The sequence below is a fragment of the Perognathus longimembris genome, chromosome 28, assembly GCF_023159225.1.
Source record: "Perognathus longimembris pacificus isolate PPM17 chromosome 28, ASM2315922v1, whole genome shotgun sequence".
Lineage (NCBI taxonomy): Eukaryota > Metazoa > Chordata > Mammalia > Rodentia > Heteromyidae > Perognathus > Perognathus longimembris.
In genome coordinates, this window is record NC_063188.1 from 31,425,390 (window position 1) to 31,485,202 (window position 59,813).

General features: G+C 40.4%; 1 long non-coding RNA gene across 1 annotated transcript; it reads left to right on the top strand.

Moving 5' to 3' along the window:
• Positions 1-13,888: 13,888 nt before the first annotated feature.
• LOC125343378 lies at positions 13,889-45,711 on the top strand. The gene is made up of 3 exons (XR_007209321.1): positions 13,889-14,052; positions 34,977-34,982; positions 45,682-45,711. It is a non-coding gene; the product is annotated as an uncharacterized LOC125343378 (long non-coding RNA).
• The last annotated feature ends 14,102 nt before the right edge of the window (positions 45,712-59,813 follow it).

The following is a 59,813-nucleotide window of genomic DNA, read 5'->3' on the forward strand; positions in this document are numbered from 1 at the left end:
CGTTACTAATATGTAATTTCCTCATCCTGTAAAAAAAAGAGCTGTAAAAAAATAACTGTACTTACTACTACTGTGGCCCTGCAACACTGAAGTCAGGGTTGCAGAACCTGGCAATTGGTAAAGGTAAGGAAATGAACTAGGTGATCTCTAAGCTCTCTCCCAAACAAGGTCTATGGTCCTGGGTAGTAGTATTCTTCAGGAGCGAGGCTGCACCCTCTACAGAATGGCTGGAATGCCTCCAGGGAACTGCTGAGCTGGCAAAGCTATGTTCTCTGATGCAGGTGCAGAGTAATAAGAACTGACGACATCCTCCCTCCCAGTCTCTGTATGTCTATCGGTCACTGTCGTGTGTATTCGAAGGTGACATTGCTCTGCAGGCCTGGCTCCAGGCTGCGGTCCTTTTCCAATTCCTTCTCTAGGAGACTATTTATCCTTCTTTGTGCTGTGTATGCGAATTGATGATCCATGTGCATATTGATGTCCACAGCATTCAGGGCTGTGCTTGTCCGTCTAGACAGGGCCTTTGTGAATGCATCATAATTACTTAGAAGGCTTGCTAAAGCACACAGTGTTGACTCTATTCCCAGTACACCCAGGGTACAACCTGAAAACTGGCACTTCTAACAGGTCCCCAGGTGATATGGATGCTGCAGGTCTCAGGGCCAGTGTTGAGAACCATTATTCTAAGTAGTGGTTTTATTCACAAGGAAATACATTTTCTCTGACTGCTGTCCACTGAACCCAAGGGAGTTGGCACCAGGCAGAGGGTGGGGGCTGGGCAAAAGGATGAGCCTGAAATGGGGAGTCTGAATACAAGGGTTCTACTGCAAGGGCTAGACCTACAGATTTATGGGACCTGGCAAGTCTCTAAGCTGCCTCACAGACACAAGGACAAAGTGAAGCTGATGAGTGCTACTCTGAGTATTCTGAAAACTCAGTTGGTTGGTTGTTCTCCCTGGCCCAGTCTTTGGTGGTGGGAAGTCAGATATTCCTTCAGCATGTTTTCATGCTCACCCCTGCCCATCATGACTCCAAGATGGGGGTGTTCTACTGATTGGAGGTAGAGGGAATTCTTTCTACAATCATCTCTATATATAGACCAGATTGTAGTTGGTTCCTTCAGTCTCTGAGACCCAAATCTACTTTTCCAGGGTATCTGTGTCCTGCATGTCTTATTAAAAAAAATACTCTTAGAACTTAGCTGAGCCTAGTGGTACCCACCCATAATTGTGGACTCAGGAGGCTATGAGAGGGAAATAATTCTCTGGGATACACAGTGAGACCTTGTCTCAAAAAAAAAAAAGAATCCTGAAGCCAATTTCATTGTGTAATTTTGGTTACTGTGTAAACTTGGGAAATTTATCTAACATCTTGGAGCATCACTAGACATTCAAATGTGGAGAGGAAAGGACCTACTTCATTTGGTTCTTGTGAGGACTCATAAGATAAATATATTCAAAGCACTTTCCACATGCCTGGCACAAGGTAAGTGCTAAGAATTAGTTGCTACTGTTTCTAAAAATAGGATAATGGACTCCTCTATCATATACAACAAGTAAGCAGCCAGAAACACTCTAGTTGTAGATCTTCCCCCATAGTATATACTAACAGTGATAGTAATATCTTCTACATATACAGTACTTTGTACTTTTCAGGACATTATCCACGAAATCGTATCATCAACTATTGATAATGCCATAAAGACAAGGTAATATCATGGATGGTGTAGGCCTCCAGTTGGCTCTCTTTATATGGATTTCTGCTTCTGCACATTCTGCTTTTTCACAGTGGGTGGAAAGTCCAGTGTCCAGGAAACCACAGAAGTACCTAACCCATCTATACCAGTACATACTAGGCCTCAGGCTGCTCCTCATGTAGCATCCCTGCCTGCAGACTATATAGCATGTACAACATCAGGTCCCAAACATCCAAACGATGATGATTGAATGACTCAAGTACTTTAGATAATAAGCATTGGCTAAACTAGCAGAAAAACTGCTCGACTTCTCATCAATTCTGCCTATTAAACCAAGTATAATCAGCCAATCTCTCTATGTTATCAGTACTCTTTTCATGATTTTATACTCCACAAAATCAAGACAATAACACTAGCTATGGTACCAGTGCCATACTCATCATTAATTATAGCTCAGTGCTCAGAGAGAAATAAAGCACAGGAGACTCAGAAACTTGTTATGGTGCTTAATAATGATCTATTTACTCACCAGAAACTGGATAGGGATTCTAGACCTCAGCAGTTTCACTTCCCTACTCTTTCCATCCCTTCATGTTTTTGTCATTTGTGACTATTGTAAATAGAGGATAATACTAGGTTCTGTATTTGGGGGTCCCTTGTTCAACCTCAGTTATCATTCCACTGCAGTTGGTTATAATACCTTCAAGGCCAAAAGAGGGAAACTGAACTTGTTCACTCTTCTGTAGTGGTAGTAGACTTCCAGTGGTTCTTTAAACTAACCAGGCTGGCAACACACTTGGGATGTTTGCCTTTCCTTTACACTGGTACCACTCCTCCTGACTTCTAGTCTTTCTATTTTGTAAAAATCTTTGTCCAAATGTCCTTGATATTTACTTGAATAATAGTGAACAAATCAGTTTGCCTTGTTTTTCTCATCTGTATCATAAAGATCTTAATATTAATCTCCATAGGGATTTTCTAAATGTTGATGGAAAAGTACATGGGAGAAGCTTAGAACAATCTCTAAACCAAATAAGTTCAATTAGCATCAGTATGATAACAAATTTGTATACTTTACAGAACCATATCCCATCTTACTCCTCTTAAGGGAAAACGTAAATATTTTCAATGAGTGATAAAGAAATTGAAGCTTTGTAGAAGAGTTATCTAGCTAGGATGGGGAATCTTTTTCTACCAAGGACTATTTGGATATTTGTAACATCATTCACGGGTTATACAAAATTACTAACATATTCAGATGGCTGTAGGCAACCAATGAGAAACATAGAAGCACTGTGTATGTCTGTCCTATCATGTACCTAATAATTTCTGAGTCCTTACATGGTCTGTGGGCTTGATATTCTATACCTCTGTTGCTAATAAGTGAAAGGCCTAGAATGAGATATGTCATTTGTTTCCTAGTCCAATGCTGTTCTAGACAGAGTATGCCTGCACTGATGTCAGCAGTCACAGAATAATCATTTGAGGACACATTGGCCCTCTCATCACTCCTTTTCTTCTTGGTGTTGGACAGGATCTGGGTGGGATACAATAAACCTTGAATTTTATAACACAAGAGAGACAGTATACAAACATAGACAATCAAATACTATGCCACAGTGGGAGAACTGACAGTCACAGGCAGCTTCTGGCTTATATAAATAAGACCCTCAGGATAATCATGTGGAATGTAGATGTTTTCCAAAAGAGACCCAAGTCAGCCTACCAAATGTACCTAAAGCAGCACACTGCCACTGTTATGAAACTTAGATTTTATGGGAGAACAGAAAAAAATTGAGGTAAGACTAGAGAGGTAGAGCAAAGGACAGATCCTTCCAGGCCTTCATGATCCAGAAAGAAAGCTCAATTGCATCTGAAGCCTAATGATAAATCACTGGAAACCTGTAAATTGAAGGATATCATCTGATTTACATTGGTGCTATAATCAGAAACTATATAGAGTGTGATTCTCAAATAGCCTGTAACTCTTTGCTCAATGCAGACAATCATAGTACCCACCATACAGGCCAGATGTGCAGGTCATCATGATACTAAAAATATGTTACCAGCAGTTATTATTAGAATTAGCCACAATACAGTGCTGGGAATATGGCCTAGTGGTAAAGCACTCATCTAGTATACATGAAGCTCTGGGTTTGATTCCTCAGCACCACATATATAGAAAAAAGCCGGAAGTGGCGCTGTGGCTCAAGTGGCAGAGTGCTAGCCTTGAGCAAAAAGAAGCCAGGGAAAGTGCTGAGGCCCTGAGTTCAAGCCCCAGGACTGGCCAGAAACAAAACCAAACAAAAGAATTAGCCACAATACAAATGAGGTTTTAATATTATAGTCACAACTTTAAGAAAACACATAGGATATAGCCTAGGTCAGGTATTAGACCAATGGTAGTTGAAATGAACTTTTTAGACTCCTAAGAATTGACCCAGTGGTGGAGTCTCTGATTACAAGATGAGGTGATAGAAAAAGTATGTCTGGGATGTTGCCAACTAACCATGGGGGTTTCCCTGTCTGTGTTTCCAAGCATAAGATATGATCTTGCTGCTGGCTGTGCCCTTGCTCAAAGCTGCATCTTAGCCTGGAGTAAGATAATAGGAAAAGCATAAAAAGGAAGCCTTTCTACGCCTTTGTGACACTTCCCCAAATCCCAAAGTGTTTATTCATTCAGAAGTTACTGAGTACCTCTCGTGTGACAGTTTGGCACCTAAACTTGCTATCTTTCAAGCAATAATTGAGTCGTGGGACACTATGGGGGAGCCCACTGGGTCAACCTCTCACCTTTTAGTATGGGGACTGGGCAATGCAGCAAATACAATGAGGCAGGTGACAAGACTTCTGGTCATTTGCAGGCTATGGCCTTGTTATTTTGGACCTTTGATTAAGCTGCTCTGTAGTCTGGGTTACAAGATATTGTTAACTACCCTTTAGCAATCAGGGATAGGATGGGATGCCAATGTGGCATGTGTCTCACACATATTCTGTGTTGCAGACAGACCAAGCCCAGGGAATGGTGATGACACATGGGATTTCTCATTTGGCACACTCCTGAGCTCCTGAGGCCTTGTGTGGCCTCACCCAATCCTTATTGTCTAACAATGTGTCTGCTCCATGGAAAAGGGAACTATGAGGAATACAGCATGCCCTCTTGGCAAAAGGAGTTTTAACATGTGAAGCTATTCTCATGCTATCTCAGCCTAGGGCAAGTTTCATGTGCCAGGAATATGGCAGTAATGCCTAAAATTAAAGCCAGAATACTGTCCAATTCACCTGTCATGTTATTTTTGCTCAGCTCATTGGCATCCACAATCACTTATTCATCTATTCATTTGATTATTTACTTACGTAACAATTACTAAGAATCTACTATGTACTAGGCACCGTGGAAGGTACTGGAGATGTACAACACAAAGAAAGTTTAAAAAAGCTTACTTTCTAACCCAAGAATTTGGGCTCATTCATTCTCCTTAAATTATTATCTCCTGTGTAAGAAGTTAATAAAATCCTCTCTAGATCTTGATTACTCTTTCAGCAATAACTATGTTATTGCTACATAGTTCCTTCTTTAGTTTACTGAAACATTTTTATTTATACGAGTTGTCTCCAAATTCTTTCCCCTCTTTATTAACTCACTGTAGTTGTATTCTGATTCAAATCACCAGTGACCTCACATATTGCATAGTCCCATGTTCAATTCTAAGTCTTCAACAACTTGATCTACCTTCAGTGTATGGCCTATATCACTACTCTTTCCTTGAATCACCCTTTTGAAAAAAATCTTTATTGTAAAGGTGATGAACAGGGGGCTTACCGTCACCTAAGTAAGGAAACGAGTACATTTTTTAAACAGTTACCCACTCCTTCATTTTCTCCCACTTACCATTCCTTACTCCCCTCTCCACCAAGTTGTATAGTTGATTTACAACATAGTGTCTAGTGAGTATCATTATAGTTGCATTAGTTCATTCTTTGTCCTGCTGTTTCTGTGAATCCATTTCCCTTCCATGGATCAGATAAACTTATATATAAGACACAGGATACATAAAACTAAATTATACAAAGCGAAGCAAGCCAGGCCCAAAGAAAATAGGTTGCAATGGTTTCCCTCATTTGTAATAATTAGAACATGTCTATGATGTTCTTAACAGGGGATCACAGTAGTAGAATTGCTAAATGCATAGGGCCATATATAATAAAGTATATCAAAATGAACTCCAAGAATTGGAAACAAGAGGTTCTTATTGTATCCTGTATGTAGTTATTTCTATTTTTTTCCTGAATCACCCTTTTCTCTTAGCTTCCAAGAAATAATCTATTCATTGTCCTCCTTCTCTGACTTCTCAGTCTCCTTTGCTTATTGTTCTTCAAGCTAAACTCTAGACTTTGGAATGTTTCAGGGTTCTGTCTGGGACCTTAGCTCTTTTCTGAACTAACTCTCTAGGTGATCATCTAATTTCATAGCTTTAAACAGTCTATCTCCAGGTCAGATTCATCTGTTTTGCAGTGGATGCCTAATGGGTATCTGCCTTACTCTGTTAATGCTGCAATTCGAAAAAATACCATACACCAAGTCACTTATAAGCAAGAGAAATTGGCTCCTCACACTCTGACAAGGTGCTTGCAGTGGGCTTAGGGCCCCCTTTCTCAAAGATGGCACCTTTTGGGCTGGGGATATGCCCTAGTGGGGAGAGAGCTTGCCTCGTATACATGAGGCCCTGGGTTCGATTTCCCAGCACCACATATACAGAAAACGGCCAGAAGTGGCGCTGTGGCTCAAGTGGCAGAGTGCTAGCCTTGAGCAAAAAGGAAGCCAGGGACAGTGCTCAGGCCCTGAGTCCAAGGCCCAGGACTGGCCAAAAAAAAAAAAAAAAAAAAAAAGATGGCACCTTCTTGCTTTGCCTTCACATGACAGAAGGGATATTGGTTGCTCTCTGGTTTCTTTGATAAAGTCAATCAATCATGAAGACTTCTCTAACAGAACCTAATTCCCTCACAAAAGTCCACTTCCTAATGCTATCACCTTAGGGAGTAGTAGAGTTCACAGATGAACTGGGGGCATGGGAGGTCATTCAAACTTAAAACATGTCAAGTACAAAACTAAAGCTTATTCATCCCATAATCATTCACATCTTACTTAAATAACAATCCCACTCTTTTAGATGCTCAGATTAAAAAATCATGGTGTCATTTATGATTGTGTACTGCTCCATGCTCAGCAAATATGGTGCCAGCAAACCCTATATTCTCTATATATGACAATGCATATTGACTGCCATTTTATCACTCTTTTTCAATTCAACATCTTTCACCAAGGTAACCACACTAGCGTTGTAGGTGTATCTGCTGCTTCCACTTTTTCTCCCTCCAGATTATTGTCAACATAGTAGATACAGTGAGTCTCCTAACATCTATGTCAGATTATACTACTCTCTGTTGAGTGACAGTCCTTCCTGCTCTTACAGTAAGCTTCAAAGCCCCAATTACTTGTCTCCCATTGCCTCTTTGAATTTATCTCCTATCACTCTTTTATTTTTTGACAGTTCTGGTGCTTGAACTCAGGGCCTGAGAACTGTCTTGGCTTCTTTTTGCTCAAGGCTAGCACTCTAACACTACAGCCATAGCGCCACTTCCAGCTCTTTCTGTTTATGTGGTGCTGAAGAATCGAACCCAGGGCTTCATGTATGCTAGGCAAGCATTCTACTGCTAAGCCACCTCCCCCGCCTTCTCCTATCACCCTTACACCAGGTTTTAAACCTCCAGCCACGCCACGCTACCTCATTGTTTCTCAAACATTGCAGGTATGATTCAGTCTCAGAACTTCTCTCTACTTTGAATGCTACGAATCCAGACAACTAAAGGTCTGGTTTTCTCACTACCTTCCCATCTTTACTCATCAGTCACCTGCCTAGGGCAATCTAAAATTTATCTCACTCCAATAAAATAATCTAGCCTCCATTTTCATCTTTATTTTTCTCCATAGCATTCATCATCTAATACACTATATATCACAGTAAGCTTGGGCTACTATAACAAAATAACTTAGACTAGGTAACTTAAATAGAATCTTGTTTCTCACAGTTCTGGAAGCTTATAAAGTCAAGATCAAGGTACAAAGTCGGTTTTGTTCTGAAGCCTTTTTTCTTGGCTTGTAGGCAAGAATTTATGTCATTACATGACCTCTTCTTTGGGCCACACATACAGAGGAGCAGAGAGAGTAGGCTTTCTGGTGCCTCTTTTAGTAAGGGCACATATTGTATCAGATCAAGGCCCTGTCCTCATTATCTCATTTAACCCTAACCACCTCTTAAAATCCCTATCTTCACATACTATCACAGTCTAGGTTAGAGCTTCATACATGAATTTGTGTGGAGATACAAATATTCAGTCCACAACACTACATGTCTATTGCTGTATGTCTTACTGATTTTTATTGTTGCATTCCTCACAGAATGGATCTTTTGTGAAATTTAGGATTTGTTCATTATTTTAATCTGTGTTTTGAGTAATACCATAGCACATAATAAGGGTAAAAATATTGAGTAATGGATGAAGTAAGCAAAATAATTGCAGCTTATGAATAAGCATTAAGAAGGAAAGGAATGAGATGATAGATCAGAATGGAAGCTATCAACATTGTTTACATATTAACATCATATGGGAAGTGTTTACAAATAGAGATGACTGAGATTTATCCCTAGGATTTCTGATTTATTTGGTCTAGAAGGGTCTAGAAATCTTGCCATTTGCTTCACTTTGTCATGTGAGGGATTCTTGGTGTAAATCAAGGCTGCGAATCCATGAGCTTAAGAAGTTGTGGGTGGGTAACATGAACTTACTGGAAATAGATTTTTCTGAGTCAATAACATTTTTATGGAAACATGAATGGCACAAAGAAACACGGGGAAACCAGGGCAAAGATGAAGTTCAGTTCCTGGTTGAGGGTCAGAATGAGAGTGAAAGCATTGAAATGGAAATGAATTTAGTAGGCTCTTAAAACATAAAGCTATTGTGGGGTATGCAGAGTAGTCGGGGGAACAGAGAAATGAGATGAGGTTAAAGAGATACATAAGATAGATTATGCAGAGCCTTCTAGACTGTGGGAAGAAAATGGAATCCACAACTCACGTGATGAGAGCATTCAAGATGGGAATGATGTGATCTGATTTGTTACTTGTTAAAGGTTGTTCTAGGCATCCATTTAAGAGATTGTTGTGTTGGTCAAAGAGATTGGATGTTGGACTAAACGAACTGGTTTGAGAGCTTAATAATGTTTCTTTCCATCTCTAAGGCAAAAGTGTGAGAGTGGTATATGAAACTACTCTACTCAGGTAATTCACACTCTTGGACCACTGGTTTCAGATACACTCTCAAATGCTAATATACTATACTAATTCTGGGATCAGATGCTCAGTGGCTAGTGAATGTATGGCATTGCCTACCTTAGCTTTCCAATTATAACTTAATGGAAGGAGGTACTTTCTAACTAGGAACTGATGCGGATCAGGAGTCATATCTTCCTATGCCAGCCTTAGACTACAATTCTCTTGTGATTCCCAGTAACTGTAATAGCAAGCATGAGACATCATTCTTGGCTTGTTTGTTGAGAGGTGGTATGACTAACTTTTTTTCAGAGTTGGCTTTGAACTGTGATCCTCCCATTTCTGTCTTCTGAGTAGCTGGGATTGCAGTGTAAGCCACCATACCTAGCCAATGCTACTCAGCCCTTGATCGTGAGGGCTGTTGTCCCTCTAAAGACCCCTGGGAATGAAAAAAAAAACCCTTAACTTTTCTCCAAGATAGAACAAAGAATAATACTGTCAAACTCAAATCAGTATGAATAGTAAGCTGTTTTCTCTGTCTCATGATGAATTGTAAGATGATCACTTGTTCACTCTTATTTATTCTTTATAGGTGGGAGCAGGTCATCATGGTCATTTAGGACACTGATAACAAGGTCCCAAAAGACAAGAGAATGGTTAAAGGAGAGAAAGCAAAAGGCCGTGTCTAGTAAATCCCATCAAGCCAGCAAAGAAAGTCCATAAAACATTGTTTGTAGCTGCAAAAATGTGCTCATGATCTAAAGTCCCATCAAGATGAGACTGACAACATAATAATGAAATATGCATATCAAAGACCACTCTATTGGTTTTTGTAAATAAAGAAAAACTAAGTTCTAACAAGGAAATATGGTTCTAAAAGTCTATAAATGAAATAAGCAGGTCACAAAATTGTTCCTATGGTATGATGTTAATTAAATTGTAAGGTCTGGGTTTAGATTTGTACAAAACGGTAGTCTATGCAGAAATTCAGAGGGATCTTCATGTTCTAGTTTGTGTACTTGTATATGTTGTTGACCTTTACAACATCCTATATTACTTTTATAATGGGGAAATACTAGTCTCATCTTAGATAATCCTCCTCCACCTTATCTTCGATAGCTACAATTTATCTTATATTTAGTACTGCATTTGTAATTATTTCCTATAACTTTCTCATGAATAAATGAAAATAAGGCAGTAACATATTAACCAGTATATAATACAGTAAAAAGGAATGACAATGCACTAAAAATTTTTACCAGAAGCATAGTTGACAACCAGTAGAAAGGCTCCTGGGATTTCCTGATTTTATTATTAATGTACATAGAAAGTGTACTTACCACGTATGAAGACCACTCCAAGATGACAGAGTATCAAACACGTTGAAGAATAAAACAGATTCAAAATGAGCTCAGATGGGCTGGAATATTGAGCTAAAATTGAAAAGATGAAAGTAAAATAAGTTGATGAAAAAAATCTAAAAGTTCATTTTGTTAGGCAAGGAGAGGGGAAATCTGTCACAGCAGCTACTCATGTGAAAACACACTAACCAAATATGATTTAATTTTAGCCAATAGCTTATGCAGGTTGATAATTTCACTGTACAATTGTAGGTTTTGTTAATCGAGGGACAGTTTTTAGATCCTAAAATATAGTTATCCCCCTGCAGCTTCTACTGTTTCCTTCGAGAGCGTTTCCTTTTCAATTCTAGCAATCTTATTTTAATAAGTTGGTCAGTGAGAAAGTGGATTATCGGTAGAGACATGTGCCCATTACATAACAGAGGTGGCTGTAGAAGGGAGCAGAGACGTGTAGCCCATGCAGGAGGAACACTGGGGACACATAGGCTACCCACTGCCTTCAAATCTCTACTGTTTTCCTGTGGAATGTATGGCCTTCTGGGTCATTTAGGTGACAGAACTAGGCCTACTGCCACCTAGTGGTAGTAGAAGGGCAAATTCTTCAGTAAACCTGTCCAATGAATTTATGACCTTGAGAAGGTGCTGGCAGAGACTGAGCAAGTTAGTAAAAGAGGGAGAATTTTAAGTAAAGGCTGGTGGGCAGATGCCCAGTGGCAGAATTACACCATATGGTCCCCCTTCAGCCTTAAAAGACCGTATGGCTTTCTTCTAGTCTCTATATCAGCACTCCTTCCCTGTGTTCTCCAGCATTGCCAAAGCATCAACTGTTTGAAGTTCACAAAATAGCAAGGGCAGCTCTGGAAGACAAGCTCTGGCTGCTCCCTCTTGTTTACTATTGCCAACTCACTGCTCACAGGAGGGCTAATACAAGTCAAGTCAGGTCCCTCCTTGGATAACCTTCCATGCCTTTCTTACATCCCTGTAAATCACAATCATCACAATGACCTACAAAGCCCTAAACAATGTGGCCTCAGTCGCCCTTCTGATCTCTGTGATCCCACTATTCTTTTCATTCAGTGACATTCCTGTGCCATTGGCTCTTTGGTGTTTCTTTTTTTTTTTTTTTTTAACTCGGGGCCTGGGTGCCATCTCTGAGCTTCTAGTGCTTAAAGCTAGCACTCTCTCACTTGAGCCATAGCTCTGCTTCCAGCTTTTTTGTTTTATTTGTTTTGGTTTTTGTTGCCAGTCCTGGGGGGTGGACTCAGGGCCTGAGCACTGTCCCTGGCTTTTTTTTGCTCAAGGCTAGCACTCTACCTCTTGAGCCACAGCTCCACTTCTGGCTTTTTTTCTATATATGTGGTGTTGAGGAATTGAACCCAGGGCTTCATGTATACAAGACGAGCACTTTACCACTAGGCCATATTCCCAGGTCCACCAGCTTTTATGTTGTTGTTTATTGGAGAGAGAAGTCTCATGGACTTCCCTGCCGGTGATAAGAGCCTCATGAATGTTCCTGACTAGGGTGGCTTCAAATTCTGATAATCAGATGTCAGTATCCTGATTAGCTAGGGGTTACAGGCATGAGACACCAGTTCTAACCTCCCCTCCCAAGGCCTATTATAAACACCAGGAAACTGTAAAGGAAAGAGATGATATGACTTGCCCAAGGACACACAACCATCATTGAGAAGATTTCAAAGTCCTTGTTCACCAAGTCATGTTTTCAAAAAAATTGATAATTGGTGATGATAATGCTAACTAACATTTATTTAGTGCCCATCATGTATCAGGCACTGCAGTAAATATGTAATACATACTATCTAACTTAAAAATTAGAACATCCCCATGGGTAGACTACTGTAGGACTATTTTGCAGTACTATTCATTCTGAAATATGAACAGTAATAACCATAGTCCCACTTAGCCTCTGCCTTGGATTCATGAGATGTATGCTTTGATTCTCTTTTCTACATTCTAGACCCGGGAAAGTAGAGAAGCTGCCAGTGTCCTGTCAGCTGCTACTATACTCCATGTAGAGTGGATGCTCACACACATGACATGATGATCTCAAGCCTTGCATATCCTCTTGTTGAAAAAGCCTCACAATATTTTCTCAAAGCACAGTAGAAATGCACCTGTAACTCTTTCTAGAAAACTTTCCACTGCCTTTCCCCCTTGGTCTCTCTCATCCTTCAGCTCTGGTTGTCTCTGGTTTTGCAATGCTGGCTCTTTTCCCTCTCAGGTATCTCCTTCTAGGTTAAGACTACAAGCTCAAGGAATCAGCTGGGCCTTGTGCTTCTTTGAATGTCCAGAATCGATGGTACATAAGCATATACGTAGTAGCTGCTCAATAATTATCTTGCTATTTTAATATTGGTACAGTACCTTCACGTTATAAAATAGAAATGCTCTCTTTCTAAAGTCTCTCATACATTTTTTCTTGCTTAGTCTCATAGCAGCTATGACAGATACAACAGGCTGATCTTATTTTTTTTTTTGGTAGTCCTGGAACTTGAACTCAGGGCCTGAGCACTGTCACTGGGTTCTTTTTGCTCAAGGCTAGCACTCTACCACTTGAGCCACAGCGCCACTTCTGGCCTTTTCTATATATGTGGTGCTGAGGAATCGAACCCAAGGCTTCATGTATACGAGGCAAGCACTCTTGCCACTAAGCCATATTCCCAGCCTCTGATCTTATTTTTTCTTATGTTTATCATTAAGGACATTCAGGACCAGGAAAGCTAAATAAGCTCACACATCTGAAAACTGAACCTCACTGTCTGGATGTTTTTTACCCTTGAATCTTTGCACTAGAAAGCACTGATGATGGTTAAAGCAATGCTAGTAATATTCCTATAAAGACTGTGTTGATTCTAGCACTGGAATAAAAGCAATAAAGAGCACCAAGAGGCAATATCCTCAGTAGAGATGGGGAAAGCAGGTAAATTTATGCACTCTGGTGAGAAATGTCTACATTTATCAGATGGATGCTGATGATTCTGTTAGATTGTTTGTGAAGAGAGGGCTGAAGACTCAGTGTTGTCCTTCACCCAACCTGCAGAAAGGGGACAACCTAGGAAGCAGTATGATACATGTGAGAGAGTACTATGAGGCAAGAAAACTAGGTTCAAGTTTAAATTGGGCTGCAGGTTAGTAGAGACCATGGGGAAGGTTATGGCCTACTAGACAACATCTTGGACACGGTACTTGCTCATCTGAAGCCCTCATTTTATAAAAATTTGTAGTCCGAATGTTTCATTCATCTATGACACATAGATGTATTAGTTCAAATAAATATGAAGCTTGTATATGTGTGTTCACATATATGTAAATATACAACGGGATCTTTTTTTGTTCATTGTAGGGCTTGAACTCGGGGACTGGGGTGCTGTCCCTGACCTCTTTGGCTCAAGGCTAGCACTCTACCACTTTAAGCCACAGTGCCACTTCCAGTTTTCTGGTGCCTAATTGGAGATAAGATTCTCACAGGATGTGAGGGCGATCTGGCTGCGACATCTGTCACCCCATTGATCGCCAGGGTTGATTTGGCTGATCTGGCTGGCTAGGCGGGTGTCCCCTTCCTCCCACACCGCTCCATGTGCGTCCCTCCCAAAGCTGCGCGCTCGGTCGAAGAGGACAACCATCCCCGATAGAGGGAGGACCGGTCTTTGGTCAAGGCTATTCCAGTAGCTGCGCTCCCCTGCTAGAACCTCCAAACAAGCTCTCAAACTCCAAACAAGCTCTCAAGACTCTGACAGATTTCCATCCCTGGCTGGATTTAAACTGTGATCCTCAGATCTCAACCTCCTGAGTAGCTAGGATTACAGGTGTGAGCCACTGGCGTCCAGCTCCATTAGAACATTTTTTTTTCTTTTTTATCAGTCTTGTGGCTTAAACTCAGGGCCTGAGCACTGTCCCTGGCTTCTTTTTGCTCAAGAATAGCACTCTACCACTTGAGTCACAGCTCCAATTCATATATGTGGTGCTGAGGAATCTAACCCAGCGTTTCATGTATGCCAGGCAACCACTCTACCACTAGGTCATATTCCAAGCCGCTCTATTGGAACATTTTATGAAGCAATACTTAACCTTTAAAAGATATTTGACATGCTCACTTCCCATTTGTGGAAATTAGCATCCCGAGAAATAGTCTTTCAAGTCCAGATTTCATAAAAAATGATGAGCAAGAAAATAGAGTGGGAACCGTTTTTTGTGGGTTTTTTGGCCAGTCCTGGGCCTGAACTCAGGGCCTGAACACTCCCTGGCTTCTTTTTGCTCAAGGCTAGCACTCTGCCACTTGAGCCACAGCGCCCCTTCTGGCCGTTTTCTGTATATGTGGTGCTGGGGAATTGAACCCAGGGCCTCATGTATAGGAGGCAAGCACTCTTGCCACTAGGCCATATCCCCAGCCCAGTGGGAACCGTTTTTGTCTTTCCTCTTTTTCCTGCTATACTTGGGCCATCAGAGCTGACTGTTCTCTCATTAGAATGGCTTCTAACACCGTGTAATGGCTCTGGCCTGATATGTAAGGACAAGCTTCAGGTACAGCTACAGGTTCCAAACTAACTGCATTGACCCCATTAGACAGGAAATTTATCTGGGTTTATTGACTTGGTTAGTTTCTCTTGGTTGGTAAGAGCTTTTTGTACAAGTGTGGCCAGATCCTGGTAAAACAACTGTTATGAACAGTATCTTCTTTTACATTAAAGCTTTTATTTTTTTAATAATCTGAAACAATTTTATCATCTTTGCAAAATAAAATAATTAGTTGAAAACTGTTTTGATTCATTTGCAGACTATGTGGAACTTTCTATAAAAGTTATATATAAAAAATCACATATAAGGCTGGGAATGGGGCTTAGTGGTAGATTGCTTGCCTAGCATGCATGAAGCCCTGGATTTGAGTCCTCAGCACCACATAAACAGAAAAAGCCAGAAGTGGTACTGTGGCTCAAGTGGCAGAGTGCTGGCCTTGAGCAAAACAAGGCCAAGGACAGTGCTCAGGCCCTAAGTTCAAGCCCCAGGACTGGCAAAAAAAAATAACTACATACACACATGTATATGTATATGTATGTATGTATACATATATTTATATCTGTATACATATGTATGTTTTTATGCACACACACACACAAACATTTTATGAAGGAATACTTACCCTGGCTGTGTAGAGTGCACACAGTTATTTCCTTTCCTATTTCATTCTTTCTTTGTTGCTGTTGTTGTTTTGCAAGTAATGTGGCTTGAACTCGGGGCCTGGGCAATTTCCCTGAGCTTTTGTGCTCAAGGCTCAACCACTTGAGCCACGGCTCAAATTCTGGCTTTTTGGTGATTTATTGGAGAAAAGAGACTCATGGATTTTCCTTCCCAGGCTGGCTTTGAACCACTCTCAGCCTCTTAAGTACTTAGGATTGCAGGCCTAAGCCACTGGCACATTCCTTTGTTGTTGTTTTTAAATGCAGGCACTACCCACTAGTGTGGCTTCTTGATAAATGGATTTAAATCTGCAGCTGAAACATCCCTGTTGTAGATCAATGGTTTCCAAATCTGACACCACATTACAGACCCTTGTAGTCTTTGTTAAACACATACTATTTGGAGTAAGAGTGCTAGAGACAGAAGTGAAGTCCTCACACTTGCTTTACAAATAGCCTATAACTGAGCTAGAAGCCCAGCCCCAGCACACATTCTTGTACTCCTTTCCAAACTAGTGGAATCACAATTTCTTCAGGGTAAACCTCAAGAATCAAAATTCTTCAGGGTAAAACTCAAGAATCGAAATTTTTGCCAAGGACTGACTATGCACTGACATTATAAAGAAATCACAGTATTGCTTCCCAACAGAAGCAAATTACACCAATAGTAAATCATTTTGCCAGTGTTGTGTGCCAAAGAGTTATCCATTCATTGTTCATTTAAATCCTTATAGTAAGCTCTACTTAGTAGAAGAGGAAACCCAATGCTAGTTTCTGTACATTTCTGGAAGACATAGGCAGAGAAGTTAAGGTGGGAAGGGTTGGGATGCATGTGGTGTTGGTCAGTGAAAGTACAGTACTCTACTCAAACTGACTCATCCTACAGCATCTCCTCTACAGAGCCAGGGGCTTTGGATCTCTTCTGCAATGTACATCCCAATGAAAATTCTGGGTTATCCTATGATGTCCCTCACTGGGAATAGCTAGTACAAGAATAAGCTAATCGTGGTAGAAGACCAAATACCCCAATAACTACACCCATATGACCACATAAGAAGATGCCAAGTGAAATGAACTCCACGTTATGGAAACAAGAGTTGTGCCACTGTTGTGATTGTTCTCAGCATTCCATGTGAACTTGTACTACTTTTTTCTCTCTTTTTCCTTGTCTGTTTGTTTGACTGAGTGGTTTGTCTAGTTTTGTTTCTCTTGTAGTCCCTTCCTGTGGCTGTACCCTCGCTACCACTGTGCTACATCTGAGTACCCTGGATATTGTCTGATAAGGTTATTAGAACTAGGCAAGGGAGAGGGAATACCAAAATCGAGAGACAAAGAACAAAAAGACAAACCATTCAAAAGCAACACTTAGAAACCATTTGGTGTAAACCAACTGCACAACTCTTGGGGGGGGGGGGAAGAAAAGGGGGGAGGGGGGAAATGAGGGAGGAAGTAACAAGTAGAACAAGAAATGTACTCACTACCTTTCATATGAATCTGTAACTCCTCTGTATCATACATTGACAATAAAAAAGAATAAATTTTAAAATGTTCACATATCACTCAGTAGTTTTTTATGACATCTGAAAGCACTGGATGTATTACACTATATGTAAAGAGAACATTGGATACAATAAATTCACAATCCTGATTTAGCAACCACAAAAAAAAATTCTGGGTTATATACCAAAAAGCTACAACCTCCAGAAGGGTTAGGAATAGATACAAGACGATATCATTAATAATAATAATAATAATACTTTGGTCTCATATTGATGTTTACTCTTTCTAAAGCATGTTTGTCTACTTCTTCCACATTTACATCTTTCAGTTATTCTGTGTGAAGTAGCAGGTACAGACAAAAAGTGAAAACAGAGACTCAATGTCTCCCAGAAAGTTCACAGCCAAGCTGCAACATTAGCTCCTCTGGCAGGGTCTAACACTGTACTTGGACTGGCTTTTTTCCAGAGCTACCAGCTTCACCTCATTTCATTTATAGATAGATCCCTTTAAGGCAAAAGAGGAAGAGAAATCTTAGCTTCAGCCTCCCTCCACATACAATTCACCATCAAGTTCAGAAATGAATGTACACTCCATCTACCCTGCCTGAGGGACAGGTTGCCCCGACCTCCACAGGGCTGTGAGGACTGGCTGCATTTCTATTTTTGCCTTGCAATTTGTAAAAAAAAAAGAAGAAGAAGAAGAAGAAGCTCAGTCTCTGCAGTGTGCTTCAAAGAGAAAGAATGGATTTCCTGATGAAAGGAAAATCCTCCTTCCCTCCCACAGAGGTTAAATGGCACCTGCCACTAGCATAGCAGTCTTTGGAAGTCTCTCCCAAGCAAAATGTTGAGAGCCACAGACAATCTAGGTGGTGAATTCGACTAATTTCTGTAATGGCAGAAATGGGTTGGAGAGATAAATAGCCCCTCTTTAGACTCTTCAGCTAAGCTGCCCTACACACACTCCATTGAGCACATCTCCTCTGTGTCTGCCAAAGACAGAGATGCTGTTTGCTGTGTGTGTGTGTGTGTGAGTGTGTGTGTGTGTGAGAGAGAGAGAGAGAGAGCAAGAGAGAGTATGTCACAAATGAGTATTTATCAAAACTGTTTTGAATCTAATATTTTTCCTCACCCCTTTCTTTCACATTGCAGATCTTTTCATTTTCCCCTTAACAGCTCTTGAGGCAAACCTCCCACTCACCCATCAGGGATGCACATGCACACATTTGGTGAAAATAAAAGCAGAGTCCTTCCTTTAAGCCTCAGTCTCCTGATTTATAAAATAAATAGGTCAAACCAGCAGTATATAGGTACCCTCTCTGGTTCTAGGATTCTGATAAAATGTGGTAGGAAAGCCCCTTGCCCACGAATCTGTGATTCAGCCACAGAGCTCAGAGGGGTATGTTTGAAGCAGAACAGATGAAAAGGCAATTAGGACTGGTCAGCTTACACCAAATATAGGAGATATTTCTTTATGTACTTCCCTTAAGATTAAGGGAACAGGGGCTGGGGATATGGCCTAGTGGCAAGAGCGCTTGCTTCGTATACATGAAGCCCTCGGTTCGATTCCCCAGCACCACATATACAGAAAATGGCCAGAAGTGGCGCTGTGGCTCAAGCGGCAGAGTGCTAGCCTTGAGCAAAAAGAAGCCAAGGACAGTGGTCAGGCCTTGAGTCCAAGGCCCAGGACTGGTGGGAAAAAAAAAAAAGATTAAGGGAACAAAAGTCATTTTAAGGGGAAATGAAGCAGGATAACCTAAAGAAACTGAAGTCTAGTGGTGACAACTCAAATATGATATTTAGAAACATGTAAGTGCTACCTTTTGCTTCAGGGAGGGAAAACAGGATGCACTCATTCCTGAGGGATGCATTTATGTATGCCTTCCTGAGAAAGATGCTTCCCCAAACTTTAGCCACCTGCCCAAAATGCAGATTCCAGGACATATCCTTGTCAAGGATAAGGATCTGTTTTTATGACAGAATGCATTCTCACCTGGAAACTCAGAGACTAATGCCAGGTGTGATTAGAGCAAACACAAAGCACTCAGCTTTGCATAAGTTTGAAGCCAGATCCCCTGCATTTACCATAGAGCTCTGGGTCTCTCTGGGTGTCTCCTAGAATGTGCATGTCTCTCACTGTATGTCTCTGTCTCTTCCCATGAGAGCACCCACACTCTGCTAGAGTGTGCCCGCAGCCCTTTTGTAAGTTTGTCTGATTCCTATTTGTCTGCTTCCCTGCTTGTCTACTTACTCAATAAAGCTCTGTGACGTTTTCTTACCATTGTCACTTGTTCAGAAATTCTTATTCTGTAATCGAAGGCAAGGTCCCTAAGGGAAGAGTTCCTACATCTAAAGGGGAGCTTCACTAAACCTCACCTCTGCCCTGTGACACACTGACTTCAAATTGTAATGAAAGTCAAAAAGTGGGACACACAACCATTCTGTTAGGGCCATGAGAGTGCTGGCTGCCATTCAAAGGATGAGGATTTTTTTCCCCCTGGGTTTTCATTTTCTTTATGGAGAATCAGGGATGTAAAGCTTGCCTCTTTGGGGGTTGATTTGTCTGTCCACATGAAGATGGACTGTGTAATTCAGCCCTGCAATCACCAAGCTTTCAGCTCCCTAGAGCTTCACAGTAAGGCCATTCTCATGTTAGTCAAAGTGTTCCATACGATATCAGAAAAATTCAAAGAGATGTCAAATTCTCTTTGTGACTGCAACTTGCTTTCAGTTTGGTGAGCTGGCTTAGGATTTGATGGTTTTACAGTTGTTGTTTTTTTAGTATCAACAAAGCACTAAATATCTCAGGTCTTTAATTTATATTGTCAATCACCAAAGTGGTACTTTTACTGTGGGGATGAAAAGTAGATCCACACTTGCTGCTGCTTGTGAACACAATATGTCCCGACTACTACCTGCTTTCCCAGGATTGGGTTCAGGACAATGGGGATGTGCAAAGACAGAATATGTTCCTAGAGCATTTTGAATAAAGAAAGCCAAGGAAATTAAGCATATTCTCTGACTTGTACAGTCCAGCTGAGAGATTCCCACCAAACTGTGTATGTTTGAATCTAAGTCACTGAATCTCCTGGGCCTCAGTTTGTTCTCTGTCAAAGGGGCTAAGACTCAGAGATATCTAGGAAGGAGTAGGAGCATGGAACAATACCCAGAATGTTAATATCTCAGTAAGTACTTCTGCTTCTCCTGATTAGTATTGCTCCTGGCTAAACTAGTCTTTGAGCTTCCTGATGCTTAACACCCTGTACTTTCTGCTCAGCTCATTTCACCAGAGGCTGTAAAAGTATACTGGAGATGAGGCTGAGAAGGCAAATATCACTGAGCCATTGGGAAAGTGGGAGTGAAACTGCCTGTTTTCCCATGAATGAATGTACTTTTCTGGGTAATGTACATACTAGTGAGCAAGACAAATCTCTTGATTAACTGAGTTAATACTCTAGATGTGAGTGGTGGTGAACCATCAAGACAGACAAGAAATAAGAAGAATAAGACACAAATGACTTTGGTGACCTTGACATACAAAAAGTGGAGCTGGGTTTAGAGGCAAGGCAGAAGAGGGAGTATAAGATGTGATGAAGCTGCAGAGAAAGGCAGGAATCAGACTTGCAGACCAGATAAGAAGTTTTATGTTCACCCTAAGAGCATTGGAGAACAAATGAAAGGTCTGATGCAAAGAATCAATATACTTAAACATTTGTTGAAGTTCTTGCTGACTGTCATCATATGGACTTGAGATTGTCAGAAGCAGAACTATCATAACTGGGTTCAAAAAAGGCTGTCCCTTCCTCAGATTAAAAACAACAAAATTACACTAGCCTCTTACTGTCTAATCCAATCAAAGTTAAGTTCTGTTCAAGGGAGTTTGATAGAATTGCGTCAGATAGCAGTCTATGCTTTGAACTCCAGTGTTTTTTACTTGTGCATTTATCACTGGGATATATCTACAGCACCCTGTGAATCCACCCCATCCCCAGACAAGGTGATACAAGGCAATTGTGTGTGGCATGGGACCTCACACTGTGAGAGGAAGGGTGAGAAAGAAAAACCAAGGGAAATCAGGAAACACACAGAGCTTGGGCAGGGCAAGTGTATGTGCTATGGAATGTGCGCGTGCACACATGCATGTGCATAGGTGTTTTCCTGAGTCGGGTCAAGGTCATGTGCACTAGTACAGTTTTATATAGGAGCAGGCTCACTTCTGTTACTCTCAGACTTAGTGTAAAAAAGCTCAGAATATTTGTGCTTATTGCTACAATGTTAGCAAAGTTAGTATATGGAGAATATAAATGAACATCCTAACTATGGTGCCCTTGTGTAGTGAATATCCTTATTTGCAAACCTGGCAGCAAGAGTGGAAACAAGTAGCTGTTGCAAAGGTCCAAGCAAGAGATGGTCATGGCCTAGAGGAGGAGGAAGTGAGAAATGGCCACAATCAAGCCATATTTTCAGTACAGAAAGCTTGGAGCAACTGGTAAAGTACCAACCTAACAAGTGTGAGACACTGAGCTCAAATTCCAGTACTGTCACCTCCACAAAAAAAAAAATCCCCACATATTTTGAAGGTAGGTCAACAGAATTTGCCGATGTAATGTAGAAGTAGTTTGATCCAATCAATGGTGTAACTGGCAGTGTGATTCAATAGAAGCTATGGACAATTTACAGTGACTCCAGCTGCCCACCTAAGAGGCAGACTTATCATTCTCCATATCTTAAGGGCCTTGGAGAAATTGGTAATTTCTATACTTAGCTCCTCCTCAGTATGTGTTTCCTTTGATTTGAGAGAAAATAAACAGTTTAGTTACTTCCTACCAGTTTCTCCCAATTTCTCATTTACTTATGGGATTCTGATTTTTCACTTTCTTTCTCTTTCCTCCATCCCTACTTCCTTCCCTCCCTCTCTCTCTGTCTGTCTGTCTGTCTGTCTGTCTCTGTCTCTGTCTCTGTCTCTCTCTCTCACACACACACACACAATTTGTAAGTGTCCCTTCTAGATTTCTTTTTGTCAAAATCCCAAAGCCTTCCTCTTCAATCACCTCTTCAATACACCTTCAATCAATGACAGAGATTCTCCATCTGCCACTGCCAAGCAGCGCAAAACTCCGCTACTTTGCCCAAACCCTTTCCTCTGTAAAGGAAAAAAAGGCACTTAGAACAAGGAGCAGAGCCAAGTTTAGCTAAGAAGATGAGCCAAATGTTGAGAAATTAAAGAAAGTAATGCTGATGCTGACAAGAGGGAAAAAGAATTAATCAGGAAATCTTAAGGTCACTTTGATTTCTGATTACATTACCATGTCCTAGCAGAAGATTACAGATTGATTAGTTCTTCAGCAGGAGGGAACACACGTGGACCAAAAGTGACACCTAGAGCTATATCTTTCTAGGGGAACCCATGGCAGCAACAGAAACAAACTCTCTTCACTTCTAGGACAAGCACATTTCCTGACAACTCATTGCCTCTCCAGACAAGTATCAGGCCACTGAGGCCCTGAGCACCTTCAATAAACCTAAATAAGGACCCCTGTGCACAGTACCCATCATTCACTTAGGATAATGAAGTCCACCTCCTTCAAATATCTATTTCCTAAGTGGAGTAGGCTAACTTGGAGGGAAGGATCACTCTTGGTAATCCAGGTCCATTTCTTGGATCTGCCTTTGCTTCCTTAGCCCTTGCTTTTGTTTACCCTCCCTTCCAAGACCTCCTTGGACTTTCATTTCAATTTGCCCAAATTATCAGAGTAGACACTCTAGCTTTTTAGTGACAGATATGACATGGCCTCTGGAAGCCATGATGCTGTAGCCTCCAGTCAGCAAATACAGCAGTCTGAAGAGGAAGTAAAGCCTTTTTTTAGAACAGGCTGCCTAAGGCAGACAAGCACATGAAAGAAAATACCAACTTTGTGTAGCAAAATTTTTCCACTTCTATCTATGTGCCAGCCAAGGCCTAAATGCTTTATGCATAGTGCCTTATCCAAATTTCACTATAAGGCCATTAGGATTAATTGCATTATTGCCAAGCTGAAATGGCTGAGGTGCACAGAGGTTGAGGCATTCTTTCAAGGTCACAAGGCTAGAAATGAGCAATGATAGGGCTTAAGTCCATCTCTGTCTGATTTTATTGCCACTGGCTGGGTAGTACTGGTAGAGAGAAAAACAGCTCTGTTTTTAGTCTTCTCCTTCTTTTCATAACAGGTAGTCGTCCAACTACCCAGACAAGTCAAAATGCCTCCAGCCCTGCCCTCTCTATTGTACCTCAGTTCTTAACCAACTCTTTTCTTTAAGTAGTTCCTTTCCAATCATATCCTCTATGCACTCAAATTACGTATACATCAAACCAATTTTTCTCTCTCAACAAGCTAAGCCTCGATTTGTGCTTCTTTCTACTCCTCATTCCAGTTTCCAAGCTCCCAACTTGAGCCTTACCCCCAACTCTTCTGTTTGTCTACCTTTAGTCATACCCCAAATCAGGGTGGTCTTTTTTCACCATACTACTTCTTGAATTTACCCTTTCTTCCACTTCAAATGATTCTTACAAACTTTTGGCTAGATACATTTTTTTAAAAAATTACACAAATATATTATCTCACAGTTTCCACAGGTTGTGATTCTCATCAAAAACTCGATTAGCATAAACTATAAAAATATATTACAAAGATTTTCCATATAGCCGTCACTCAGATTCCCCAATGCTAACATTTTATGACATTTCCTTCACCTTTTTCTGTCCTTCTGCACATATTTTTATATAGAAATAATCCTTTTTGATCTATTTGAGAAAAAGACAAGGGATCACATCTCTTATCCTGAATACTTCAGTATCTACAAACAAGAGCATTTTCTTTCATAGCCACAAAATAATTATCAAAATTAGAAAATTAACATTCACACAACATTATGATGTAATCTAATGACTTCTTTCAAATTTCACTAATTATGCCAATAATAACTTTCCAAGATTCAAATATGGATCAATCCTTGAATTTAGTATCTATGTCATGTAGGATAGAATGGGTCACTTCAGAGTTTTTCTCTTACATTATATCAATATTTTTGCCAAGTACATTGGCAATTTTTTTTTATTTTTTGCTGTATGCTTCACATCCCACTGTACAGCAAAGCAGAATATTCCCTGACTTCCCAACTTCACAATTACAGCATTTAGGAGGATCCAAATTTAGAACTGCTTCACCAGGTCTACTTCACAGACCTACTTCGCAGTTTGCTGGCATGCATCTTTGAAGTTTATTGTCATACCTTTACCCAAGATTAATATTTAAATTATAGTACCTTATTATATAATTAGTGTAGTAGGGCAGAATTGTAAATATCACCCCTAATGACCCTTGCTCTTGTATAAGTCCCTTCTCTCTAAGGATAGTGAATTTTTTTAACAATGTGATCAGAAAGTACCCCCAAGGATTATGCTATGCTCTGCAGTAAAAATCACATCCCATAACCTATTAATGGCAAATAAGTCAAAAAAGTAGAAAAGAAGTCAGAGAGAAATGAGGCATGAGTCAAGCACCAGTGGTTCATGTCTGTAATCCTAACTTCACAGGAGGCTGAGATCTGAGGATCATGGTTCAAAGCCAGCCTGGACAGGAAAGTCCATGAGACTCTTACCTTCAATTAACCACCACAAAACAGGAAGCTGTGCTGTGACTCAAAGTGGCAGAGCATTAGCCATGAGCGAAGAACAACTCAGGGACATCACCCAAGCCTAGAGTTCAAGCCCTACCAATGATAGAAAGAAAGAAAGGAAAGAAAAAGAATGAGACAGATTTGACACGAAGGTCGCCAGGTCAGTGGCTCTGATGGTGGAGAATGCCATGGGAGAAGGAACATACATAGCCTTTTTTGTGAACAGAGTCCTAGGCCAGAGCTGCAACTCCAGAGCTCCAATATATGAGGTCAAGCCACTGGACTGAAAGAAAACAAATAAAGGTAATAGTAAAAATGCAATATTTTAATCCAAATTGTCATTTGGAAAAATGGAAGGTAAGCATTTCGGCACATTTGCAGATTAATAACATGAACCTTGTGCTTAGGGTGAATTAGGACAGAGGATGGGAGGTGTGCATAATCAAGCAGTCTGCCATCCAGGTCAAACTGTTGTCTGGTTGATCATTATGTCAATTCTGGTTCCACAAGTTAGTTCAAAGAAGTCCACATGGCTTGAGGGGACAATTTGGTTCCCATAACATTATTATTCCTGACTGGGGAGTAATCTCATCATGTCTCTGAGGCCTTGTTCCTGAAACCCAAGGGGATTGTGGGTTTAAGACAGTGACCAGGGACTTTTAAGTGCCCTTTCAGGTGTTTGAAACAGAATATTGTGAAAGTTGACAATAAGATACCTCAATCACTCTTGAAATTTGAGCCTTTTCTTGAGCCCTGAAGGCTCAAAGATAGGCTGGACTCACTGATTTTTACACACACCTTAGATGATTAGCATGCTTATTTACAAAGTCAAGCAAGAATGTGACCCAAAGAAAAGGAGAAGAAACAGATGCAAAATGAAGGTGGGGATGCCAGTCTTTCTTTCTGTTTTAGTTACCTTGTGGGTTTAAGTGAAGAGTCAGTGCTTTTTAAACAAAAGCAGTTTCTAAACACCTGTTTTATAGGATGTCTCTTGGAGCAGAGAGCAAGTGATGGCAGGCAACCAGGAAAAAATAGGGGCTGCAGATCTAAAACCGAACTTTCCTTATACATACACTTGAATGCTACACCAAAAACACTCAAGATAAAGGCTAAGTTCAGCTCATATCTTGAATAGAAAAATCTGTCAAGCCGAGTGCTTGTGGCTCACATCTATAATCCTAACTACTCAGGAGGCTGAAACCTGCTGAATCACAGTTCAAAGCCCGAGGAGGCAAAAAAGTCTATAAGACACAATGTCCGATTATCTGACAAAATGCTAGATTGGAGGTGAAGCTTAACTTGTAGAGTGTGAGCAGAAAACAAGAAAGCTAAGTGGGAGGATGAGGAAGAGGCTCTGAGTTCAAACTCTGAGCACACACACACACACACAGAAAGAGAGAGAGAGAGAGAGAGAGAGAGAGAGAGAGAGAGAGAGAGAGAGAGAGAGAGAGAGAGAGAGAGATCCCTGTCAAGTCTTCCAGGACTTTTTACCTAAAAACAGATTAAAAATGGAAATTTGTATAACACATCTAAAACAGTGTTGAAGAGGAATTTGTAGTACTAAATGTTAGCAGAAGAAAGCAAATGCTTCAAGTCAATATTCCAGCTCCTACTTCAAAGAACTAAAAGGAGAAGAGTACAAATAAACCCAAAGGAAGTAGAAAATGTGAAAATAATACATTGTAAGCAGAAATCAGTGACATTAAAAATAAAAGGTAATAAATAATATTAATCAAAGCAAGAGCAGGTTCTTTGAAAAGATCAAGAAATTGATGCATATCCTACAAAATCAAGAAGAGTGAGGGAAGGGGTGGGTAGTGAGGGACATGTGAGAATGTTGAAAAGGGTGACATCAATCAAAATATATTGTATTCATAAACTGCTTTGTTAAATGGCAACTCCTTTGTAAAACTAGTAGAGATTATTTTTAAAAGAAACTTGATTGAATAATGTAGCAAGAAAGACTGACAAGAGGAAGAAAATACAGATTATAAATATATGAATGAAAATATCAATGCAATCCAATAACAACAGTGGCACAAACAATACTACATTCATTAATTTTACAATGAGGATAAAACAAACCATTCCGTGAAGTGTACAAACTACCACAAGTCAGAAAATAGATGAAATATGAAATAGATCATTTTAGCAGACTTTGGCTATTAAGAAAATTGAGTTTGTGGTTTCCAAGCTCCCCAGAAGGATCTCCAAAACCAAAAGATTTTGTTTGCTTGTTTTATTGAAACAAAGTCTTTCCATGTAGGCCAGGCCTCAAAATCATGATCTCCTACCTCAGCCTCCCAAGTGCTATAATTTCTAGTGAGTGGCACCACATATGGAAGACCAGATATTTTTACTGAATAATTCTAGCAAACATTTGGCAAGAATATATACTGATTTCCAAAAACCATCATCCAGAAAATGAGAAAGGAACGAGTACTTAGCAATTTCATTTATGGGGCTAGGATTGCCTTGATACCAAAATGAGACACAGTACAAAGACCGAAGATAAAAAAGGAGAGAAGGAGGAATGGAGAGGGAGAAAGGGAAAGAGGGAGGGGAGAGGGAAGGAGGGAGGGATGGAAGGAGAGAGGGAGGGAGGGAGGGAGGGAGGAAGGTATAAAGCAAAATCTTACATCAATGTAGATTCTAAAAGTTTTAACAAGATATAGCAAATACACCAATTGACCAGCCAAGATGTATTATATAGATGCAAAGCTGGTTCACTATTCCAAAATCAATCATTGTCACTGTGGACTGGCTCACATCTGTAATGCTAGTTACTCAGAAGGCTGAGATCCAGAGGGTCATGGTTCAAAGCAAGCCTGAGCAGAAAAGTCTGTGAGAGTTTATGGAACCTACCACACTGAAAGTGTGACTTAAGTGGTAGAGTAATAGCCAAGCAAGCAAGTCTAGAAAGCTTAAGGCCTTGAGTTCAAACCCAAGTAATCACCAAAAAATTATTATTTGCTATGTTAACAGGCTAAATACATGATAAAGCAAGAACAAAAATATTTTCCCTCCTAGAAAATTAAGTACAAAGTAGAACTTCCTCAATTTAATTTTTAAAAGTACTTAACAAATGTATATAGACGCCCCCCCCCCCAAAGAAAGTCCTCTCCTAAATTGAATACCTAAGTATATTGGAAAGCTTTACATAGTACAATCAATTGAGCTTTATCTCAGGAGTTTAAGATTAGTTTCCCATTTCAAAATCAAAATGATATAAAAGCCATCATGACTAGAAAAGTAATAGTAAAAGTGTCTCTAAGTACAGTTAACAAGGTTGTGTTCAGAAGAGCTAAAGTATTCTGCATAATGCAATTAGAACTAATAAACAAGTTCAGTAAATTTGCAGGATACAAGATCATAATATACAATGGTTTGTTTCTGCACAGTAACAATAAGCAACCCTAAAATAAAATTAATAAATTGATTGCATTTACAGTGGAAACAGTAAAATATTGAAGAAATAAATTGAAGAAAAAAGTGTATATAACTTGTACAGTAAGAAACATTGCTCAAATGCCTGATGTTATGTGTCAGGGACAGAACTGAGTGAAGAAGGAAGCACAAAGGGCAATGAACCAGATAGCCTGTGTTTTTTCCCTTACTGCAAGTGTTATTCAGTTCCCTAAATGCAGGATCTTCTGACCTTTCAAAGAAGCTGTATAAATACTTATATGTGGACTCTCCAAACTTTAAATATTTGCAATGAATTTAACTTAAAGAAACCCTCAGCCAGTTGCTGGTGGCTCACCCTTATAATCCTAGCTATTCAGGAGGCTGAGATCTGAGGATTGCAGTTTGAAGCAAACCCAGGCAGGAAGTTTCTGAGACTCTTATCTCCAATAAACTACTCAGAAAAAGTGAAAGTCGCTCTGTGCCTCAAGCAGTAGAGTGCTAACCTTGAGCAAAAGAAGCTCAGGAAACAGCACCCAGGTCCAGAGTTCAAGCCCCAGGACTGGCAAATAAGGACTAAATCCATTGAATTAAATATTCAATGGATTGGTACTCATCATTTAGTTAGATGCCAATTTGACATTTCTGTTCTATTTCAGCAGCTTTACAACATTTTTGCTATTATAAAAGTAAACAATGCCTTTCCTATGATAATCTACTATGTGCAATTTTGTATATTTACATATGAAACTAAAATAAAAATATGTGAAACAATAAAAAAGAAACGTTGTTGATAAAAGATGTAAATGTAAGAGCTGCAACTGTAAAATTCTTAGAAAAAATATAAGTGTGAATATTAGACACCTTGGATAAGAAGTTGTCCCTTAGAAATTACACTAAAATGTACATCTGTCTATCCTTGGGGGCCGGGGGGAGCACAGAAATGGTGGGACAAAGGGTGACCCAATTCAGCAGTGATACTCACTAGACACTATGTTGAAAATGAACTATACAACTTGTGGGTAGAGCTGTGAGGGGAAAACTGGGAGAGCATGAAGGAAAGGGTGACATTGTCCAAAAAGAAATGTACTCATTACCTGACTTATGAAATGGTAGCCCCTCTGTACATTACCTTTAAAAGACCATTACACTTAAAGTAGAAGTAACAAGAGAAAACAAATAGGTAAAGTATCTGGGATGTCATTACATTTTTTAAGTGAAAAGGGCTATCAAAGAATAGGAAAAAATATTTCCAAATCATATCCTGAATAAGGAACTATATCCACAGAAACAAAAACTCATAGCCTAATTATAAAAAGATAAATATAATGAACAATAAGTGGAAGGAATCCAAATAAAGGGATAAACAAAATATGGTGTGTGTATATGCCATGGCATACTATTCAGCAATGAGAACACATGCCACTGCATAGATGAAAAACCTTATGACCATGATGTTAAGTCAAAGGAGTCATATATTATATGATTATATTAGAGGAAATGTGCAGAACAGGCAGCTCTGTGGAAGCAGAATGGAACCTAGTGGTTGTCTGGGATGGAAGAGGTTGTAAATTGAGTGGTGACAGCTAAGAAAGGGGTGTGTTGTTTCTTTTGAAGGTAATGAAAATGTTCTGAAACTGTGGTGGTAGACACAAAATTCTTTTAGCATACTAAAAACCATTGACTGTTCTACTGCAAATGGGTAGGTTATAGGGCATGTGGATTATTGCTAACAGAAAAAAAACTACAGCTCACATCATAACTGTGAAACTAAATGATTTTCCTTATGCCTGGGAATGAGAAGGGTTTCTATTTTCATCACTGTGATTCAGTATAGTACTACACGGTGCACTAAGACAGAAAGAAAACAAAAGATCCATGGAACAAAAAGGAGGAAATAAAATCATGTCAATTAAAATTTGGCATGATAATCCACAAAGAAAAATATCAAGGAAGGCTGAGATTGGCTCAGTGGTAGAGAACTTGCATACCATGCTCAAATCCCTGGGTTCTATCCTTTGTACCATGAAAATAAATAAAGGGAAGAGCCAGATGCAGTTTCTCACATCTATAATCCAGGCTACTCAGGTGGTTGAGTTCAGAATTGAAGTTTAAGCCAGGGTCAAAAAAAGTTTATGAGACCCCCATCTTCTTTGAAGAAAACCTGGGCATAGTGGCATGTGCCTGTCATTCCAGGTATGTCAGAACTATAAATAGAAGAACCACTGTCTATGGAAGGCTAGGAATAAATGCAAGACCCTATTCAAATATAAGGCTAACAAAAAGTGTTGGGGTGTACATCAAGTGGTACAACACTTGCTCAGATAGTGAGGCCATAAATTCAAACCCCAGTACTTACAAAAATAAAGGAAAGAACACAAATATCAAGGAATTATTAAAGTGTTCCTTGATTTAACAATGGAGTTTAGGAAGTTTACAACATGCAGTACCATCATATAAAAACAACTGTATATCTATATACTACTAACAATAAGTAAAAACTAAAATGAACAATACAATACAGTACCATAAATTGCTTATGGGCTGAAAACTAGAAAGCAATAACAAAAAAACCCAAAAGATTTATTAAAATTCAACATAGTAAAAAATCTCAATTCTCCCCAAATTGACATACACACTTGTTATACTTCCTATAAACATCTTAACAAGATTCTTGTGGAGGGCTGGGGATATGGCCTAGTGGCAAGAGTGCTCGCCTCGTATACATGAAGCCCTGGGTTCGATTCCCCAGCACCACATATACAGAAAATGGCCAGAAGTGGCGCTGTGGCTCAAGTGGCAGAGTGTTAGCCTTGAGCAAAAGGAAGCCAGGAACAGTGCTCAGCCCCAGAGTCCAAGGCCCAGGACTGGCAAAAAAAAAAAAGGATTCTTGTGGATACATGCGATAATATTCTACAATGTTTTTGGAAAGACAAAGGAGCTTTCATAGTTGAAACAATTATAAAAAAGAGGAATGGAGAAAAGTAATTTTTTATACAATATTAAGGTTTTCTACAAAAATACAGTGACCCAGAAAATATTGACAAATAGCTAAACATCTAGATCAATACACCAGAACGCATAATTTACTAGTAGACTCACACAATGTGAGATGCCCCACTAATTTTTGCCAAGCAAATAGTACTAGAATAATTAGACATGCAAAGGCAAAAGAATACCACCTAATCTAAATCTTATCCCTTATACAACACTGACAAAAGTAGATCATAGATTTAAATGTAAAACATGACTATAAAAAAATTAGGTGGACCTCTTATGGACCTGGATCTTGGTAAAGTATACCAGAAACATGATCCATAAAAGAAAAGCTGATAAACTGGGCATCATAAAAATTAGAAGCTTTATTCCATGAATACAGAGGCCAGTTTAGTGAGTCAGAGCCACCCCTACTGGCAAGCATTTTCCTGTGTGGGGCAGGCACTGTGCTCACTACAATAATTCTGTACAGTGATGTAGAATGAGGAAGAGGCAGTCTCTGGAGCAAACTGACAGGATTCAATTTCCAGTCTGCCACTTATTACCTATGTGCCTTGGTAAAGTTACATAAGCCATTTGATCTACAGTTTCTACATTTGTAAAATAGTGGTACTATTAGTCCATATCTCATAGGTTCATTTTGACCATTTTGAGATTTACAGCATAGAAAGTACACAGTCCTTAAGTGTGTACTCTCAGAGGTCGCTGTCGTCATTTGTGATAGTCCTCCTCCCAGCCCCATAAGGGAGGTACTGTTACTATTCCTCTAGGAGAGGTGTAAAGCTAAAGCTTTAAGAAATCAAATGAGGGTGACATGGGGATGTGGACCAAGTGGCAGAGTACCATGCCTAGCAAGTTTGAGTCCCCGAGTTCAAATCCCAGTGCCAAGGGAAAGAAGAAAAAAATAGAATTATGGTCTAAGCTCATGATATTAGGAAGTGATGGGTTAATACGTGGATCCAGTATACCTCACTGTGGAGTACGTTTTCTAAACTATAGCACACAAGGGCTCCTGCCTCTAAGAGACTAGAATCTGATCCTGCTCCCCAAGCCTAGCCCTGAGGCTAGGCAGAAGGAAAGATACAGCCAGCTGGCCTTCCCTCCCCTTTGCTCTTGCCCTTGCCCTTGCCCTTGGCCCTGCTGCAGACTTGAGACTATAGCTGGGCTTTGGAGAGGCAAGCAGCTCCTGAGTAGAGAAGGAGAGCTTAGTTTCCGATCTCCTGATTCAGAACTGGAGCTTTAGTCAAACTTTCTGACTCTTGGAGAGATGCTTTGACCTGGGCCAGAAGATCTGCCTAACTGGGTCTGATTGCCCTCTGACACATTTCCAATGCAAACCCAGCTCCCTCAGATGCCCACGTGGCCATGGGGGCAAGCAGCCTCACTGTGGCCAGAAGAGACAGCTGTCTGGAGGCTGGCCTCTTTGTTCGGGTGAAGCTGGTAAATCAGCAGTAATCCCTGATTCACAGTGATAATCAGCTCCCAGTCTGGACCGTCAGGGCTGTACAAAATAACAAGTGGGGCCGCACCTGTTCTGAGGGTCTGGCACTCAGAAAGCAAGCTTCTATGAAAGGCCCAAGCCCCCATACAAGCAGCAGCTGCAGCCTGGAATCAAGGCTTTGTTAGCATAAGAATGGGCCCAGCCATACCAGCCAGCAAGCCTGCCTGCCCGCCAGCCAGCCATCCAGCTTCCTTCTCCCCCTTCCTCCCAGCTTGTCTCCAACACCAAATAGGCCACCCTCATTGTGGGCAGGTTGGTTTTGCATTTCTTTTACAATGGCACCCATCAATTTTTCATCAATGGGAGAAGGACATTTTTCTTTCTTCACAAATAGTCCAAGTGGAGAAAGATTCTGTACAATCTACTCTTCACCATGTTCTCATTCAAAGGTTAGGGCACCTCAATATGCAATTTCAGGAGATACAAGGAACAGACTATAATGCAAATCAATCATAGCATTATACTAGAGTTTTGCAGTGCATGGCCTGTGCAAACCTGCTCCAAGGATAAATTTCTGCCAGAAGTTTCCTATGGCTTCTTACTACTGAACTTGTGGCTCACGGACTCACTAAATCCACAGGACCTGGGAGTTTGCTAGAAATGCAGATGCTCAGGTCCAGCTCCAAAACTCTCAAATCAGCAATCTGAATTTATCAAGATCTCCTAGGGCTTCTTAAAGATGGTAGAATTTGAAAATTACAGAGCTAGAAAAGAAAGTCCTGTGCTACACATCTCATTCTTGAAACTGCACAAGCATTTCAATAACAAAAATCATGGCTCCAATCTTAGCTTCATCAACTACTAGAGGTGTTAACCAAGTTTTTTCATTAGTAAAAAGGCAAAATTAATAAGAATGATAGGTACATTGGGAGGATGAATAACAAAAATGTATATGGAAGTGACCATTATTACATTGTGTGGTATATGGCCATGTCTCAATAAGTAATAGTTCTTTTTTTTTTGTTTCTGAGTGAGTAACAGGAATTCCTGTAGCCAAGACTGACCTGTGACTTTCTGAGTAGCCAGACTGACCTTGAACTCACTTCAGATGGAATATCAAGCACTGGAAGTTCAGGCATGTACCACTCCACTCACCAAATACTTAGTCTTCCTATTCTTCCTTTCCCTGGTAAATAACACTATCATAACAACTTCAGATGGCTGAGATGTTTACTTGCCCCATAGTATATTGATCACAGAGGTCCCCGTCCATCTACCTTTTCAGCTATGAAAATATAAAGCAGTAGAATAAATGAATAGTAAAACCTCACATTTGTACAGCAGTTTGAACTTTCAAAAGCATTTTCATGCTGATTATCTCTAAGCATAAAATATTCAAAGTATCAGAGCTAAAAGGGATATGAAAGGTCATTTGGGCCAACACTGTCCTTTCCATGCTCAGATCAAGGCTTGTTCCAGAACTTGGCCAAGGTCACATAGGAAATTGGCAGAACACTACTCTCCATTAGAACCTGGGAAAAATCTGATTCCCAGTTCAAAGCTTTTACTTAGTAGCAATTTTGATGAGAATGTTTGCTTAAAGAGAGATGGCACTAGAAGCTCAGGTCAAGCTAGGGCATGGCATGGCATACATTCACCCATGAACATTCCCTAAGCCGAAGACGGAGGATAATTTTACATCTAGACCTGAGAGTGTGCATTTTCCATTCCTGAACACAGATTAGAAGTCTGGAGCCTGTACTCCAAGAGTAGGAAGAGGAAATAAGGACCACTGAGCTGTTCTGAGAATGAGGTGCTCAGTTCACAAAGAGGCTACAGCATGGAGTAGTACAGTATGTCCTCAGAGTTGCTCAGCTCTGATACAGGGAACAGAATTTCATTTCACAAAGTAAACATGGAACACACTTTGATCAGCATTACTTTCTGCAGCTTTTAAGGGGATGCTTTAATCACTGGGGAGGATATTAGCAATGTGTTAATCAGAATATGTAAGTCATAACACAGTGTACTATTTGATCTCTGGAACGAATCAGGGAGGGTGCCAACATCACGGCCATGGATGTTCACCAGTGAGTTCTTCACTTCATGCATGTGGTACGTAAGAAATCCTCTTCCATTTCTGATAAACAGTGAACTTGTTCAAATTGGTTGTGAAGGTCAATGTCAGTCAATTTTTTCTTCTAGCTGTAGCAGTTTTAATCTAACAGAGAGTCTCAGGTGCTTAAGATAATAAACAAATACAAAACACATTTCCCTCGTTAAATGAGGGGATTTACTTCACTATATGTTCTACTTAGCCACTTCACTCCACAAGATAAGCATGGATCCATGAATTATAACTTCATAACCATTGTTATAAGTCTCTAGGGAGATGCAGTTGTGTGTGATAGATTATTTAGTATCACAAAACAATATGAAGCAGGCTGTTGGATATCCATGCAATAGGAAGATAATATAATGACCCAGATGAAAACCAGTGAAAAATTTTAAAAAGTAGCCATCAAAATGAAACTGCCAAGATAACACGGGTTTGGAAGGTAGATATGGGACAGTATGTCATTGTGGAATGTGAGGGAGATGAAAGAGGAATCTTGACTGATACAAGCTTTACAGGAGTAAACCACCAATGACACAACAAAGAGAAAAGGTATTTTTTGGGGGGCGGGCAAGTAAATATTTTTACTGTTATAAAGGTGATGTACAGAGGGCTTATAGTTATATAATCAGGTAACGAGTATACTTCTTGCAGGGCACTGGTGGCTCATGCCTATAATCCTAGCTACTCAGGAGGTTGAGATCTGAGGATCTCAGTTCAAAACCAGCCTCGGCAGAAAAGTCCGTGAGACTCTTATCTCCAATAAACCACTCAGAAAGCTGAAAGTTGTGCTGTGGCTCAACTGGTAGAGCGCTACCTTTGAGCTGAAGAGCTCAAGGACAGCACCAGGGCCCAGAGTTCAAGCCCCATGACCACCAAAAAAAAAAAAGAGTGTATTTCTTTTTGGACAATGTCACTCCTTCCCTCACTCTAAGAGAAACATTTTAAAGATAAAAGATTCTGGGGAGCTTTTAAGGGTAGTTAGAGGCAAGTAAGCCATTGAAGATCCACAAAAGAAACAGGTCTTGGAAGAGCCAGAGGAAAGAACAGAATAAATATGGGCACAGATACTTCTAATCTAAAGAAGCAAGGCATGAGGTTAAGGCTGTAGAAGTCTATATTCTCTGTGAACTGGAAAGAGATCCACAGACAGAAATGAGGCTGAAGGCTGGAAGAGGGCAGCATAGATAGGTTTAACACCAAGAGAAATATCACTTACTAGGAATCTTTTGTATGATTATCAAAATCTTTACAGGAAGTTGCAGAGCTGATTTCTACTCAGCTGTCCAGATATAAAGAGGGAATAGAAAGATTTGGACTAGTACAGATGTTTTCAACCTAGTTTCTCACTGGAATCACTTGGAGTACTTTAAAAAGTCCTCTATCTAGAGAGATAAGTGCATATGTGTAATGTGTATATGTAAATTACAAAAAGGCTGCAGTTTATGAAAACTATAGGCTAGGATGATCTTGGAATGAAGCTATATATGGGGTCCACAGTATGACCTCCAAATCCACTCATTCGCTTGAACCTTTCAGGACAAACCTTTTGGGCACAGTGAGACAGCTTACCTGCTAGGCAATGATGGGAACTTTGCTAAAATCCAAGTTCCCAAACATCAACCAAAGGCCAACTTTGCAACAGGCCTGTCTAAAGATAGTATTTTCAGGCCACCTGTGTTAAATCTTTTGTGTCCTGAGGGATTCATGGAGTGGTAAGTATGAGTATGATCATGCTTTAGGAAAGTGAGAAAAGAGAGAAATGCTCAAGGTGTGGCCAATGGTCACAAAAGAGACCTGCTTTTCAGAGAATATTAACATTGGAAAGGGCTGTGGATGTAGTCTTCTAGTCTAGTACTTCCAAATGGTAAGCATCCTGAATTAGTAACCTACAAGATAATTGGACCATCAATGAACAAATAGTTTGTAATTTAATGTTTATAGGTGTCATTTAGTTATGTATACATGAATAAAATACATAAAATATGATCATTAAAAAATTCCTTTATCTGGGCCCACAACCTCATCAGTGAAATGAAACATAAATTTGCTTTTCAGTGTTCTAGGGCATTCTAATAAGAAGTATCAAAATGTTCTAAAATGATCTATGTTTTGTTTGTTCGGAGCTTCTTTCGTAGAAGGATAATTCAGCAAGAAAGTTGAGGCTAGAACTGCTAGAATGTATGCACCATGGGTTTAGGAGGGAGAGGACAAGGAGAGAAGCCACCAGGAAGACTGTGCAGAGTAAAGAGGCTTAGATGAAATGAGTGGAGAAATATACGAGAATGGATAACAATATATAAATTTAAGGTTTCAGGCATGGACTTGTTTGGGGCTTCTACCTTACAAAAACTACTTAAAACTATGAAAGATTTATTAGGGCTCCTGATTTCAGAAGATAGTCCATCAGAGGGTATGATGGATCAGAGTAGTTCCTATCTTGAGAGCTAGGAACAGGAAGGAGCTAGTTTTACATATAGTTCCCAAGGACACTTCCTTAGCAACCTATTTCCTATAACAAGGCAGAAAGTTCCATCACCTTCCCAATAATCTATTGGAATTTTGAGTTGATCCATGGGTTAAATCAATTCTTAGTTCGAAGGCCTCATAATTAATTTTCCCTAGAAATGATGGGCATAACCTGAGATTTGCTTTACTAATCTCCCAGGCATTTCTAAGTGTAATCAAGTTGACAATCACAGAGACAATGATAAAATACAGAACTTGTGGCAGGTGAGAGAACTGAGTAGAGAAACTGAATGGAAATAAATAATGCTAATGAGGGGGCTGGGAATATGGCCTAGTGGTAAAGTGCTCGCCTCGTATACATGTAAGCCCTGGGTTCGATTCCTCAGCACCACATATATAGAAAAATCCAGAAGTGGCGCTGTGGCTCAAGTGGTAGAGTGCTAGCCTTGAGCAAAAAGAAGCCAAGGACAGTGCTCAGGCCTTGAGTTCAAGCCCCAGGACTGGCAAAAAAAAAAAATGATGCTAATGCAATATAAAATGTAAGCCAGATCCTACTCCATTCTCTAGCCAGAGCTTTCCCCTCAATAGCTAACCATCTTATTCAAGGACTAAGAATTAGTCCTTGAAATTTTCTATGAGGCACAATAAAACCTAGCCCCCAGTTAGCTCCCCACTTGGTCTTCAAACTCAGATTTAGGTAGACTTATTCCTGCTCACATTGAGACATGCTCATCTATCTGTAATCCTTTCCAATTGTGAAGGATACTCCTGTTGAAATGTCTTCCTTTGTATTTAAAATTGCCCTCACTCTCCCAAATTCTTTACCTCATTCTTTATTTTTCCATAATGATTTTATGACATTTTATAAACAATATGTTATAGTTATTTATTTGTTGACTGATTGGTTGATTACCTCCATCAGTCCCATCCTCCCACTTTTTCTTGAGGGCAGGGATTTTCAACCCATTTGTTTATTGCCATATACCTAACAATACCTAATGATACCATATATCAACAATAATGTCCAGTATATAGGCAAGGATGTCAGATTGATTATCCAGGTGTATTAAAGGCATCTAAGATAAAGCCAGGACTTAGGTTAAAAGAGGAAGCAGCAATCCAGACAGTAAAAGTCTAAGAAAACTGTGCCTGACTGGGAAAGACAAATATTGACAAGTGAATAGTAGGAGGTAATACAGGCAGCATGTGCCTCAATGAATCATTTATTATATTTTCAAAACGATTGTAAGATAATAAATACAATTTGCATTTAATTCCATTACTAGTTAGATTTTTTTTTCTTGTTTTACTTTTATTGGTGGGTTGGGTATAAAAGGCTTGAAGATAGTGCAAGGGAAATAGGAGATGTGGACCTTGTTCTTCAACTCTGTGGAACATGTGACCCAGGGGAACAAGCAGCCTATGCTATGCATAAGAAAGTTTCACGAAAATAGATGTGCCAGTGAAAGCAAGCACTGGTGTGAAAACTAGACTGCATGGGCATCACCCAGGGTAGCTCCTTAATAATACAGAAAATCAGGCTCCAATTCAAGCCAATTGAAACTGAATCTCAAGGGATGGGGCCCAAGCTTCAGACCTCATTTATGCTAGCAGGTAGCCCATGCTGCATAGCGCTGATGTAGATTATATTATATTGTAAGGTGGTTGAGTCAGGGGAGTTTGCTGATGTTCAACATAGGTCTCAAAGGGCCTAGACTGCAGGCACCAGTGGCTCATGCCTGTAATCCCAGTCACTCAGGAGGCTGGGATCTGAGGATCAAGGTTCCAAGCCAGCCCAGGCAGGAAAGTCCGTGAGACTCATCTCCAATTAAACACCAGAAAAGGGAAGTGGAGCTGTGGCTCAAGTGGTTGAGCACTAGCTTTAAGCTGAAGAGCTCAGGGACAGCACCCAGGTCCAGAGTTCAAGCCCCATGAAACACACACACACACACACACACACACACACACACACTCAGAAGAGCATAAACGAGAAGCCTGGGAATGGATAGGATAGAGTATGAAGAGAAAGCAATGATGTTAGGGTGTCTCAATTTTTTTAAATATTTTATTTATTTACTTTTGCCTGTCCTGGGCCGTGGACTCAGAGCCTGAGCACTGTCCCTGGCTTCTTTTTGCTCAAGGCTAGCACTCTACCACCTGAGCCACAGTGCCACTTCTGGCCATTTTCTATATATGTGGTGCTGGGGAATCGAACCCAGGGCTTCATGTATACGAGGCAAGCACTCTACCACTAGGCCATATTCCCAGCCCTGAGGTGTGTCTTAAATTTTTGAGGAGACCTTTTGAAAAAATCTTTGAGGTAAAGTTGTCCCAGACTTAAAAACTAATGGGGAACGTGCTGATTTCTAGATGTAGGAAAGAAAGAAGGTGTAGCCAAAACCAAGGAGAGAGGTGCTGGTCATGATTATTGTCTGCAGATTCTTCTTGGTGGCCATGGGAAACATGAGGTGAATTGGACCCATTGGTATCCATTGCTACAGGCTGTATGCTCTGCTATTGATGATCAAGTGAGTCACAATGATGGAGCTGCCTAGCATTAACATCCTGGGTATGCAGAAGATGGTCTCTGTGGTTGGCTAGACTACAAGGAGTGGAGGCAGTGTACCTAAGTGCTTAGGTATAAAAGACTATGCTCATTCTCAATCTTAGCTTTGGTTGAAGATAGAAGGGATCGTAGATTTTACCCCATGTCTAAAGTTTGCTCATAAGACATGAGTATCCAGAATTCCAAATGCTCCAAAATCTGAAACATTTTTGACCACCATATTATCATCACATTAACATCCAGAGTAAGTTGAATTTTGAAGTATTTTAGATTTCAAAATTTCAGATTAATGTGGTACATATACACAATGGAATTTTATGCCTCTATCAGAAAGAATGGCATTGCCCCATTTGTAAGGAAATGGAAGGAGTTGGAAAAAATTATACTAAGAGAAGTGAGCCAGACCCAAAGAAACATGGACTCTATGGTCTCCCTTATTGGGAATAATTAGCACAGGTTTAGGCAAGTCATAGCAGAGCATCACAAGAGCCCAATAGCTATACCCTTATGATCACATAGGATGATGCTAAGTGAAATGAACTCCATGTTATGGAAACGATTGTTATATCACAGTTGTAACTACTTTCAACGTCCCAAGTGTATCTGTAGCTTCTACTATTGATGATGTTCTTGTATCACCTTCCTGTGGTTATATCTACACTATCTCTGTAATCTTATCTGAGTATATTGGAAACCGTGTATACTGGTATTAGAACTAGGACATTGAAAGGGAATACCAAAATCGAGAGAGACAGGGTAAAAAAAGACAAACAACCACAAAAGCAATACTTGCAAAACTGTTTGGTGTAAGTGAACTGAACACCTCATGGGGGGAAAGAGAAAGGGGGAGGAGGGAGGGAGAATGGGGGACGAGGTAACAAACAGTACAAGAAATGTATCCAATGCCTAACGTATGAAACTGTAACCTCTCTGAGCATCAGTTTGATAATAAAAATTTGAAAAAAAAATTCAGATTAGGGATACTTGACCTGTATTCCCTAAATAATTTAAGGTGGAAAGGATACACCATTCTTCCTCAGCTCTAAGCAATTAGGGGTGTTGAAAAGAGACTTGCTGTCAAAGGATATCTAACATCCTGTGAAATCATACAGGCCCTTCTGCATATTCCACAGGTGTCCAGGTCCCCATCTGTGCCTGTATCACTCAATGTTTACAGATATTTCCACCAGTAATAACACTGCCTTCTTCTTAAGATTATTATAAAGATTAAGTAAGAAATATGTACAAGGTAGTCAGAATAGGGCCTAGCATACACTAAGTACTCAATAACAGCTAACAACATGAGTGTTCTGGGTAGAATAGGAATATTAGTACTACCTACCTCATGAGTAGTGCCTACCTCATGAGGTTTTGTGATTACTAAATGACCTAATTTACGTAATACTTAGCATAATGCCTTGGACATAATAACCACTCAATAAATGTTAGCCATTATTAGCTACTCATACCATGAAAAGCAATAATGCCAACTAATTCCAGCAAGAATCACGAAGCCCTGGAGTAAGATAGAGACATTTAGAATGTGTCTAAAATAGTCACCCCCAAATACAGAAATAGATGTATAGAGAAAGGCATATATATATATATATATATATATATAGTCAGTGGTGGCCAGTGTTGGTTGTTTGGTCACCAAGCTGAGGCAGGTGATGCCATGGGAAGTGCCTCCCCTTGGGCAGGCCCCGTCACCAAAGCTCAATTCCCAGATCTATTGATCAGGTAGGAATTGTCACTATGGCAGCCTGTAGTTGCCATACTTGTTGCATTACTTAGGGAGGAGACAAAGGACTCTCCAGCTGGTTGTCTTAGAGGAATGCCAGAAGGAAATACAAAGTTGGCAGCATTGATAGAAAAGGGGGGAGCAGCTAACAGAACTTCAAGCTGTGTGAGGCCAGGCTCCTGTGGGAGTAGCTAAGCAAGGTCTGCTTTGTCCCCATTTTTGTCACTGTGCAAACCTCTTTGGGGCCTAGAGAATCAACTCTTCTCCTAAAGCAGTTCATCTGACATTGTACATTGCTTTTGTGGGATGCCCTGTCAGTCTTGTGGACTCCCCACACAAAAAGCCCATTTCCTCTGATTGTTTCAAACAATGTATACTTTGAAGATATCAGAAATTCCAGCTGGGGTGAGAGTTGACTCAATGGTGGCCCAGACACAGAGAGTCAGGGGCCAAAGGACCTATGGTGTCACTCAGGCTTGTAATTGCATAAGAGGAATGTCTCATTAAGCACTTTGGTTGCCCAAGTGTCCCAAGAACCTTGCATGAATCACTTCACTTATTTCTCAAAAATTCCTCAGAGGCTGGGCCTTGGTGACATGCTTGTTGTCCATGCTACTTAGGAGGCAGAAATAGGAGGATTGCTGTGTAAGGGACAGTTAGCACATGACTCTACCTGAAAAATAACTAAAGTGAAAAAAAGCTGGAGGCCTGGCTCAAGTGGTAGAATACTGGCTAGCCAGGGAACTCAGGGAAGCCCTGAGTTCAAACCCCAACAGCACAACACAAAACGTCCTATAAATAAGAAGAAAAAAGGGGCTGGGGATATAGCCTAGTGGCAAGAGTGCCTGCCTCGGATACACGAGGCCCTAAGTTTGATTCCCCAGCACCACATATACAGAAAACGGCCAGAAGCGGCGCTGTGGCTCAAGTGGCAGAGTGCTAGCCTTGAGCGGGAAGAAGCCAGGGACAGTGCTCAGGCCCTGAGTCCAAAGCCCAGGACTGGCAAAAAAAAAAAAAAAAGAAGAAGAAAAAAAACTTCCAGAGCTAGCTACTATCATTGTACCCATTATACTGTTGAAGAAACTGAGGTGTAGCGCAGCTAAAGTGACTGTCACAAAGCCTGAACCAGGAGTCAAACATCCTATGGAGCTTTGTGCATTTATAAAATAAACAGCAGATGCTGTGAATGGCATTCTATAAATGAGCACTGCCTATGGGACACACACACACACACACACACACACACACACATATTTATTTCATTCTTTGGTCCAGGTATTTCAGGTAAGTAGTGGTATTACTCTGTCCATTGTTCAGATCTAAGGCAGTTGGCTGATTAATAAAATGTCCCAGATTATAGAGCTAGTAGGAAATAAGCCGGGATTTATACTTAACCAAATGTTCCTTTCATCTTTACTTGGACTTCTCTTTTACTCTAAAACACTTCTTTTCTGCCAGGAAACCCCTGGAGATACCTACATCCATATATACATGGTTTACTTATGATTTTTCCACTTTATGATGGTGCAAAACTGAGAGACATTAACTAGAAACGAATACTTTTCATTTTGTTTTGTTTTGTTTTTTGCCAGTCCTGGGGCTTGAACTCAGGGCCTAAGCCCTGCCCCTGCCTTCTTTTTGCTCAAGGCTAACACTCTACCACTTGAGACACAGCACCACTTCCAGCTTTTTCTATGTATGTGGTGCTGAGGAATCGAACCCAGGGCTTCATGTATACTAGGTGAGCACTTTACCCCTAGGTCACATTCCCAGCCCCAGTACTTTGCATTTTGAATTTGGATCTGTTTCTGGACTAGTCATTGGTGGTCCAATACTCATGATGCTGGACAGTGGCAGTGAGCCTCAGTTCTCAGGAAGCTATGACACTGACCACAAAGAGAAACAGCAAGGCCTCTATGATGTACTGCATTGCTAACACTTTTGGATGCATGTATTCAACACATACCATGAGAGAGTATCTCCTTCTATGGTAGATTTTATGTGAGATGATTTTGCCCAACCACATGCAAATAAAAATGTTCTGAGCGCATCTAAACTAGGACAGGTTAAGCTACAATACATGATAGGTTGGGTATATTAAATCTGTTTCTGACTTATGATGTCTTCAATTTCTATGGATGTATCATACTGTGATGCCATTGGAAGTCAAGGAGCACCAATATCTTAGACCTTTTTCCTTTTAAAGTAGTTTAATAGTTTTCTATGTTTGATTGCTCCAATATTTCCAGCAGGAAGGGAAAATAAGGATTATTACATGTGGAAGAAGGAGCCTAGAGAAGTACAGTGATTTGTCAGCATGAAACGTGAAGTAGACTACTGAAGTCTTACAAAAACCTTAGTTTCATGTTGCCTATTGAATGTCATGATTGAAAATAGCAATAAAGATGACAGATACTGCAGGAAATGGGCACAAGTGCTCTCCTGAGGCCTTCCACTTGAAGGGGATTTTTAGAGAAATTATAGCCAATATATGCTCTTTCCCCAAGAGAACCCCCCTCCAAAACAGTCTGGTTTTGTACAGCAAAGTTCAATTGCTCCATGGTCCTGCACGACAGAATGAAAAGCTAGGTTTCTTCTGGTGTGGTATTAGGTCAGGGTACAAGTATGGACTTAGCCTTACAGGTATAGTGAGAAATTGCAAGGGGTGGCTTTGTTGTGCTCATGAAACTGAGTCCTATAAAGCTGATAAGTCTTAATTCAATGAAGTGATACCAGTGGATGCAAAACCCTCCATCAGTGGGTGCTGCATCCTCCAAATTTGGTGATGTGCATCATACAGGAAAGAGTCAGGTGAACTAGAAACACAAGGATCCAAGCCACCTAGACTGTAGTTCACCCTATTCCAAGTCCTCCTCAAGACTGGCCATCTCCCCTTCACCTAGCCCTTCACTAATTGAGAACATCTAGGAAGTCATTCTACCTCCCAATGGTCTTCCGTAGCCCTGACACCAGCCTCTTGAAGAGAATAGGAGGAGAAAAACAAGAAGCATGTTTCCCATTTTCATGGCCTATGAAACAATCAGTAGTCTGAGAAGTTTCAGATATTTATCTCTCAATGTTAATACCAGGATTTACAGCTTTGGTATAACTGATCAGTTCTCAGGTCTCAAAGATAGCCTTCTAGGGCAGGTGCAGAGGCCGTGGTGGCAATTCTAGCTTTTTGAGAGGTGGAAATTGGAAAAAATCAGAAGTTTGTTTCGAGGCCAGCCCAGGCAAAGAGTTAGTCCCATCTCAAAACAGTAAAATACTTGGTATGGTGGCTCACACCTGTCAGGGAAGCTCTTAGGAAGCATAGACAGGAGGATCACAGTCCAGACCAGGCTAGACAGACACAAACAGGACACCCTATTTGAAAAATAACCAAATCAAAAATGGTTGGGAATGTGGTACAAGTGATAGAGTACCTGATTAGGAAGTGAAAGGTTCTGAATTCAAATCCCAATACCATCACCACCACCAAAAAAAAAATTCAGTCTCTTAACCTTACCTTTAGAGTGATGTATAAATCTGGCAATGTTATGCTGCCATTAAAATCAACCCTTACTTTCTTTCCTGTTTAAAGTTATTTCGGGTTCACACTCACCACATCCAGGAAAATCTGTTGTTCATACAGTTGCATTTGGTATAACTCAGCTTTGTGGACATAGAGAGCCATTAATAGAAGAATACTCTTAGCATTCAGGCCTCAGGACCAGACAGACTCAGTTTACTACTCTCCATCTGGGAGAACTTGTAAAGAGAACATGTTAGTAACATTCACCTATTAAAGCAGTGGAGGAAATTAAATACGATATGCAGAATAACAGAGTACCTGGCACAGGTGAGTGCTCAATATATGATAGCTATATGGAAAAAAGACAGGCTGTCTCTGAAAGTTACCTGGAAGAAGGATTCCCTTAGCTTGGGGATGGAGATCCTCCTTTCCATTCTATAGATATTTATAATGTTTAGATATTTATAACATCATTCATAGGCCATATAAGATTATCAATGAAGGCAGACAGCCAAGGGCATCCCATAAGGGCCATCTGAAAAGTGTGTCTGTCCTCTCAGTCACATACCAAATGAGTTTGTAGGCCACATGTCTGTTCCCCAGCCCTGTCCTAGCTCTAACTTCTCCTGTATTGAAGAGAAGGACTGCAGGTAGGGCTTATAGGTGTGCACTGAAAACTGGGGCTGATCCCTTTCAGAGGGAAGAGTGAACTTGAGAATCTCTAGGGCTGAAGGAAACACACCCAGTACTGTGATCTGGGAGGGGGTGTTGGGTGGAAAGAGGATATTTAAAGTATCATGGAGACTGGGGGAGGCCAGGGCATAAAAAGCAAGTGTGTTGCAATCTTGCAAAGCAGGAGAAACCCAGTGCAATATGAGTTTCCTGAAGAGAAGGGAAACCAAAGTTGAAAAAGTCAAAGAAGGAAATGGAAGCTTAAAATGGAAATCAAAAGGAGAATTTCAGCCTAAGAGGTATAAGCTCTCTGGGTAACACTCTGTCCTTTCTCAGTAATGCTTCTACTGAGGGGTTTATGCCAAAAAATGTAAACTATGCTCATTACTGGATAACTGGTCAGGGTGTTCCTCTAAATTTGCTTTATTGGAAAGAACACTCTGCTTGGCTTTCACCTCAGCACAACCCAGCCCCAGGGAACTAGATAAGAAGCCAAGCTCCTCAAACTTTGAAAAATAGTTTCATTCCCTCTGGCCACACAGCCATAGAGAGCTAGCTTCCAGAAAGTTATCTCCTAAAGAAATTGTAGTGTCCCTAGAATCACCTCAGAAGCTAGTTAATAAATACATTTCTTGGTCCACACTTGGAAGTTCAGATTCAGTAGCTTGAAGTTGAATCTCCTAGGCATTTGTTTGTTTGTTTATTTATTATTGTAAAGGTGATATACAGAGGGGTTATAGTTACATAGGTAAGGAAATGAGTACAATACTTGTTGAACACCTCCTATGCATTTTTTTTTTAAAAGTATCCCCAAGTGATTCTGCCACAAGGTAAAATTTGAGTTTGGAGATGACAGTATTCTATTTACATTGAAGGAACTACAATAGAGGTTATCTATTTCTAATCATTGCCTTCATTTTATGTAAAGAATCTGAGACCCAAAGACTTTCAAGCACTTGTTAAGACTCATAAAATAAATTAATTAGTAACAAAATCCAGAATGGAACCCTAGACTTCAGCTTCACAGTTTACTGTCAATTTCACTTACCAAATCTATCTTGTTACTGATATTTATGTGCTTGGAGTAAGTATGGAGACAAAGGTCCCTTCTACATTCTAATCAGAGTTATAAAACAAAACTGCCCTCACATAATAAGGCATTAAAAATGAAACAGGACGACACTTGGTTCTGTTGAAAGCATCAAGTGTAGTTTAAAATGAAATAAAACCCAGGTATGTTGGGGTATATGCCTATAATCCCAGAACTCAGGAGGCTGAAACAAGAGGAATGCTTTGAGCCTGAAACCAGCCTAGGCTATGAAACAAGATTCTGTCTTATTGTTTTTTAAAGGAGAAAATCCTCTTTGGCAAATAAAATATAGTAAGTAAAAAGAAAAGAAGACCTTTCCTCTTATAGATGTCACAAATGGCATACATATCACATGATTCATGTGCTGAAACTATATTTGTCCCTGTAATAGTTTTAAATCATTCAGCATCAAAGAAGAAACATTCTAGCTTTAAAACAGAACATTAACTAGCTTAACAGCTAAGCAATTTTGGAATAATGCAATGTCTGGCCATCCATCCCCCTGTGAACTATCAGAGTCTAGTTCAAATCCTTACAAAAGTCAGAATTGATCATAAGCCATTTGCCAGATGCCAAGATTTTGAATTAAGTGGGAAACCACAAAACACTAGTTGTCAATAGTTCAAGTACACAAATCTTTCCTTGGGGGACAATAACCTACCCATTTGTAAAGGTCAGAACTATCTTGGCGGGTCAGCTGACCTAATGACACACGAGGTGAGGGACTGAGGGATAAGTATAAAGAACATTCTTAAACCTACAAATTAGAAAGCTTCGTGTTGAAGGCACAGTAGCCATCCTTAGAAAAGGAAAATTGCCAAATTGTTAGCTAGCAAGTGTTATTTGTGTGTCAGGAATCTTTTCCAGCAATTCCCAACTCAGGGCATTCCTCCTTTTTAGATGGGTTTTCCTTCTCCTAATCCAGAAACCAGAGTCTTAACCTGAAACAAACCCCAGAATTCCTTTGGCCATATCTGAATGCAGGCAGAAGAGACAGGAAGATGAAGCAAGGCCAGGCCAGGGAGAGGGAAAGCCACACCTGTACCTGTTTGCCACTATTCCCTTTGCAGACAGTGACATCACTGTTTATTTCTCTTAGAATAACTTCTCCTGGGAGGGCCTCAAACTTGTCTTCCTTGCAGAAAGTCAAACTGGATAGAAGCTGGTTTCTGTTCCACACAGCCTCCAGAATGTTCAGAAGCCAATCTTCCTAACCTCAGAGGTCAGTGAAGATGGAGGAGTCGTTTTTTCCCCAAGTTTCTTCAGTCAAGGTGGAGCTCTAGAGTTAGTCTGTCATTGCCTGCTGTTTCAGCTGCTGCCAGCAAAGATGACCCAACATGGCCATTTATTTCACAGTGAATTTACAGGGATTTGATGTTGTAAAAATGCTTTCGACACAGTTCTAGTTGGAAATGAATTTAAAAGCATGTTTGCTTAAATAATTGAAGGAGAAACATATATTAAATATATTCCAGGTGCAGTTAGGGATTTCTGCTTCCAGCCTTTCATGGGGTCTAATATGAATTCCAGCCTAGCATTTGATTTAAGAATGGAAAATGAGCTTTCATACACTTTGGCCAGGGATAGAATTGGTAGAAACATTTTAGAAAACAATATGACAACTATTAACTCAACAGATGTAATCCAGAAATGTATCTTAAGAGCGAGTACTAGATGGGATGAACATGATCAAAACATGCTATATGTGTGTATTGAAATAGCACAATGAAACCCTTTTGTACAATATATACTTTAAAAAGGAAAAAGAAATCAGTCAGATATATGTAATATAGTAAGAGAGATGCTCATATTTGGCATCATTTAGGTAGTCACAAAGTAACAGATTTCTTATTTTTAAAAACCTTGACTACTCCTGCATAGCAAAAGTCACCCAAACCAAAGCTAAAGACAAACAATAAACTCTCTACTGTATCTGCATCACAGAGAAACAGTAGTCTCTATCCAAAATATATAAGGATATTCCTGTTATCAAATGGAGAAAAATGTAATCGAAAAACAATAAGAAATACAGGCCAAAAATATGAAATGGCAACACAGAAGACATTCAGATGGCCAATAAAAAGATGAAAAGATATTTACCCTCGCTAGTACCAAGTAGAAAGAGAATGGATATGTTTCTCAGCCTTCACATTGTCAGTTTAAAAAGGTCAGTAAGCTGAGTTCTGGTGACTCACTCCTGTAACTGTAGCTATTTAGGATACTGAGACATGAAGGATTGTGGTTCAAAGCCAGCCAGCAAAAGCTAGGCTGGAGGTATACATTAAGTAGTAGAATGATGGCTAAGCAAGCAAGCTGAGCAAAGCCATAAGACCCTGTGTTCAAACTCTAGTACCACAAAAAAGTCAATAATATCTTAAAATAACAAGGAAAGAAGTAGAGAAATAGCTAAGCTTCAATGGCTTTCTTGGAGGCCAATTTTATAGATAGGCTCTTTTAAAATCAGATCTATATAAACCAAACTTTTGGGAATAGCAAAAAGTTTGTTTCATGACTACTATCATAAAACAAAAATAACATTTAGTAGTATACTGAGAACACACTAACATTTAATAATATAAAAATTCGAAATAATGTAAAACTTCAGTGAAGTTTGAATAATAAGATACCATGTATTTCTTAAAAAGAATGAGAAAGCTAGGTGTATATTTTAGGAAAATATTCTCCAGACACACAGCTTAGTAAAAAACATGTTGTAGAACAGTATGTGAGACATGTTGGCATTCTTAATTATTTGTGTCCATGAATACACATATGAATATTCATGAAAACATGCACAAAATGTGAACATGGATGGGAATCAATGCTGGAAAAGTCAGGAATATCCCACTTCATTTTCTTTGAGCACATGTTCTCTGGATAATAAAATAGCTTTTGTCACACAATAAGTGAACCATCCTGTTCCATTTACCAATACCCAGCCCTTCTTTCCCAATCTCCAGAGATGTACTTTCCAAGGATCCAGTGTAAAGAATCTATGACAACTTCTTATACCAATTCCATACCCTTGTATTATTTAGAGATTAGATTTGGGTCAGAAACATCACTGTGAAGTTCAAAGGTTGTATCTATATTTGTAAGTTTTCTTTCATTCAAATATGTAATAACAGGACACATTTTTCTGGACCTATCATTTAATCCATCCTCTCGTATTTCAATTCTTCCAACTTTGCCCACATCCCCACCTCCCCCGTACCGAACATTCTCTTTGTGCCAGTCCTAGGGATTGAACTCACGGCCTGTGCACTGCACTCTTAGCTTTTTCATTAAGGCTAGTACTCTACTGTGTCAACCATAGCTCCACTTCCAGATTTTGGGTGAAGATGGAGTTTCCTGTCTAAATAGGCTTTGAATCCCCACTCTCTTTGATATGGTTAGACACAATTATCTTAAAATTCTTTTTCTGTTCTGATTTCAAGTTGAGTATTCAACCCCACTCATTCAGAGAAAGTTTATACTAATTCCTGCACCCCTAGTATATTTGACACGAAGCTCACCCAAATATTTCTAATTCTCTTCAAGTTATAGCTAACAATTCCACCTATAGGATTTTTTTTTAATTTAGCAGAGCATCTACAACGGATCCTACATTGCCCCAACAGCAATCAGTATGGTGCTCTGGACCTACATAGCCCCCAAATTACTTATACAGGTTAATAGATGTGGAACTTTCTCTGGGGAGTTCACCAATAGCTTTATCAGACTTTAAAAAAAATTGTCCCACAAGAAGTTTGATAACCATCAAAGAAGGGAGACTGGGATGAGTGAATCATCCTCTGAAAATCTAGGACAGAATACACAGTCTAACTCGCTGCTCTCAGTTTGGTGAGTCAGAAAACTATACAATCAAAGAGAAATGGAGAGTGATAGAGAGAAGCAAAGCTTTATGGGGTTCCATGAGAAATCTGTCCCTCTGCTAGAGCTGCCAAATGACAGTTGACTCGGCTCATACCTGGATATGGCCACAAATTGAGCCACACACCTCTGAACTACTGAAGAAGACAGGTCCTAAAGGCTCTCAGGACACTGTCATTTTGTGACTCCCCCTTCCTGGTGGACATCTCCACTAAGCTCTCTAGAAGATGGAATGACTTCCTTCTCACTTTCCAGTGTCACATAGGTCTGTCTTGTATATAATGGAAATGCTTTCCATTGCCTCTGCAGGTTACTCTTTTCGTGTGAAGACTTGCTGATTGTTGCTTAGAACATTTGAAAACCAGTAACTCCAGAGCCTCCATATCAAGCTCAATCTAAAACCAAATTTATAATAATTGTTAGCCATTGATTCTCAAAAGTTCCATCTCCTTTCAAGGTAGATTGTGAAGAAATGAATTTAAGGGAATTTCCAGGAGTTGGAAGAGCAAGGGAAGGGGTAGTAGTCACATGGTCACATGAGTGCCATTTCCTTTGCCATTTTTTTTGCCAATCCTGGGGCTTGAACTCAGGGCCTGAGCACTGTCCCTGACTTCTTTTTGCTCAAGGCTAGCACTCTACCACTTGAGTCACAGCGCCACTTCTGGCTTTTTCTATAAATGTGGTGCTGAGGAATCGAACCCCAGGGCTTCATGTATGCTAAGCAAGCACTCTACCACTAGGCTATATTCCCAGACCCCTCTCCTTTGACTTTTAAGTTTCCCTAAAGATGGATTCAGCGTTGATAAAGTAAGCCCCTGAAACAAACAAGCATTCAAGAAGCCTATCTTACAAAGGGACTTCAGGCCAGAATGGGAATTGGAGCCTATGGAAATGAACCATGCAGGAGTAAGCTCCCTCCCAAGATAATCCTTTAAAATTGCTTCTGAAAGATAATTAGTGTGAAGGATAAAAGCAACTTTCCAACTAAACTTAATTCCTACCTCCAAGAATCACAGTTCTCTGGTCAGCAGAGGATGTTTAGATTGATGGGCTTTTTCTGAAATCTATACTCATGCTAACACTGGATCGGGAAATTAAAAGCCAAAGTGGAATTTTCAGGATGTAAAAGGAAATAAACCCTGGGAACTGAGTCACCTGCAGTTGAATGAGGACAAGTCTTTGCAATCAAAGCAGACTAGAGAACTGAGGCAGTATGCCGAATACTCAGCAGAAAAACAGGATTGGGCCCTGAATTATCAGGATAATTGCCTTAATTCTTCATTTCCCTTTCATAATAACTTGAAGTTTATACAGAGCCTTTCTTCTAAGGAGCTCAAAATATTACAGAGATATTATCTTAGTTGTCATCACACTATCACCTTCAGTAAGAGTGATGATTATTATCAGCTTCATGTTACAGATGAGGGACTAAAGAAAAGCTGAAAGAGGTAAAACCAGCCAGCCAAGTTTATCTTCCCTCCAAGTTCACCCAGCAAGATGCTGACAGTTTCTGAACCCAGTGGAGAACATTCCTTCCTAGCAATGTCCAAAGAATATTTTTCTTAACCCCAAGTCTACCCAAATGTTTGTGGGAATATCAGGTTTTAGGAACAAATACCTGAGAGATACTGTGTGTTGTATCATCCAAACATACATTCTATTTTGTCTTGCTTCTTCCCCCCACTCCACCTTCCCCCTTCCTCATGTATTTGTGTGGCAACTACTAATATTTTGTCTTCTGTTGAATTCCTATGGAAATAGTGGTCTAGCTATCAGACAAATCTGCATATCAATCCAGTAGACAAATCAAGACAAATCAATTCCATTCCAGCCCAATCCATGGGGGCTGAGATTTTTTGTTTGTTTAGAAATATTGCCTAACACTTTCTGGAATGGACAACCAATGAATAAAGGAACTAATGAAAACAAAGGGCCTTAAATCACCATCACTTCTACAGCAGAACATTAGCCAGACTAGGAAGGAAGTCGTCCATTCAAGACCACCTATTTACACTGACATTTCTTTCAAATAGAATATTGAGCTATTTCTGTTCTTTACTTAAGGGAGAAGATGGAGATATGATCCATGTCCTCAAATTCCACACTCTTAACTAGCATAATTTTGTGCCTAACAAGCACTTTGAATAGACATCATCAATCTCTAGGCTCATTCCTAATCGTATTTGCCAACCAGTGCAATCAGCACCAACACAACCAGACTCCAAAGAAGCCCTGGTTCTGCCTTAATTGCCTTGTGTATTAGAATAACCATTCTATAGCCATTTCAAAACTCTCACACACCATAGTCATCTTGTGCTATTGTTTACTACTATGACTCTACTAAAAATACTTCAAACGTGCAAGTTAGAAAATTCTGTCCTCTTTACTTTGTTTTACATATCATTAAATGACAAAAGATTGATCAAACCCAATGGATTTGGTACTGATTACCATCATTTTCATATTTTATCTTGGTATTTACTAAACATCTGCCTCGTAATTGAAAAAAAGCACCCACATTGAAATTGGTCACTTGTTGCATATAAAGTAAATGTAATGCAGATATATCTTTCTTCATCCACTGTATTTGTATAAAACTCAGCAAGAATGGACTTTTTGTTAAAATATATTCATTATAAAGGCCAAAGAGGCATTGTTATTTAAAACCATGCAATCATGAATCCTTTGGAAAGCTACCAGTTCTGCAGGGTTCTTACAGTCCATTTTGCTCATTTGCATTGCAAATCTACATTCACATATGTCAGCTTTGCTTAAAGCAAAAAAAACACTAATATTAATGAATGAGCCAGGCATTTCTTAAGATGGAGTTGTGTTCTGATCGTTATCAATCTGTAATACCAGCTCCTTTTGGACTCATCGTCAGAAATTTGTGCAGGGTTTGTTGAGAATTTGAGAGTAATACTTCCAGACTCTCTGCAGTTTCACTTAAGTTTAACCTCTCTGCCTTCATAGGCCTGGCTCCTTCGGCAAAGGATGCCACTGTCTACTTAGTGAATTCGTTCTTTGATACTCAATTCAAATGTCACCTTCCCTGTGAAGTCTGCCTTGATCATAACCTCCATTCCTGTGAGGCATCTCTCCTCAGTGCTCCCACAGTACCCTGCCCATCCCTTGTCATTCTCTAATTGTCTGTTTACATGCTCTAGCTTGCCAAGCAGACTGCACTCCCTGAGAGCTGAGATGATGTTTTATTCATTTCTATCTGTCCAATAGCAAACATTACCATTGACACGTAGCAGGTGTGTAATAAATGCTGCTTATTTGACTGATCACCATGCTTAACTGTATATTTTTGGACCTTGGAAAGCAATGTTTTATTAAAACCACAAATAAAAATGTCACAAAAAAAGGTTTAGCAATAAGCATTCCTCATTTTCATTGCTCTCTTCTTTCTTTGATTAAAAACAAAATGATCATACTACATCAGACTGTATGGTTCAAGATAAACAAAAACAGAAAATAACCCCCCCCAAACCTGTCTAATCTAAAGTACATTTAGGAATAACATTTAGGTGCATTTAGTTTGGTCCTTTCTAAACATTTAGCTACATCCTAGCACATCACGAAGTTCCCTGCAGAAAGGACAACCATAGGGATCACTAATAAGGGGCGGGGGTGGGGGGGGGGGTGTAAGCACTGCAGAGATTACTGATGAAACTTGGCTTCCTCATTGGTTGAAAGAAGAAAGTCTGGTAAGAAAATTGAGAGTATTTGGGGGAACATTTAACATGCCCAGCAGAGCTTGGTCAATCTGGTTAATTCTATATCCATAAAGTACTAAGCAACTGTCCCAGCAGGGGCGGATTGGGGGGAGGGGGAGGAGGAATTCCCATTATTTTGAAACCATCATTATCCTTCCAATGTGGGCAAAACAGGTTGGACCTGATTCGTGTGCATGTTGCTGCAGTCTGGTTTGGCATGGGATGAGACCCAAGGACGCATAATGCCAAGAGTAGCCCTGCCTCCTGGCGAAGCACACGCGCGCGCACGCGCGCACGCGCTCTCTCTCTCTCTCTCTCTCTCTCTCTCTCTCTCTCTCTCTCTCCCTCTCTCTCTCTCTCTCTCTCACACACACATACACGCACGCACGCACGAGCACGCTCACATATCCGATTCTAATTCACACTCACTGGGTCCCATACATACAATCTGCACCATCTCCCCCCGGCACTTAGCCCAGCATGGCATTCCTGTATGTCTACTCACAGGGAGTGCTCCTTCATATTCTCTTACTCCCCTAGTTTGCCAGGCCCACACCCCACTTCGCCAGCACACAGTAGCCCATCCTGTAACAAGACGCTGGTGAGAACTGGGTTTTGTTGTATATAACAAAGCAGCCCCAGGTCCCCAGGTGCCATGCTGGATCCATTCCATCCATCTCTCCGCCGCCATCCCTGAGCTAACAGAACAAGAGAAAGCTCAGATCTGGGAAGTGAATGTGGGAGGTGAGGGTTCAAAGGGATGGGCAGGGGCCTGGAAGTCTGCGTGGCTTCAAGGCTCTCATGCCGCGAACCAAGAGAGAACTGGCAAAGGGACGAGCTCCCTTCCACCCCATCGCTCCCCACTATGTACAGAACAAGGCTGAAAATTGCGCCCCCTCCATCCTCCCCCCTCCCCCACCTCGTCCACCGCGTTCCCCTCCCAGCGGCTCTCCCAGCCACCGGCACTCCGGCAACCCGCAACAAAGCGCCCCCAGCACAGACCTGTTTCAGCTTCTATGTGATCGGAGAGAAGGAGAGCTGCGGCCAAGGGTTCTGCCTTTTCGCCACTGGGCAGGAGGAGCTGTGGATGGGAGGAGGAACAGGAACTGTGGGAGGTGGAGGATGAGGGGATAGAAGATCACAGTCGCCGCCGCGGCGGTGGGGGGGGGGGGGGGAGAAGGAGGAGGCTGCTTTCCGTGGTAGGAGCTGAGGATGCTCTGGCAAGAGGCAGGGCTGGGTGCGCGGGGTTGTGGGCTCACGTGCGCCCCATGGCCCCGGGATGCGCGTGCCTCGGGGTGTGTGAGAGTATCTGGGTGTATTTCGTTGGTGATAATTTCCGTTCCGACCTAGTCAGAAACTTGGGTTCCTGGAGTGAGGCGGAAGTGAAACGAAACCTTGCTGTCTCCACAAGTCTTACTGTGTACTGTGTGTGGCTGCAGAATGGAAGGAGTGAGGAGTGGAGGCATGGGGGGGGGGGGAACCCCTTCCTTCAATCTTTCTGTCTGAACACTTGTAGCTTGTGAACTTTAACCTACTGCCAAGGAGAAAAGAAAGACCAAGGCCTTTCACTATTGCTATCACTGTGATTTGAGTGAGTGTTCACACCATGTGGGACACTGTCTGGACTATTCAGAAGATAATTTCTGTTGTAACTGGAGTTGACTTTTATGAGGTGACTTTAACTTCATACCTGATCTACATGCTACCTTTTCCCATCTCTCCTTCTATTGCTTCCATCCCTTTGAGTCTGCTCATTCAAATCTGTGGTTTCTTTGGTGTAGTGAGTGGAGAGTCACATAATCCTCACCCTGTCTCCCCTCTATCAGCTGAACTCCGTTTAGAGGAGAATCAAGAGGGACTTCTTAGGGTTGAGAGGGCTCATGATCTTCGTGGATTCCGAAAAACCTAATTTAAACGCAAAGAAAGCATGCTAGGCACAGGTGGCTTGTGTCTGTAATCCTTACTACTCAGGAGGCTAAGCTCTGAGGATCATGGTTCTCAGTCCATGCAGGAAAGTGTCCGAAACTCTTCTCTCCAATTAATCACAGAAAAAGCTGGAAATGGTTCTGTGTCTCAAGTGATAGAGTGCTAGCCTTGAGCAAAAAGAAGCTCAGGGACAGTGCCATATCCCAGAGTTGGAGCCCCAGAATAGAAAGGGGGGGGGGTGAAGAAAGACACAATTTTCTCATAATTCTATCTCTGGTGAACTCCTTGTTTGGATCCATTCTCTCACTCTTGACCTTTGGAACATCTTGCTTTGCCTACAGGTTTATGCACTTAAACATTTACTAATGTCTTAAAGCACTTCTTAAATTCCCTGCCTTAACATCTCTGAGAGTTAGGCTGAGAAGATACCATCATTCATATTTTACAGACAAAGAGCTGAGGTCCCACAGGATCAATCAGATTTGCCTAACATTGCATGCTAATAAGTGGCTGACTTTGAATTGTGCCCAGGTCTTTCTACCTCCTATGTTGTGCGGTAAAATACACCTTAAATCAGATATACAACCAGTCATGAGAAAATAGAGAAGCCACATCTTGACAGTATGAATTTTGGAGTCATTATTGAGATTCTTGGGGTCTGCAGGCGGGCCAGTTGCAAAAGACCTGCAGCCCGGAACACAGCACCAAGCTTTTAAAGACAAAGGTCACAGGCTGGGTGGAGACCATGCCTCAGCAAAGCATTAGACAGAAACACAGCATAAGAAGTTGAACTCTGCTGGGGCTAAACACAAGGTATCTACGCATTCCGCAAATCTGGGTGCTCCTGGCTCTACCCATTGAGCTAGGCATCTGCAATTCAAAACATGGCTTGTTTCACCTCAGGCCTTAGAGCTGGCTGATCTGCCTCTCATATCCTGGCTAGGCTCCAGAATATCTGTAAAAACAACAGCCCCCAACACCTGGCCAAGCAAGGGGTGGCCATGACTCAGTTTCCGCATTAGACCAAGCCATATTTCCTTCTTAAAATTTTATCTCAAAATGAAATTTCAGTTCTTAGAGTGTGGATATCAGGCAAAACAGACCATTACAAAACAGTTTACTGTGATGGCCAAAAATACAGCTCTGGAACCACACAGCCCTAACTGGAAAGCCTTGGAGAATCAGCTGGTATCAAATGATGCTCCTGTGAAATGAGTGTAAAGATGTGCAGGGAAAAAAAAGTGATACAAGGGTTTATAGCATGGCAAGATTCAATAAATGATACATGGCATTATTAGGGGAAAGAAAAGTAATAGCATCTTTACTGAAGTTCTTCAATAATACATCCATTGAAGAAAGAAATTCTTAATTAATTATCAGTCAGTACTGCCTCAATATTGAGAGATTTCAGGGAAACCAATTACTATTCTCCAAGGTAGGAAAGTGATCTGAGGTAGGTATGCTAAGTCAAGATGAGGGGTTCTTTGGGGTTCTTGGGACCAATGTGGAACTGAGAAGACAGGATGATGAAAAGAGGACCCAGATTCACGCCATTTTGGTTATGTGATTTCTTAGGGCAATATGCCAGTTAATGGTCTTGAGACAATGTTCATGGTTTAGTCAAAGGTGTGTTTTGACTCTTCTAAACAAAATCCCATTTGTCAAAGGACCTAATAAAGAACTCTATTCAGTATCTATATCAGAAACACCTGAATCTGATACTAAGCCAAGAACTCCCTGTTCCAATCTGGTACCAAATAGACTATTCTTATTTGAATCTTGCCAAGCACAGAGAGGTTGAGTCATAACAATGATTAGAGCCAAACTGCAGAAAAATTGGGAAGGAAGTGAAATCTGTCTCTGACACGCTCCGGGTCTCTCTGTATGCACCCTTTCCTTCCCACATCCAACCTCAGGATGTTAAAGTGGAGAAAAAGGGGCATGAGTAATTCATTCACAATGAAGTGCCTTTATCTTCTCAAGAGGATTAGCAGAAGATACAATGCTAAATTCTAAGAAATAGATCACTAATGGTAGAAATTCATTTTTGAGAGGAAGAGAATATAAATACTTCTGTGCCTTCAAATCATATTCAGTGTGAGACTCTTCATGAATAAAATAAGAACTTGGAATTTTAACTCATGATATAACAGATACTCAAAACAGTAAGAGATATTAATGTTCATCTCCAGTTCAACTGCTTCGTTTTACAGGTGATCCAACCAATTTTCAAAGATGTTAAATGACCTTCCCAAGAGTTCATAGCTCCCATAAAGTGATTTACCTTGAATTTCAAGCACAGAGCCCTTTTCACACCACTGTACTACTACATCCATAGCACAAACATAAGAATAGAGACCAAAAATGAAAATACACAGGTCTTTACCACATATCTTCTTCTGGGAGCATTTAAATTACCATTAACATGAAAAATGATCTCTGACATGCCAGGCATCCAAAACTGGAAATGATATTAGAGTTACAAGACAATCATGAGAGTGGACAGAGTCCAGGTCACACTTTGAATATTGCATTAAAAATAGAGTTTTGTTATGACTGAAAGAATATGTCCTAGCCATCCCAGGGGACCACGTGGAGATAGTCACAGACAGGAGAAGGTTTATAAGGAGGTTTATTAGTGGTGCCCTATCTCCCATGGGAGAGGGAGCAATATGGCAGCTGGCTTCCCCACTTTATCCACATGGTAGCTTATATATCTCTGGGGCTAAAGGGGAAATAGGTAGGTCTGAGTGGTGAGTGGGAGTGGCCCATTATAGTTCTAAGGCAGGGAGTTAAGTATGGGTGGATCTGGGGGCTAATGGGAGGAGCTGAGGACCTGAGGAGGGGGAAATGCTAACAGTGACCAGATTACAGAGAAAAATTACTCAAAATAGATAATATGGAAAAAAAATAGTTAACACAAATTTCTATTTTTAGAGTTGGGTTAAAGTATTGTAGTCTTAAACCATAGAAATGATTTAAAATAATCTGGACTTTAAAGTGGAATATGAACTCAACCAAATTGAAGTTTGCTTTGCTTGGCTTTGTTTCTGCCTTTCCTGTCTATGCTATTGATAGTTATTTGGAATTGAAAAATTCACACAGGAGTAAGTAAGTAGGCTACTTATGGATACGTGTGAAATTCTTCATAATATGTTTTAAAATTATGTGGCCCCTATCCTCTAAAAACTGGAAAGAGCTGAGGATAGTGGTGGTGTATGCCTATGATTTTAGTTACTTGAGAGGTAAAAACAGGAGGATCTTGAGTTCAAGGCCAGTCTTAAGCCAGCCTGGGGTGGGCTACATCTAAAATAGAGTCAAAGACAGAGACTTATAGAAAGGAGACTATCATCTCAGAGAGGGACAGGAAGAACAGAAGGAGGAGGAGGAGAAAGAGGAGGAGGAGAAGATGAGGAGGAGGGAATGAAGGAAGGAAAGAAATAAAATGAAAGAAAGGAGAAAAGAAAGAAAGGAAGGAAAGGAACAAAGAAAGAAAGAAAGAAAGAAAGAAAGAAAGAAAGAAAGAAAGAAAGAAAGAAAGAAAGA